Genomic DNA, 72089 nt, shown 5'->3' on the forward strand with positions numbered 1-72089 from the left:
CAATAATATTCCATAACATTCATATACCACAATTTATTCAGCCATTCTCCAACTGATGGGCATCCATTCAATTTCCAGTTTCTAGCTACTACAAAAAGGGCTGCCACAAACATTTTGGCACATAGAGGTCCCTTTCCCTTCTTTAAGATGTCTTTGGGATACCGTTGGATCAAAGGGTATAATAGCAAACTGTGTATTGATAAATTTTTGCAACTCATTACAAATGGCTCTCCAGAGTAGTGAGTTTGCTCACAATTCCACAAACAATGTATCAGTGTCCTAGTTTTCCCACATCCCCTCCAACATTCGTCATTATCTTTTCCTGTCATCCTAGCCAATCTGAGAGGTGTGTAGTGGTATCTCAGAGTTGTCTTAATTTGCATTTCTCTGATCAATAATGATTTGGAGCACTTTTTCATATGACTCAGACTTCATCATTTCCTCACTATATCTGATTGATTTCCTATTGTGTTTGATGTATTTCTGTACCAGCTATGTGTATGTCTGTGTGTGTGTGTTTAATCCTCTTTTTACCATTTCAGATGAATACAGTTTAGCTTATGTTCACTTGCCTCACAGGCTCCTCCATTTTTATATACTCTTTTTTCCTCTCACAATCTCATTATGAGAAACAAAAAGCTATACCTTTCTTCCTACACTGTATTATTCCTTTTACTCTCCCTTCCTTCATCACTCTTATAGAATTAGTCTGCCCATCATCATCCATTTTTAAAACGCAATCAATTAATTGTATATGTTTTTATTACCTCTCTTGACCACAAGCCCTTTTCCAACTGAAGAACAAGAAAGAAAACCCTCATAGTAAATATGCATAGTTTGCAAAACAAATTCCCAAATTGGCTATATCTAATATATATATATATAATTTTTCATTTTAAATCCATCATTTCTCTGGAAGGTGATGAGTGACATGATTCATCATATTCAGTTCTCTGAACTTGTGGTTTATCATTGCATTGACCAGATTTCTAAAATCATTCAAAGTGGCTTTTCATTATAATGTTAACATTATGTAGATTGTTTTCTGCTTACTTTGTATCAGTTTATAGATTTTTTTGTTTCTTTTTTTTTGATTGTCTCTTTCCCCATTTTTATGGAACAAAAATATTTTATTATCTTAATATTCTAAAATATATTTAGTTATTTTTCTGTATGTGGTCATCTCCTTTCTTTCACCTTTTTGGGTATAGTGGCAAGAGTTAGAATGTCTATTTTGAGTCTTTTGCTTTTTCTCTAATCTTTTTAGGATTTGAGTCTAGTAATAATGTAGCTAGATATTAGAATACATTTAGTTACTTTGGGGAAATAATAATTATTAGAATGGTTAGATCAATTCATAGAAAGTAATAAAAGATGAGTATTTATTAAGTACCTACTATATGTCTAGCATTGTCAACCACTTCAAAATATTATCTCATTTGATTTACGTAATAAATGGGGGAAGTAGATGCATATTATTAATCCCCTTTTACAGGTGAAGATAAAATGAAGGTTAAATGGTTTGCCCAAGGTTATGTAGCAATTAATAGTCTGAAACTGGATCTGAACTCAGATCATCCTGATAACATTGCTCTGTGGCATCTATTGTGCCATCTAGCTGTCTCATCTATTGTGGACTAGAATGGCTGTTTAGTGCTAATTCTTCCACACAGTCATGACTTAAAAACTCAGAATTACCTTAACTTGCATTGCTCTATTAATATTTTGGATAATTTTCTCTAAGTTTAGATTGCTTTCTTTGAAATTGTTTTCTCATATCGTTTGACCCCTTATCAGTTGGCTCCTCATCTGACAAATTTGAAAGTTTCTTATATATCTTGGATATGAAATCTTTATCAAAAAATTCTTGGTACAAATATTTTTCTCCCAGTTACTTGCTTTCCTTCTAATTTTAATAGCATTTCTAAAAAAAAAATTAATTGTATATAATCAAAATTACCTAATATTATTTTCCCTGATGTTCTCAATCTCTTGATTGGTCATGAACTCTTCCTCTGTGCACAGACTTCAACAATCTTCCTTCCTTCTCTAATTTGCTTATGCTATCACCTTTTATTTCTAAATAATGCATCTATTTAGATTTCTAAATCAGAATACATTATGAGACTTTAGTTATACTTAATTTCTGCCAAACTACTTTCTAGTTTTTGAAGCAGTTTTTATCTAGAGTTTTCATCTCAATAACTAGAATAATTGGGTTTGTCAAATATTATGCTATTATTTATTTGCTTCTTTATGTAATATACAAAATTGGTTTCACAGATCATCCTTTTTATCAGGTCCTCTGTTTTTCATATCTAACTGCCTCAATAAATTCTGAAAATGAATATATTTGTTTTTCCTGCCACTATTAGGACATTAGTCTTATATCATCACATAGCTTCTTCTAATTGCTCAAATACATTTACTTTCTAGATATCTCTGCACTTGTGCTTACATTTCAAGATTCCTACTAAGCTCTGATATTTTGAACAGAAATGTTTGAAAGTCTTTTATTCAGTTAAAAGCTCATATTTTCTCTATAATATGATATGTAGCTGTAGAGGCTAGGTTATTATTGGATGTAATCCTGTATATTTTGTTTTTGTACTAATGGATTCCAAGACCTCCTTTTATTCATAGAAGGTGTCACTGTTCTCTCATCACTCTGATGCAAGTAGGTTTTCAGAACTACCAGGTCTCCTTCTCCATTTAACTCCTCTAAATTGTTTCTTATTATGGAACTGCCCTGATGTCATAGAATCAGAAGGTAAAAGAGCCATTGCAAGAATTAATTCACTGAACACCTCCTGAAAGAGACCCCAAAATTAAAACTCCAAAGAATATTGTGGCTAAATTTCAGAACTATTGGACAAAGGAAAAATATTACAAGCAGCCAGAAAAAAAATTCACATACTGAGGAACCACAATAAGGATTACCCAGGACCTAGCAGCTTTCACTTTAAAGGATTGAAGGGTCTGGAATCTGATATTCCAAAAAGCAAAGGAACTTGGAATGGAGCCAAGAATAAAGTACCATGCTGTAGTGAGCATTTTCTTCCAGGGAAGAAGATGGACATTCAATGAAACAGGAGAATACCATTTATTTCTGATGAAAGGGCCAGAGCTAAACAACAACAAAAAAAAGACTCCAAATATAGGACTCAAGAGAAGCATAAAAAGGTAAAAAGAACTCTTGAGAACTGTATTTCTGTTATGGGCATACATAGAGAGTGTATGGATAATTTGATTTTACTGTTTTTATATAAAAAAAGAATTAGGGGTGGAAAGTGGATTGTACTAGAAAAAGAGGAAAGTGGAGATAAAAAGAGGGAAATTATAGCTCACCAAGAGGCCAAGAAAACTTATTATATTTGAGGGAAAGATGTGAGGGGAATGAACATTGTGTGACATTATTCTCATCAGATTTGGCTCAAAGAAAAAATCTGAGACATATTTGGTTTACAGAGAAATTTCTCTCACATTATTGAAAAGTTGGAGGGAAAAGGTGAAAAGGAAAGGTGTAGGCTAAATAGAAGGGAAAACATAAACAGTAGGGGAAAGGTATAAGCAAGGGGTAGGGATTCTCAAGGGGTAGGGATTCTAAAGGGTAAGGGCTGCTTGAGGCAAGTGGTGCTCATAAGTTAAATACTGGGGTGGAGGGAAAGGGGAAAAAGAAAGAGAAAAGTATAATCTAGGGATAACAATATGGCAGGAAATACAGAATTGGTACTTTTAACTGTAAATGTGAATGGAGTGAACTCTCCCACAAAGCAGAAGCAGACAGCAGACTGGATTAAAAGCCAGAATCCTAAAATATATTGTTTACAAGAAACACATTTAAAGCAGAGTGATACATACAGAGTAAAGGCTGGAGCAGAAGCTCCAGGTGAAATAAAAAAAAGCAGGGATAGCCATCCTGATCTCAGATCAAGCAAAAGCAAAAATTGATCTAATTAAAAGAGATAAGGAAGGAAACTATATTTTGCTAAAGGATACCATAGATAATGAAGCAATATCAATACCAAATATATACGCACCAAGTGGTATAGCATGGAAATTTCTAAAGGAAAAGTTAAGAGAGCTGCAAGAAGAAATAGACAGCAAACTGTAATAGTGGGAGATCTCCACCTTGCTCTAAGAATTAGATAAGCCAAACTACAAAATAAATAAGAAAGAAGTTAAAGAGGTAAATAGAATACTAGAAAAATTAGGTATGCTAGATCTGGGGATAAAATTAAATAAAGACAGAAAGGAGTACACTTTCTTCTCAGCAATTCATGGAACCTATACAAAAATTGACCATATATTAGGACATAAAGACCTCAAAATCAAATGCAGAAAGGCAGAAATAGTAAATGCATTTTTTCATATCATGATGTAATAAAAATTACATTCAATAAAAAGCCAGAGGAAAATAAACCAAAAAGTAATTGGAAATGCAACAATCCCCTAAAGAATGTTCTTCCCTCCCTTTCATCCTCCTCATTTTCTCCAAGCAGGTTAGAGTTAAGCACAGATATATTTAAAAGGTACACACAAATATACACATACACACATACACACATACACACACACTCACACATCTACCTATTTGTAAAAATGTATCTAAATTAATATTAGAATGACTGACATATAATGTAAATTTTTTACTTGATTGAATCTTTAAACTTGATTGTGTCTAAGATCAAATACTGCTGGCCATACTTTTTCTAATAAATTCCACTCCTGATCTATTTTGTAGTATTTGTACACTCCTCTTCTTTCCTATTTCTTCTAAGTATGCTTCTTTAATTCTGCTTATTAACTTGCCTTACTATTACTTAACCTCCTCTTACCCATGGATCCCTTTCTTATCTTCTCTCCCCACCTTTATATCTTCTTCTGCTTTTCTTTTTCACTTATTTCTTTATAGATTTTGGAGGGTGCTCTCCCCTTTGTGATATATATGTAATATTGCCTATTTAACATATTCCTAATGGGAGTAGGTTTTCAGAACTACAAACTCTTCTCCTCCCTCTGTATCTAGTCTTCCTCTGCACCTCTTTTGGATTAAATCTATTGATATTGATTATAAATATATGGTATACATTGCATGTAGAGAATATAAACAATTTGTTCACTTAATGAATTTTGGATATTGACTCTTGTTAGATTTTCTACTGACTTCTAGTTTGATTGATAGAAAGTCCTGAAAATCTGCAAGTTTGTTGAATGTCAATTTTTTTCATTGAATATTATGAATAATTTTGCTGTATGTGATATATTTGGCCACAGGCCTAGTTCTTTTGATTGTTCATATATATGATTCCAGGAATTATGGTCTTTTATTGTGGTTGCTGATAAATCCTGTACAATTCTAATTGTAGCTGTAGCATATTTGAATTGCTTTTTTCTTGTTGCAAAATTTTCTCTTTGATCTGGGAATTTCAAAATTTGACAATAATATGCATGTATTTTCCACAAAGGATTTTTTTGAGGTGGCGATTGTTGGATTTTTTCTATTTCTACTTTTTCTTCATGATATATCATTCCAGAACAAAATTTTTGGATTATTCCTTTCATTATTGTGTCAAGGGCCATTTTTTGGTAACAGCTTTCAGGTTCAACTATTTTTCTATTTTCTCTTCTTGATCTGTTCTCTAGATCTGTTGATTTTCTTATAAGATGTTTCACGTTCTACTCTATTTTTTTATTTTTTATATTTTGCTTTGTTATTTCTTGGTTTCTTGTTGCTGACTTCCCCTTGCCCAATTCTAATTTTCAGAAAGTTATTTTCATTTTTTAAAATTCTATATTTCCTTTTCTAGTTGGATAACCTTTTTTGCATAATCTTACTTTTCTTGGATGGTTTTATTTATTTTTTTATTTGTTCTCAATGTCTCTCATTTGATTTTTAAATCCTCTTTTAATTTCTTCTATAAATCCTCTCTGGGCAGGGAGCCATTTAACATTACTCTTTGGGGTAGAAACTTTTTTTTTTTTTTTTTTTTTTTTTTTTTTTTTTTTTACTTTAGGGTCCTCCCCTGAAGGTGAACTCCAGTTTTCTTCATTCCCACAGTAATTTTCTATGGTTGGATTCTTGCTTTTTTGCTGATTCATTTTTTTTTTTAAATGAGAAGTATTATTGTAAACTCCCCCAATCATGGGGTGTTGGGTTAGTGCCTCTGCCTTCACTTCAGCTATCCCCTCTGACCTGGAACCCCAAACCAAAAGCTCCATTCTCCTGCAAGTGCCCAAAACCAGTGTCCCTGCCCCACTTCTTCTATACTCACTGGATGCCCTGGTTCCTTCTCTCCCAGTGGAGTGTCTCTATAGCACAACTGGGCTAGTGTTCCTATTTGACAAGATTCCTGTTAGTCTTCCTGAACTCAGGATCCCAACTCCTCAAGCTGTCTAGAGGTGAAAGTTTCTCTGATTCCTGCTGAGACTCTAGCCATAGGCAGCTAGACCTTAATTTCCTCACTTGGTGTTTCTTTGGAGCTAGCTTGGAGATGTTTGCGCTTCACACTGGTTAATCCGGTCTGAGGTCTTTTCTTCAGGTCTTCTTGAGTTGTACCAGGAAGATTCCTGTTCTTCTCCAAGTCTTCTTGAACGCTCATCAGTCTATGTTCACCCTGAGGCACAAATTTGTTCTGTTTGTGGGGGAAATATGGAGAGCTTGGAATTTACCAACCTACTCCATCCAGATTCCCAGAATCTGCCTCATTGGATATATTTTATTTTATATGTTTCCCCCCTTGCCATATTCTAATTTTCAAAATGGTATTTTCTTCTTTAAGACTCTAGATCTCCTTTCTAATTGGTTGACTTCTTTTTCCCTAATCTTCTTGTTTTTCTTGGATGATTCTTTTTTATTATTAGTTTTCTTCAATCTTTCTCACTTGATTTTCAAAGTCTGTTGTGAGTACTTCTATGAATTATTTTGGGGCAGGTAGCCATTTAACATTACTCTTTGGAATAGAGGAGGCTTTTTTTTTTTTAACTTCAGTATTCTCTGAAAGGGAACATCTATCTTCCTTATTACCATAATAACTTTCTATGATTGGATTTTTCTCCTTTGTTTGCTTTTTGTTCAAATAAGAACTTAATAGTATAACATCTAGTCCTGGGATTGGGGTTGTGTGCTTCTGGCTTCAGATCTTCCTTTAGTTCTCCCCTCTGACTTGGAACAGCAAACCAACAACACTACCTCCTGATAAGTGCTTGCAGGCAGCATTGTCCCTGTCCCACCACTACTGCACTCAAGGCAAGCTGGCTTCTTTTCACCTTGGGCTGGGTCTCAGCAACACAGCTGGGCATATCAGCAAAGATTTCTTTTCTCCATAGTTTGATTTCATTTTTTAAATCTCTTAATTCATTTATTCTATATATTCATTTAGTTCTTATGGAAAACAAACTACATCAATGACAATTCTAAAAAAAAAGGTACTTCTTTCTAATCTTTTATTGGTAAAGAAAGCATGGCTCTTCTAGAATAAAGATTGGTAGCTTAATAAGAATAAGTCAAAGATTTATTTAAAAAAAACCTTATCTAATACGACACAGGTAAATAAACAAGGGATCAGGAAAGACTTCATGTAGAAGCTAATTCTTGAGTTTAGATTGAAAAGAAAACAGGGATTCTAAGAGACAAGGATAAGAAGTGAATATATTTAAATGTTATGCAAAGACATACAAATGAGAAATTGAATCCACATATGAGGAACAACAAGAAAGTCAGCTTAGTTGGTTGATAGAGTATCTAAAAGCTAACAATGAATGAATAATAATGCTAGAAATGTGGGTATAAGTCCATTCCTATATTTTCAATTTTGATGCACTCCATTCTTCTACATATATTCTGTCAAACAATAAGACAAGTTTTCTTGCAGTTCGACATTTAAAACATTTCATTTCACATCTCCACGCCTTTTCACTGGCTATTCTCCATTTCTTGAAAGTATTCTCTCTTCTTTCTCAAAATCCTGATTTTGTTGACCTCCTTTAAGACTGAGCTAAATTCCCACTTTATACAAGCAAGCAGTAGAAATTTTCCTCCCAGTTTCTCCCCCTCCCTCTTCTTTCCTCCCTATCACTTGTGCATTCCCTCTGAGATAACTTTCTATTTATATGATAAAAGTGGTATGTGCATTTTATTTGTGCTATTTTCACTATTAGAACATAAGCATTTTGATGGCAAAAGCTATGTTTTTGCATTTATTTGCATCTCTATACATAATTAGCACACAAAATAAAACAATACTTGTTTTTATTTATGAACTTGATGGTGGTATGATATTATGAAGTGGATATTGAAGGAGAGATAGAAGAGAACCTAGCATATAACTTTGAGATAAACCTATAGTTAGAGGCAGAATATGGATGATGAACCAGCAAAGGAGAAAAATCATGAATAGCCATAAAAGAACAAAAGATAGTATGACAAAAAAAAAATCTAGGCAGGGTAGAGTGCCAAATAAGTGATTTAAAGTATTAAATATTCTAGAAATTTAAGGATTATAAGAGCTTGAGGTAATGCTATCACATTTGCAAATTAAAACTTGCTATCATTGATTAATACCAACATTTTTCTCTTTATGCTACAATGAGCTTAAAATGGATATGCAACCTGCATATTTAAGATGATACCACTAAAAACAAATTAGAAAGAGCCCAATCTGATACTTTTTCACAGCTATGGTTAGAAGGTAAGTTCTTCACAAGGATTAGAAGCAAAAAAAAAAAAAAACCCACATTTGATTAAGTTAAATTAAAAGGATTTTTTAATTAGCAAAATAAATACAACTATCATAATAAGGAAAGTTATCAATAAGGAAAATATATTTGCATAAAATATTTCTTAAAAGCTATATGTCCCTATATAACTAAGCTATATAGGGAACTAATGTAAAAAAGACCAAAAGTTATTCTCCAATGAATAACTGTATAAAGAATATGAATAAGCTATTCTTAAGAATCATACAATATTAATAACCTTATGAAATATTCCTCCATATCACCAATGTTAGGAAAAATGAAAATCAAAATGATTTTGAAGCTTGATCTCATACCTTGAAGTGGCAAAAACCAACCTATAAATGAGTAGTAGAGTTGTGAAAATACCAATGAAATAATATATTGTTAGTGGAGTCATGAACTTGTTTAACCATTCTGGAAAACAATTTGTAATTATTCTAAGAAGGTAGTAAAAAGGTTTATGCCTTTGTGCTCAGAGAGCCTACTTGATGAGGTTTAGATTTGGAGTACTCAAATGAAATCAGAGTTTCTAGTGGTCAAGAGTTCAGTGAGGTCTAGTGGCAGTTCAAGAATAGGGAATTCTGAGGATTCCATTTTTGGCAGCTCAAGAGTCCCCTGTAAAGGAATTTACAGACCCAATAAACCTAGATTGACAAAAAAGGTTTATTATGGGGATTTGAAGTAAGGTTAAAGTCTAGTTAAGGAAATAGATGAGAGTAAAGAGGCACTGGAAACCGTATTCCAGTGGGCAGAGACCTTTGGAGTTGGAACCTCTGCAAAGAGAGCGTTTTAGTTTGGCTCCTTTTACAGTGAGAGATTTAGCTAAAGGGGCCCATGTATGGAGTCCCAAGTCATCTCAGATCCCATGGGGGCTGTGAGAGCCCAAGTTGGCTCAGATCTGGTGGGAGCTGGAACAAGTCTGGGTCTCCTATTGGAATTCAAAGGGGTGCTTTTGACCAGGACTTGTGAATCAAAGGTCCTAGTTTCTTGAATTGATAATGCATCAGCCAGGAGGGATTGGGAGTAATCTGAATCACAAATCAATCAAAGGATTGAAAGGCTCACAGTTGAAAGGATCACAAATCAGTCTCTTAAAGGGACCACAACCCACTTCATACTGATAGGTATATATCCAAAGGAACTTAAACACAAAAATGATCCCACATATATCAAAATATTGATAGTCATTTTTATTTTAAGTGTAAAACTAACCCAGAAACTAATTGTAACCATCAATAGGTAAACAAATTATACTACATATAAATGCAATAGAATTAAGAAAGAGCAATATGAGTAAAACAAAGATGAAATAAACAGAACCAAAATAATTATACACACACACACACATACACACATACATACACACACATAATACATGCAAACTAAAGGTGATGACCTTACAATGAACAAAATTATAAAATGATTCCCAATGAAGACATTAGAAACTACATCTTATTTGTAATAGTGAATAGGGATTTTTACTGTGAAATATTTCATGTACTGTCAGATTCTGTTGATGTTATATTGCTGATCATTTTACTGATTTTCCCCCTCTTTTTTGTTCTTTGTTGCAAGGAATGGATTTCTAAATAGGAAAATGTTTCCCATTTTCTTTTAAAATGAAGGTGATGACAAAATGAAAGCTATCAACAGAAAATTATTTTGAGAGAAAGGGGAAAGAAAAAAGAGGAGATAGAAGAATGAGGAAGGGAGGAGGGGGAAGACAAGGGAAGGAGAGAGAAAGGAGGCAGGACAGAGAGGAGTAAGGATGGAAAGAGAGCACAAGAAAAAGAGAGAGAGAGAGAAAGAGAGAGAGAGAGAGAGAGAAAGAGAGAGAGAAAGAGAGAGAGAGAGAGAGAGAGAGAGAGAGAGAGAAAGAGAGAGAGAGAGAAGGAGGGGCTACTTTTGCAGAGAACAGCTTCATTTGAGTGATGAGGTCTGAAGCCAGATTACAAAGAACTCACAAATGAGTGAGTGGAGAGGAAGTTGAATGTTCTTATGCAATTCTTACCTTTATATTCCTTTGAGCAAGTATATTAGCCTACTTGGATGTTTTCACAACAAACATGATTCTTCTTTTTCAATATCCATGCCTTTGCAATGAACATCACAGTCCCCTCTTTCTGCTCCCACTCCACAATTTACTTTCTCTTCTCCTCCCATTTTTGCAATCCCGAGTTTTCCTTGAGACTCTGATCAAGCACCATTTCCTCCATGATTCTTTTACTCCTCCTCTTAGCAACACTGGGCACCATTTCAAAACTACATTGCATTTATTTCATATATGCTTTGCATGTACTTCTAGGTATATATGTCTTTTCAGTAGAGTATATATTCTTTCAGAGCTAAAACAATTTCACTTTTATCTTTCTTGTTTACTACATAATAGTTGCATCTTAATTCCTTTTTTATTGTTTCATTGGAAGCAGAAAGGGTAGAAGCTTCCTTGTTCTGAGAATTTTGCTGTGAATGACCAGGAAGAAGTATGTATTAAAAATTTCTATGTTCTTCTAGACACTACACTAGACACTGAGGATTTAAAAAAAAAAAAAACAAGCAAAAAAGAGACAATTCCTGTCCTCAAGATGCTTGCATTCTAAAAGGGAGAGGATAACATATTAAAAAAAAAAAGATCTGAAAAATGGCATTGGATACCTGTTTGGAGTCATGGTGTCAAAGTATGGAAAGTTAGAATAGAAACCAGGAAGTGAGAGATTGGCTGGTCTGGATCCCTCCACAAACTAGAGGCCTCATTAGGAATTCACCAAAAAGAAAAGAGATGTAGCATAGAGATACTCCAAGCAGAGATGAGGGTGACAGATATTCCACTCCTCTAGGTGAGAAGGCCAAGGATGCTCAAGGAAGTTTTATGGTGACAAGATAGCTGAGACATGGAGGCAAAGTTTAGAAAATCAATAGCGTGACCAGAAGGGCAAAGACTATGGAAAAGAGGAAAGATGTAGAATGATTATTTGAGGAAATGATAGGGTTTAGTGTATTTTTTTAAAAGATGGGGAAGATCCATACATGATATACACAAGACTAGGAGTCAATAGATAGAGAGAGAGAGATTAAAAAATAGGCAGAGAAATAGAGGGAATAATTGAGGGAACAATTTTCTGGAGGCTATGAGAAGAGAAAGTTAAAGGATACAAATCCTTTAGCCTTGAGAAGGACCACTTCTTCATCAAATACAAAGTGAGATAATATTGAGAGATTTTGAAATGTAGAGAAGAGGTGAAGAGAAAACTTATGGTAAATGAGGTCTGTTTTCTGTGTAAAGTGTTTCTTTTTCTTTTTTCTTTTCTTTCTTTCTTTTTTTTTTTTTTTTTTGGGGGGGGTATTTGTTTAATGTAGTATCAAGAAGGCCTAAAAGAAATTAGATGTAATTCAAGACATACTGATGTGGGAAGAATTAGTCTAAAATCTGAATTTGTCTAACAAAATAAAGGCTCTGAGTTAACTAAATACAGGATTTTCCAAAATTATTAGGACATTTTAAGCTTTGGTTACCTTAAAATTGCATTAAAATATTTGGGAATTTCCTGAATGTAAGTGTAGCATCTCGCTAAGTGTCAAACCTCAGGAAATCTGAGTGTGGATCCTGTCTAAGAAATTTATCAATGGTATACCTGAACCTCAGTTTCCTCAACTGTAAGGAAGAATAATACCAAGTAAACTATTTGCTTGTAAGAATTGAAATTTGCATGAACTGATACCAAGTGAAATGAGCAGAACCAATCATTGTACATGGCAACAAGATTATACAATGATCAATTCTGATGGATGTGGCCCTTTTCAACAAGGAGATGACTGAGGCCAATTTTAATGATCTTGTGATGAAGAGAGCTATCTACACCCTGAGAGAAGACTGTGGGAACTGAGTGTGGATCACAACATAGCATTTTCATTCTTTTTGTTGTTGTTTGCTTGCATTATTGTCTTTCTCATTTTTTTTTCCTTTTTGATCTGATTTGTCTTGTGCAGCAAGAGAATTGCATAAATATGTATACACATGTTGGATTTAACATAAAAATTAATTGAAATTTACATATACTACAAAAATGTGAGCTACTGCGACACTTTAAGTAGATAAGGCAGCATCTGTAGTTTGGATTTTTATAATTTTAGAGATAAAAATACAGCATTTCACTCATGATAACACAATGGAAACTTATTTTTGAGTTGAGATTGAAATTTAAATAAGCTAAGGACAAACTTGCAAATTAAAAAATGAACTCAAGGTAACTGGTATTAAGTTTAACCCACAGCTGTGATAGGTTTGGTAGTGGGTCCCAGCAAAGTAAATAGCTCTTTATAGAACTGATAGTTTTGAAGTCCTAATTTATTGTTAAGGGGTGGGAGAAGTGCCTGACTAAAAACAAAAGAAGGTCAGGTTTTTCTCTAGCTCTAGTTTATTGACTCCATCCCAGAATATATCTCCACATAAATCTCTAAAATACCATGTCAAGGATCATCTCTAAATATTGATGACAGACTGATCTAGAAAAGGTATTCATAGTAAAATATGAATATGAGTTCAATCATCACTCAATCAATTGATAAACATTTTTCAAATGCCTATGATGTGCCAGTCACTATACTAAACACAATAACTACAAAGAAAAGCAAATATATAGTCCCCAAGAAGTTCATAATCTAATAAAGTATAGGTACATGATAAATGGCTATCAGAACAATTATTTATTTTCTTTGCCACCAAAATTTCTTAAGATTGAGATGGGCACTAACAAAAACAGAAAGCATCTCAAATAGCCCACTGAATTTATTATATTGTCTTTACAAGGAAAAAATCTTTCTGGGATGGCTAACTTTTACATATACTTTGATAATCTTGCTGAGCAATTATTAAGATTCAGATCTTCTGGCCATCCAGAGCACATGTTGGTTTTTCTTCAGCATCTCACTGAAATAACTTCCTGGTACCAATCAGTTATCCCCAAACTTCTTCCCCTTTTGACTGACACCCACTTCCAAACTTCTGGAATTTTCTGCCTATGAAGCAACTATGAAGATTGGAAAGTCTATTTGGGGGCATGATTGTTGGAGGGCAGAAAGGTATAGTTGAAGACTCACAATTACACGATAAGCATATATTCTTTTTATACTTCTAGAACTTCAATACTTCTCCCTTGACACACACACATACCTATGTATGATGACATGAAAGCTGACGTTTGATAACAAATTCAATATCTAAACATATTTGAAAAGGCTAAGGCTAGAGAAAGAATCTATTTTCTTCCATCTTTGTCAGACAATGTCTGGAAGACTACATTAAGTTCTGGGTATCAAATTTCAAAAATAATATAGATGAAATTCAACTTTTCCAGAAGAATACAACCAGGGTAGTGAGAGATCCAGATTTCTTGTTATACAAGGATTGAAGGAACTAGAGATTCCTTGAGAAAAGGCACTTTTTAGAAAAGTCTTTTTCTTTAGAATAGAATTGGGCAGAGAGTTGGAGAAAAGAATGGTATATGAGGAAGCGAAAATGCTTTTAAGGATTTGAAGGCCTTTCATGTAAAATATATTGTCTTGAAAAACCTTCACTTTGAAAGTCAAAATTGCGGAAATTGATTAAAAGTTAAAAGAAGGGCAAATTTTGATTTGCTTTAAAAATAAAAACTTCCTAATAATCACGTTCAGTTGTTTCTTAGTCATATCTGACTCTTCATGAGGTCATTTGATCTATTCTTAACAAAGATATTCAACTTGTTTTTCATTTTTTTCTCTAGTTCATTTCACAGGTGAGGAAACTGAGGCAAATAGGATTAAATGATTTGTCCAGGGTCACACAACTAGTAAATGATTGGGGGAGATTTGAACTTAGGAAGGGAAGTCTTCCTAATTCCAGGTCCGGTGCCACCTTGCTGCCCTCCTACTAATTAGAATTGTTTTAAAATTAAGTGGTTAACTTTGTAAGATGAGGATTGCTTCCTCACTGGAATTCTTTAGACATAGCACAGAGAACCAATTTTCAGCATTATAGCAGATGGGATTCTTGGTCAAGTACAGTTTGGAACAGATAGACTAGATGGACCATTTTCTTTCTAATTATTAGAGTCTGTGAAAATCAGAAGAACCACATTTGGGGGGGATCCTAGACAGGGGCTACACCCAACTTTTGTTTAAATATTTTCCTATAGTTTTATTCTGGAGTAGGGGAAATGAGATAACTAGTAAAAACCTGCTCTCCACCACTCCTATTCCCATCTTATGTTCATCCCATCCACAAAAAGAGATTCAGGACTATATGAAATATACGAAATATGTACCTTGTTATCATCCCATCTCTGATATTATTTATCTAAACAGATATAAAATGACAGTATTTTAAAACAGCTACGGTCCTTCCCTAGTTGATAAATATTCAAATATCTCAAGAGAAAGTTTTTTGCTGAAGAAACCAAAACAATTTATAATCACATAAATATGCTCTAAATTATTATTGATTAGAGAAATGAAATTAAAACAACCATATTATCTTATACCTATTATATTAGCTAAAAAGAGTAATGGGAAAATTGACAAATGTTGAAAGATTTGAAAAAAATTGGGACAGTAATTCACTGTTGGTGGAACTATGAACTGATCTAATCATTTTGGAGAGCAATCTGGAATTATGCCCAAAGAGTTATTAAATTGTTTATACCCTTTGACCCAGAAATAACACCACTAGATCTGTTTCAAAGATGATTGGGAAAAAAGGAAAAGAGCATATATGTCTATAGCAGCTCTTTTTGTGATGGCAAAGAACTAGAAATTGCAGGAATGCCTGTCAATTCGAGAATGGCTGAACAAGTTGTGGTATGGAAAGTAATGGAATACTACTTTGCTATAAGAAATGAAGAGCTCAATGTTTAAAAAAAATCATGGTTAGACTTATACAAAATAATGAAGATAAGTACTAAATAATAACAATAACAATAATAAATAATATTAAATATTAAAATAATAATAAGTGATGAAAATAAGTTTTTGACACTTATAAAAATAAATATACAAATTAACTACAAAAGACCTATGAAGAAAAAAGCTATTTGCATCTAGAGAAAAAACTGATAAATAGAAACATATTTATATACATATTATACATATGTGTGTGTATTGTGTACACATGTACATACATATATTTATATATACACACACGTATACATGTATGTATACATACATTTAATACATATTTTTATCTAATGGTAGCCATCTCTAGGATGGGAACAGGGAAGAAAATAAGGGAAAAATAAAGTTACATGATAACTCTATTATATATTTAAAAGGAATAGCAAGTTGTATATAATGTATTTGCAGTTTCATGTGCAATCATCTTTTTTCCTATTCAATTATATTTTTAAAATACCTGTCTTACTTAAGTTCAAAATAAACTAAAATAATAAAAAAAAACATCGTCTTTGATTCTCACATCTATAAAGTGTAGATATCAAAATAAAATTACCTCTGACATTCATTCTAATTTGAAGAATCTATGATTCTAGATTTTGAATTCTCTATTACCTAGTAGTATTAGAAGAAAAAAAAAGGAAAAATTCCTTCAAATCCTTCAAGGAATAATTCAGTTGTTCTTTCCTCCATGAAGCTTCCCCTAATTTCCTAAGCTGAAAGTGATTTTTCCTTTTCCAAGCCTTTTTTATTACTTTCCCATTTTATTACATTCTGCCTTTACATATATTTTAAAAATACATATGTAATCTCCTTTACAAATGTGTAAGCCCCTTGAGAACATGGGTAATATTTTATTTTCTTTTTGTTACTTTATTGGGATGAGTACTATCTCTACTAATGTAAATTCCAATACCGCCATGCCTTAGCAGATGGTCATCATAAGCTTTTATGGCCAAAAATATCTATCATCTGGCAAACTGTTTTCTGCTCATAAGTCCCTCTAGACTTAATTTGGTTGGTCTTTGTATAATACACACACAGGCCACAAACAAACAGTCCTAGAGTCCTTTCCAGTTTGGCAGGACCACGAAAAGCTTTCTGGCTTTTGAGCCTCCAGAGTCAATGACTGGCCATTGTGAAGTATCAGAAGAGTACTTGTGTGAATATTTTGATTACAGAAAATACTTAATAAAAATGATTTGATTTAATTTGCTGGTGAATTTTTGAAACAATAAGATGGCATGTCTACCTAAAAGGACCCCAACCAAGATGACAAAGTTTTTGGCATTGCAAAATTATGGTTGACCACAAGAAATAATCATCCAAAGATAAATAGACCCAGTATATATGTGGTTGAATAATAATAAAAAAGGTTTCTTAATTTCCTACTATTTTATTCCCCTTTTTTAATTTGGAAAGCTGTCTTTGATAATAAGGAATATAAGAAGGTAATAAAGAAATGAAGGAAGAAAGGAAGAAGAAAAAATAAAAAAGGAAAGAAAGAAAAAGAAAAAACAAGAAAAGAAGTGTTGGAATCTTTACAAACTGCTAATTCATTAGAGTTGATAGATTATTGATCTGATGTTACAAGAAGATGTTTTGGGCCATTACCTGAAACAAGGTACTAAGTAGAACTAATTGATACAATGCTTGTGTTCACACCTTTACTCATCGGAATTCACACGTTTGGGAAATTTCAGGATTTAGTATGATATCTGAATTCACACTTCCCTTGAAGCTCTTAGGGCCAGAGAGTACTATGGGAGAAAACCCATAATCCCATTCTCTCAGAAGAGTCATATATAAGCCAGCGAAGAGTGATTCATTCCAGAATATTTTCCACTTGGCTGGCTGGTGGCGGAAGGAGAGTTTTCAGAGGAAGAAGCTACGAGTCGAGAGTTCAGTGTAAGATTGAGAAGGCTCTCTCAGAGGCACAACCAGATTCATCTTCATCTCACACCACTGTGGTGGCTGGGCTCCTGCACTTCCCCCACTGAGACCAAGCTGGTCTGAAAGACTCACCAGAAAGCTAGCCGAGCCCCAAGTGAAGGAGACAAAAGATTCATTCCATCTTTGTGCTGGCTGGAGGCTGAAGAAAGCAAAGGACAATCTGCAAGAGCTCTTGGAACCAAGCAGAGAGATAGGTCTAAGCTAACTGGGCTATATTGGAGACAATAAAAAAATCTGAACTTTTATCACCTGGCTGCATTTTGGGGTAATTATTGATCCGAACTGATACTAAGACTGCTCCAAGAAAACCTCCTCGAGAAACCTATCATCTCCCCCAGAGATAACTATTCTACTTATTATAAAAGAAGAAGATCACTACAAAGAAGGAAGAAGGGAAAGGAAGGAAGAAGAAAGATAGGAAGAAAGGGAGGAAAGAAAAGAGGAAAGAATGGAGGAAAGAAAGGAGGAAGATAGGGGAGGAAGGAAGGCAGACAGAGGAGGGGAGGAAGGAAGGAATGAAGTAAGACACGAAGGAACAAAGATAAGAAGGAAAGAAGAAAGGAATAAAGGAATGAAGAAGGAAAGAAAGAAAGGGGAAAAGCAGTTCATTGAAATTAACCAACATATCAACCAAATATGACAGTATATATAATATTCTATACCATCTGCAAAGAAGAGTGTGACATATATTATCATAATTATTTTTTGAGTAAGATAATCTTAATAAAAATAATTAGGCAAAATTATTTCAATTTGTTTTATTCTTTTCATTCCCATTTGGGATGTTGTTTTCCTGTTTCTGCTTACTTCATTTTGCATTAGTTCATATATGATTTGTCATGCTCTTTTGTATTTTTCATTGTTTTCTATAGTGCAATAAAATTTCATTCCATTAATGTGTCACAATTTCTTTAGCCCACTCTCCAATTGATACATATCTACTTTTAGTTTTCAGTTCTTTGCTAAAAAAATAAAGGGATGGACTATATGGACTAGCTCCCTGGAGGACCTCAGGGTCAGCCAGAGTCAGAATAAATCAAAGTCCTTGGTCTTTAGGGGGAGAAGTGAAGGAGTCAGGCAAGCTGCCATTCAACTTGCCGAAGATGTATCTGGGATTCTGGAGTGTGGAGTCTCCAGCCTCTATCCTCCTCATCCTGCAGCCAAGTAACCCTGATCTCTCTCCCTCAGCCCTCCAATCCTTGGCTATGATTATCCTATTACCAAACATTCAGTAACCACCAATAGTGAGGAGAGCCATTATCCAAATATATGCTAATAGAGCCATTGTTTCACATGGAATAGGTAGCCTTAAGTGCTCTCTTGTCTGATTCAGCATTTCAGTCCTCTGCATCTCCTGCTTTCTTTTGTTTTAGCACACAAGTGGTCATGCCCTCCCTGACTTCTCAAGGAGGTAAGAACCCCAAAAAGGAGGTGATCATACCCTCCCTGACTTCTCAGGAAAGGAGGTGAAAACACCAAAAAGGAAATGATCATGACTCCCCTGACTTCTTAGGAAGGGAGGTGAAAGCTCTAAAAAGGAGATGATCACTCATGCTCTCCCTGATTTCTCAGGAAGAGAGATGAAAAACACCAAAGGGAAGTGAGGAGTCAAGCCAGATATTGTTAGCAAGTTTCTGGGCTGAAGGTTCTTACTAGAAACAGGTATATACAAATCCATCAGCATGGGAGATATCACACAAACATATAACACTAAAGCACAGGCTAGTAGTGATGACTCTCCCCATAGCTGGTGCAGGTTCCATGTGGTGTAACAAACATGAATTGTGCATGCAAGTAGTGATATAACAAGCAATATGAATCAACATGATATTGTAAAAGATTTCCACATTTCTTAGAAGGAGGGTATTAAATAACAATTACACACATACCTCCTTCAGCAGACAAGAGACAGTCCAAAACCAATCTATTGTTCATTACTTTATGTGTCAGGGAATCCAATGATCCCTGCATATTCTGAAGTCTTGCAATAGTCTCATCATGTCTCAGGGAATCCACTGATTCCTGAGGATTTTCAAGTCCTACAATAATCTTTTCATATCTCAGAGATTCCAATGATTCCTGAGGGTTTTGAAGTCCTGCATCAGTCTCATTAACAATTTTTGATGTCCATGAGTCAATTGTCATAACTGCCATGCTCTTTCAGTGGTGGGCACAATCAGCAATGGAACCACCAGATGTTTCTTGGGTCTTTTCCTTATCTCTCTGATAGACAAGGTGAATACAGCTCGTTGGTACCCATCCGATTCCTTCTCCACCTATAGAGATACAAGCAAACCCTCTTCCCCAAGCAGTTAACCTATCTGGTCCCTTCCATTCACCACTTTCTGGATCTCTCCACATCACCTGGTGACTATCTAAAGATAGTGGAGCTGCCCGCACTGGACACTGCCCTTCCAGATGGATTATAAAACCTGTCTGCCAGAGCCAATACATCTTTAGCAAAAATCAAGAAGTTAATTGTACAAAGAGCTAAATTTAGAAGTTCTCTAGGGTCACTTGTGGATCCCCCTTTCTTTTGTTTTCAGACGAGTGTCTTGATGTCTCTGTTCCTCCTCTCTACTATTGCCTGTCCTTGAGGACTAAAAGGTATGCCAGTACTGTGCAAAATCTTATACTGTGCACAAAAGTGTACAAAATGTTTAGAAGTACATGCAGGTCCATTGTCTGTTTTTATTGCTTGTGACTCAACCATAATTGCAAATGCTTGTATAAGGAATTCATTGACCATTCAGGCTGTCTCTTTTGCTGCTGGTATTGCAAAAGTAAATCTTGAAAAGGGTGTCTACTAACATGGATAAAAGACAGACAACCAAAAGATTTATAATGGGTCACATCCATTTGCCAAATTTCATTGGGTCTGAAACCACAAGTGTTCTTCCCTGGAAGGAGTATAGAAGCATGAAAAGGAAGTTAAGCTGTACACTTTTGCTGTTCCTAGTTTTCTCTTTTGTTATCCCAAGCAAACGTAAAGCTTGAGCAGCCTGATGATATTTAGTGTAATGTTTTTCTTGAGCTGTCTGGGACAGCCTTCTTTTTAGCAGATTAATCACTACAAGGGATGCAGTCCATTTAAGATTCCTATCTTTCTGATTCCTACCCCCCATCCCCACCCCAGTTAATGTAATTACCTTTTGATTCACAAATCCTGGTTCCTTTGAATTCCAGTAGTAGATCTAGACCTGTCCCAGCCCCCATCCCAATCTGAGCCAACTTTGGGGCTACACCTACCAGCCCCTCTAGCTAAATCTCCCATTATAAAAGGGCCACACTGGGACCCCCTCTTTGCAGAAGTTTCAAATATGGCAGCCTTACTACTGGCATGCCCGGACTTCCTATACACTGGACCCTCTGTCCAGTGGCCACCTTATCTCTACCTTCGCCTATTTCCTTAACTATGCTTTAACCTTGCTTCCAAACCCCATAATAAACCTCTTTTATCAATTTAGCTTTTTGGGCCAATAAATACTTTTATTGGGGACTCACGCTGCCACTAGATTCCATTTATCGCTGTATCCTTGCGCCAAATCCAAGGGGGTTGCAGGGGAGCTCTGTTTGATTCCCTGTACCCCAAATCTGCCACTAGATCTCAACTACACCCTAATTTCATTTAGGTACCCCATATCTAGACCTCATCACAAGTGTAGTCAGGGGTTAAAGTCCAAATCCTATATTATCTCCTTCAAAATCTTGTCTCCCTGCCTAGGACCCAGCTAGCTTTCTTGAGATCCTTCAGTAGTCTTAGTTTCAATGGAGAAGTACAGGAGGCCAGGCCAGCCACCACAAGGCTGATGAAGATGGAATGAATCTCTCTCCTTGGCTCCAAGAGCTTGCACTCCCTTCTCCAATCTTTGTCTTCTCTGCCCTCTCTGAATCTGGCGGAGGCTCCTAGATTATATGCTCTACACTGAGTATAAACCAATCATTATATCATTAGGAAACCATTATTTGTTGTAAGATTAAATCAATCATGCTGAACTTAGAGAACTATTAATCACCTTGCTAAACTAGATAACCATTGTCTCATCAATTTCATTGACTTAACATTTTATAAGAATCCTTGTTTCAGAGTTCTGGCCCATAAAAATTTAGGATGAGATTCCTGGGCTTCCTGAAATAAAGGAGTATTGGCCAACATGGTTAGAAGGCTATCTGCCTTTGAATTATCATCAAAAATAGGACCTGGAAGTCCACTATGTGAGTATACATGCCAGATTTAAATCTTACCTGGATGCTTTTTCACTTGCTCTTGAAGTTCCTTGAAGAGTTGATATATATGAGAAGCTACAAATTTTTATTTGGGCTGTGGCAATTCTTTGTACTACACCCACTGAATAGGCTGAATCAGATATTATATTTATATCTCCTGGATAATAAGTAAGAGCTAGAATGATTGTATACAATTCATTCTGCTGAGTGAACTGAAAAGGAGTTCTGACTACTTTATAGTTAAGTCACAAGAGTATATAGCACAAATATTATGTTTGAAGCATCTGTAAAGATATTTGGTCCTTTAAGAGGAACTTTAGAAACCTTTTCTTCAAAAATCCAATGCCAATTATGTAATAGCCAGGTTATCTTTAATGGAGACCCATGTAAAATTTGGAGCTGATAAAATTTGCCGCTCTGGGATGGTTTCACAGCATACATTAATTTGTGTATTGGTATAAAAGTTGTATATCTTATTAGGTCTTATCCCAAATAATTGTACTGCTCGCTTAATGGCCTTTAATAAAATTGTAGGCACAAGCACTGTGTAAGGAGTAAGGATTTGTTCTGATTGTGCTGGGAGATTCACCCACTCTAACACACTGTGTCCTTGATGAAAGACTGTTGTGGGTGCCTCTTTTGTAGCAAAAACGGTTATTTCCAAGGTTTTTTGAATGACTCAATCACATTGGATAGAGTCAGTTTAACTTCGCTCAAAGCCTCTTGAGCTTCTATTGTAAGCTGGTATGCTGAGTTTAAAGCATTGTCTTCCCATAAACTGTCACATAATGGTTGCAATTGATAGGTAGTCAAGCCTAACACTGGACGCATACATTGCATATCTCCTATCAATTTCTGAAAGTCATTTAAAGTATTTAGCTTCTCTGTTCTTAAAGAAAGTTTTTGTACTATAAGCACTTTAGGGTGTACTTCATATCCTAAATATTGAAAAAAAGCATGTCTTTGAATTAAAAATGAATTGCAAGCTATTAGCAGTCATAGAAAAACATAGGATTATATTCCAAATCACCATCAATAAAAAAAAAAAAACCCTCCAAACAACACATCAAAATATCTCTGAGATTTCCCCTCAAATCCTGCAGATTGATTAAAAAATATGGTAAAGGGCAGAAGGAAATCCAGTACCCTGTTGCTAGAACTGTAAGTTTGTCTAAACTGTCTGGAAAGTCTTTTGGAAATATGTAAGAAAAACGCTATAATTTTTGCTGAACTTGTCCCAGTTGTTGCACTGCTAGGTAAAATTTCAAAGGATAACAAAGACAGAAAAAGTTCCCACATGTACCAAAATATTTATAATTATACTTTTTGCGGTAGCAAAGACTAGAAACAAAGTGGCTGTCCATTGATTGGAGAATGAGTGGACAAATTTTGATGATAAATGTAATGGAATATTGCTGAATCATAGGAAATGATAAATATGAGAAACTGGAAGAAAGTTGGGATGAACTGGGTGCAGAAGGAAGTAAATAGAAGAATACAATATGACTAAATAACATAAAAAATAACTTTTTTTCTTTTAAAAAGTCAAACATTGAGTATTATAATGTCCAACTTTGACCCAGAGGAAATGAAAAAACCTCTTCATTCATTGGATAGGTGAGGGCCTGTGACTGTGGAATGTTATATATTCTGGTGGATGTGGTCACTTATTTTGGCTATCTTTCATTATTAAAAAGGAAGGTAATAATGTAAAATGGGTGTAGAGGGATTAAGAATATATGTGGAAATAACTATAATGTAAAAAACAAAGGCATCAAATAGAACATTAAATAAAATAATTTGGCAATTATGTCTTTAAATTGATATCATGGAATCATAAATCTAGAACTGGGAGAACATTTGAAGACTATTTTATCCAATTCCTTCTCATTTTATATCTGAAAAAAATTGACCTGAAGAAATTGAATGATTTGCCTAAGACCACATTAGTAATAAACATCAGAAACTGAATTTGAATACATTTCTTTTGATTTTAGTCAGGAATCAGCACTATTCTGCTGACAACTATACACTATTTGCAAAAACGTATTCTCTCTAATTGTTGGACACAATTGAGTATGCATTCAGTGAATCTATATTATTTATTTGATTTTAGAGAAAAATACAAATATTTGAGATTGGTGTGCAGAAGTATCTATTACTCTTTTATCTATTTTGTATTATATCTATTTGTATAATAGAAGTATCTATTATTCTTTGTGTATTATAACTTTGACTCATGGAAGATCCTAAGGATCTAAGCTCATATGTCTATCAAAAGTGAGAAAATCAAGCTCAAGAATGTTTAATTAGTTTCAGGCCTGAAAAATTAATTTATTTAATTATTTAATTATTTAATTTAATTAATTTATTAAATTTTGTAAAGAAAAGTTCATCTCTTTAAACCCTGTATTATCCTGGTGATATTATGGGGCCATGAATCATGAGACACTAGATCTCAGAAGATTGAAAATAAAAAAAAGCTAGTGTTTTGAATGGCTGAAAAAGGTGGATAAGTCATATATTAAAACATACTTTAAAAATGATGAAAATGGAAAATGACAAGTTTTGAAGGGGCTGTGAGAAAACATTTTCTATTCATGGAACTATAAACTGGTCCAGCTTTTCTGGAAAGCAATTTGATACTGCTTCAAAAGATAGTAAACTGCAAATAAATGTTAATCAAGGTATATCCCTACTAGGGTTATACCCAATACCATATTAGTGAATGTTTAACAACTAGTTCTCTGAAAAAAGTATTTAGGAAACATTTTTAAGTATATCTGGAAAGCCAATATTTTCTCCATCATTTTCATAAGTCTACAAGGAGCAAAAAAATACATCAAGCTTGATTTGTACTATTTGTCAATTTCTGGGGTATAAATGCTTATCTTGAAACATAAAAAAAAAAAAATTCTTAGGGCCACGCTTGAACTGGTTCCAGTACACTCCTGCCTATACCCTAAATAGAACTAATAAAAATGCCAATATTTACAAAGATATTTATAACAACTCTTTTCATATTAACTGGACACTTGAAACAAAAGGGATGCCCATTTATTTGATAAAGACTAAGAAAATTGTGATATATCAATGTAATTGAATATTGTGCTATAAAAAAGGACAAAATGCACAGTTTCAGAGGAAACTGGGGAGACTTATATGAACTAATGCCCAGAGTAAAGTGGACAGAAATGGGAGAACAATGTCAGTGAAAGTAGAAGAAAACTACTTTTAAAGTCTTTAGGATTCTGATTAATGCAGTGATAAACCAAAAATCTGGAAGACTAAGGATAAAAGATGCTGTCCACCCCCTACCAGAGAGATGATAGACTTAAAAATCCAAAGTGAGAAATATATTTTTAGACTTGGATAATGTGGGAAATTACTTTGCTGAACTCTGTAAATTTACTTTTAAGTTTTATTTATCTACTATATAGATATGTCTATATCCATTGAAAGAGAGAGAGACAGAAACAGACAGAGATAAAGAGATAGAGAGAAAGAGACAATGGCAGAGACACAGAGAAAGAGACAGACAGACAGAGACAGAGAGATAAAGAAACAGAGAAAAAGAGATAGGCAGACAGAGAGACAGAGATAGAGAAAGAGACAGAGAGCGAGAAACACACACAGAGAGACAAATAGACCCAGAGAGAGAGAGAGAGAGAGAGAGAGAGAGAGAGAGAGAGAGAGAGAAAGAGAGAGAGAGAGGCAGGAAGGAAGGGAGGGAGGAAAAGTAGAAAGAGGGAGGGAGGGAAGGAGGAAGTGAATTTTATTTAAGTATTCAATTGGGAAAAGCAGTAAAAGAAAGAAAGATAAAAAAAATAAATAAAGGGAGGAAAAGAATGAAGACAGTAGACAAGCAGCTTGGGGTTATTGGTGTAATGAAGATAGTAAAAGAAGCAGTCTAGAATCTAGATATAACTAGATTGGAAGATCTGTTTGGAAAATCAGAGATGAGATAGGGTTGAGCCCACACTGTGGAAATCTTGGATTAAACAAAACTATTGGGAAAACTCTATTCACTGCATATTTGTTTAAGTGAAAATGAGGGAAGAATGGACAGCCAGATAAAGCTATGCAGACAATGGAGTTCTACTTTGATTATGTAGCCAAGTACATGCATTTACAATTAAGGCTTCTTTGAAATGAAGCTCTTAGTTCTTGCCTATGTGGTTATTGAAGGTAATTACACCATCCAAGCACTCTCCAGTCCTCTGATCTTGCCACTGGACCCAGATAGCTCTAGAGGAGAAAGGGAGGCTGGTGACTTTACAGAGTTCTCCCTTTCTAAAATACAATTCACTTGCAAGTCATAGTATCATCTTCCTGATGTCATGGTCCTCTTCAGTAAGGAAGGATAAATAACAAATTGAAGGTAATTGAATGTCACTAAAAAAAGTGGTAGACTTGGAGTCCTGGTCTTCTTAAGCATAAAACTTAGATAAAATCTAATCAGGGTCTCATTCTAGAAAATTTTCTATGAGATATTTTTTCTGAATAAAACACTGTGGCAGGTACCCTGAGGCAATGTCAATGACTGCTTCAAATGGTCTTTATAGGAACTAAAGTGAGCCAGTACTTGAGTGTGAGATAACCTCTGAAATGTCTGAATCACAGCAGTTTTGCTCTCCCTCAAGCCCCAACCTCTTCCATATAACTGGGCTTTTAAAATGCAAGGTCTTTGTAAAACAGGATGGGAGTAATGGTGCTTTTGAAAAATTGTCATTTGGGTATTATAGAACAGTAACAGGTCAGAGGAAAAGAAACCCATGTTATAGAGTTTCCAAGGCTCTGAAGAACCTTTACTAAATCTGAGAATCTGGATTTTTTTTTTAAAGCAGATCTGTGTGATTATTTGGAAAAATAAATTCTGCAGAAATGCACTTGTAGCTCACACAAACATTTTCCTGAATTTAAAATAGGCTAGTGTCAACAAAGGTCTTGCAGTTGATGAGAAGAGAAAGGAAAGACATTTATTTAATCTTTTCTTCACTTTATTGATCTTAAATTATATTTTGTTTTATCTAATATTAATATTAATCCAAATAATTATTATAAAATTTAGTGGTAGATTTTTAACATCAATTAGCCCACACGTCATTTAACAAATGGAAAAACTGAAGTCCAGAGGAGGGATATGGCTTGCTCAAATCAACACAGTAGTGAAACTGAGACTAGAACTCATATGACCTGATGCTAAGCCTAATGTTTCCATTCCTAACAAATCACTAAAGTAAAATGAAATTAATTCTTTATATGTCTCATCATTTGCACTTGCATCCCCAGACCCTGGCAGTGTATCTGGCAGAGGTACTTAATAATTGCTTATTACTTATTGATTGATTTCTTAAGCTATTAGGTAGAGCAATGGATAAAAGCATTGGACCTGCAGTCAAAAAATCTAAATTCAAATCCTGCTTCAGACACTTATCAGCTCTATGAATATAGACAAATTACTTAATCTCTTTTTGCCTCAATTTCTTCAACTGTAAATAGAGATGATTATAGTACTTAGCTCATAGGGTTGCTATGAGGATTGAAAATGATATTGTCAAGCACAATGCCTTGAACATATAAGTACTTAATAAATGCTTATTCCCTCTTTTCTAATTTGGCAAAAGGGGAGGGCCTTAGGGATAGTTTAAGTATCTCATATTATAGATGAGAGATACTAGCTATGTGACTTAGAGAATATTATTGAACTTTTCTTAACTTCAGTTACCTCATCTATAAAAATGTGGACAATAGTAATAATAACTACTTCTTAGGGTTATTATAAATATTAAGAGGAGCAGCATGGATAAAGAGCTGGATCCAGAATTAGGAAGAAATGGATTTGAATTTAGCTTCAGATTTTATTATCTGTGGTACCCTGAGCAAGACATATGACTTTTTTGATTCATGTAAATGAAAATTTTAATTTAACTCTTATTTTACTTTTTCCAATTAATAAGCATTTACTTTACTTTCCTCCTATATTCATCTTCCTAATGGAAAGCCAGAAAAAGAAAAAAAAACAATAATAAAACCTTTGTAACTTATATTCAAAGCCAAGTAAAGCAAACTCCTGTCTTAGCTATGTACAAAAATGTCCATCTCTTTCTGCATGAGTCCATTATGTCTCTGTCACAAGGTCACTTAACATGTTTCATCATCAGTGCTATAGAACTTTAACTGATGATGTGAGTTTTTTTACCCCACCAAAGATATCAAAAGTTGGGGATCACCATGTGAAGAATTCACAATGTCCATTCTCTTTGGCAAAAAGTAGATTTATATAGGGGAAAATGAAAAAAATGAAAGGTTACAGAAAAAAAATGAAAGGATACAACAGACACTAGGAACAGTAAATATTAAATAGATTGGGACAACATATGAAAAACAAGTTACTTAGTGGAACTCACAATTATTCGTTCGAAAGGGAGCACCCCATGAGGCTGGAGCATGCCCTTAACTGGCAGGCTAAATCCTTAAAGGGACTTAGTATCCTAAAAGAATTAGTTAGCTAAAAGGAGGAGAAGTGGGATTGACAAGCATGGTAGTGATAGAGATAGAATTGCATGGTGAGGGCTAAGGAAGAAGACACCACAAGGAGGAGGATTAATGTTTTAATTCAGGGTCTCATCAATTACATGGATCAGACTTCTTATGTCTTTCAAAGTTGTTAGTCTATAAAATGTTATTGTCATTTTATAAACTATTCTCCTAGTTGTATTCATTTGGCTCTTTTGTCATTTTTTTTGGACATTAGAGTATTCCATTTTATTAACATGCCATAACTTGTCTAGCCATTACCCAGTTGATGAGCACAATCCTCTTTCTCCACTTTAGTTCTCAGCTCTTTGCCACTACAAAAATTTTTATGTACAAATGAATAATTTTTCTTTTTCTTTGATCATTTTGGGATAGGCCTCGACTATTAATATCTAGTACTGATACTAGATATTGGTATAGCTACTAAATGGAGAATTTAGTTGAGTCATTCACCTTCTCTTATAATTAGTTGGGTGTTGGACTCAAGTCCACTGCAATTACATTTATCATTCAAAAACAAGTGAGATAATGTTTATAAAATGCTTTATAATAACTGTATTATATATATATATACATATACATATATTGTATTAATATATACTTGAACATATTTAACATCTATTGGTCTACCTGCCATATGGGGGAGGAAGTAGGGGGCAGGAAGGGAAAAGTTGGAACAGAAGGTTTTGTAAGGGTCAATGCTGAAAAATTACCCATGCATATATCTTGTAAATAAAAAGCTATAATAATAATAAAAATATTGATTAAAATAAGACCAGAAAAAGAAAAATAATAAAAATAAAAAATAAAATGCCTTATATACTTTTAAAATATTATGTAAAAATCAGTTACATATCATGAAATTGGGACTTTTAGACATAATATGCCTTTTGAATGTCACACTGGTAGTAAAACAGCAAAACCAGAAACTGAGTTTCTCTGATTTCAGTTCTTGTTGTCTTTCAATTTGTATCATGTTTTCTTTTTTCTGGTATCCCTTAGTTCTAGACCTCTGTTTTAACACATAGTGTAAGATGGCAAATTTATAGCTCAATAGGGGAGGAGGGAAGGAAACAAGAATTAAGTGATTTTTGCCTTGAATTTTAATTAGCAAAGGAGGATTGTGTTTTTTTTTCCACTACAATTTTTGATGTATTTAGAATATAGAGCCTATATTTCCAGAGAATGTTTTGTATTTACAACATATCTAGCTAGTTATACTGAAGCAATATAATTGTTTTCCTGCTGAGAATTATAGCAGTGAAGTTACTCTGGGTACCATTATAGCTAATTATAGTCTTGCTCTGGAATGTAAGTGCTCTCCTGCAAAGCTCCCTCCTCACCATTTATACACAATGGACTAAGAGAGTGTTCTGACTTCCATGTATAATTGTAGTTCTCAAGCTCCTGCAAAGCTGGGGCAAGAAGTGTGACTTTGGAATGTTTTGGGGTATAAATTACCAGAAATGAGCCCAAGCTGATTGGAATTCTGACTTTCAATTACATGACAAAAAGGGCTTAATTATGAAAGCTAGCAGCAATAACAAAAGAAAATGAATATGAACTTTTAAATGAAAATGTATCTACAAAGAACTTTTTGATCTATTTATTCTCCCCTCCTGATTCTGAAAACTTAGGGATATGGAATAAAGAAAACATCCTTATATTTCTTCTGGGCTCAACCTGTTGAAGACAGAGATGATTTTATCTGGACAAAGATCTTAAAAATGAAAGTTTGTACTAATACAGAGCATTATAATTTATAAAAAAAGAACCTTGAGTATTATTTCATTTTGCCCTCATAAGGATCTTGAATGGTAGGTATGGGAGGAATCATTATCCCCAAATTAAAGGTGAGATAATTGGGTCTCAAGAATATATAAGTCTCAGTCTCATGTACCTCAAACCTTAGGAAGGAGATAGTACATAGACAAAAATGAGAACAACACAAAATTATACATACATAAGAGATTCTCAAAGTGCTCTATGACTTTTTGAACCTATAATTTTTAGAAGAAAATATAAATATGTATTAAATAGTGAAGGACATAGAAGAATGTATAAGGTACCTTGCTTGTTCTCATAGAGCTCACAATCAACAGTTATCCCTTCCACACAGTTATCCCTTCCATATCATAGTGCTTTGGTGATCAGGAAAATGCAAGTAAAAATTTTTGACCCTCCCTTCACACCAGAGGAGATTTGAATTTTTTTCTTTTATGGAGTGTTTATAATACCTTATTGTAAAATTAGAGTTAAATATTTGGTCATAAGCTTTCAAGTGAGGAAGGAGTTTTTTAAAAAATACTTAGAGAAGTCTGCAGAAGGGAGGTGACCTTTCATTTTTCCTGTCATAGAATCATAGAATTCAGATATTGAAGGCCATTTAATGTAATCTCTACTTGAAAAAGAAACTTTGTTTTTGCAAAATACCAGTCATTTTTCTTTTCTTGAATGATAATCATAAGAGTTGTATAGTTCTTTAAAGTTTGCAAACACTTTATAAATTACATTCTATTGTCACAACAACTCTGGGAGGTAGACACCCCATTTTACAGATGAGGACATAGATAGAAGTTAAGTGTCTTGATCAGAGTCATGCAAGCAGTAAAATATTCAAAGCCATATTTCCGTTCATGTCTCCTATCAGGTCTACAGCATTATCAACCTACTTGAAGACATCCCATGAAGAGGAATCTTCTATCTTCTAGGGCAGTCTATTCCATTATTAAATATATCTAATCATTAGAAAGTTTACATCAATTCTGATTTCATCTTTTTGTAACTTCCAACTATTATTCTTAGATTTGCCTTCTGTGACCAAAAAAAAAAAAAAAAAAAAAGAGCAAATATAACCCTGAGGATTGCTCTTCAAAAATTGAAGACATTATCTATCATGTCCCTTCCACCAAATTTTCTTTTCCATGTGCTTATAGTACCAATTTCTCAGGGGATGCAGATAAATTAGTAGATTAATTTTATCTTGAAAAATCCTTCTTCCAAAGACACTCTTCCATTTCTGAATCCTTTTCATAAAAACAGCTGAAACAGGGGAAAGAAAAATCACTCAGAGTCTAGGGAAATATAACCTCTGTTACTCACTAAACCCAACATACATCATGTAACTACTATCTAGTACTGATTTTATTATGTACACAAGTTAATGGCTACTCTTTAAAATAAAAGATCAGCTTTCTTTGTATTTCAAAATTATCTAGTCTTTTTCCTCTCTTTTCTCTCCAGTCTGGTTAGTAAGTAGAAATGACGGAAAGAAATCATGTGGACTTTGAAGTAAATGTGTTTTAATATGAAAAAGTGAATTTTTGATGGACCCAAATAGAACTTAGTTTATACTTTACAACCTGGGGTGTGATTACTTTAGTTTTATTTCTACAACCATCACTGGTCTGTCAATATTCATGCACCTTGCTTTGCAGGTAGGTAATTGACAAATGTCTGTTGAATGAATACAACAAATTATTCTTCTCTTTGTGTACTTGCTCATAGAAAAATAATTCCTAAAAATAATTTGTTTGTACATTCTCCTTTAAAACCCTATCACAATTTAGTAAACAAAAGTTAAACTTATGGTTTACATTCAGAACCCAGTAAGTATAAATACCATTGAGGGAATAATTGCTTATTATTTGTGTGACTTTGGAGAAATAACTTCCCTTTTCTGAGCTTTAGTTTCTTGAAGTGTGATCCTAAAAATGATGGTATTTGTCAAAATGGTCTCTGAGGTCATTTCCAGGTCTAAAGCTATAATCCTATAGGATATTTAATAAATAAAGCTTGAATTGGGTATTAGTGACATGGAATAAAATCAGAGAATGACAGAGAGAAGGGTCATACATCTGCCAGATTATAGGTATCTGCTGACATTTCTGGTTTGAACTCCAAAGAACAAGATGCCCCTCTCATGATAACTTATCATTTTAAAATTCACTACCATGCTGCTTACTCAAACCTTGATTGGTACCATTTCCCTCAACCTCTTCTCCTTTTTTATTGGAGAGCTGAAAGATCAAATTCTAAACACCTTATAATACCTTCTACAGAAAGCAGAAATTGGACTTTTTGGTTCATTCCATTCTGCATTTGCTACTCTTCCTGATTTCAACTCCACTGAACAATAGTCTCCACTCTCAATCAGGTACCCTCAGCGTTCTCTCCTAATTCTCCCCTCTTCATGCTCTATTTTATTTATTTTTTTCTCCTTAAGAGTAGAGTCTGTCTTCTTTTTTAATTAATTGTCTCCCCAGTGCTTAGCACAGGGCCTGGTACATAGTAGGTGTTTAATAAATGTTTGTTGGATTGTACTGGATTGCATTTAGAATTGAAAATGATCTTAGAAGTCAATTAGTCCAAGGTTCTTCTTTGGCAGGTAACTTCCTCTTTAAGTTGGAAGGCTAACCCCAAAGGTAATGCTACAGATGAAAAAAAAAAAAACCCTGATGATCAGAGAGTTTAAATGATTTGCTCACATAGGTAATAAGTAAAGGTTAAGTTTTGGACCTACTCCTCCAAGTCCAGATGTAGGATTTCCTCTTCTCCTCCCACTCAGAGCATAGTCTAGCCATAGGGGGAAAAAAAAAAAAACAAGAACATGGACACAAAGGCAGGAGTCAGTGAATAAAAGATCAAAATGATATAAGGCTAGAGAGAGAAAGAGGTGCTAGATTGTGGAAGATCTTGAATGTCAAGCAAGGAAATTTAAGTTCTACTACTACATGGGGCAAAAAAGAAGCTTTGAGAATTTTAAAAAAATAGTGACATAACCAGACTTATGGATAATAAAGATTATTCTAATAGCCACATGGGAGATGATTTGGAAGGAGAAAAAGGAGGTAGAAGGAAACCAGTCACCCAGGTGGGTGGTAATGAGAACCTATCCTAGAGTTCAAGTAGTGTGAATAGTGAGAAAGGGATTTAAGTGACAGATGTTGCAGAGGTGGAATTGACTAGTAACTTTTTGGATATGAGATGAGGAAGAGAGAAGATTCAAAAATAATCCCAAGGTTTTGGTCATGAATAATAGGGACAATGTTTGTGCCACAGACAGAAATAGTGAAACAGGAAAAGACTTGTATGTGTGTGGGGGGGAATGAAAAATACTCAATTTTTAACATGTAGCATTTGGTAGATGAGTAAAGCATCTAGGGATTGATATCCATGAGCAGTTGAAAATTCAGAGCTTGAGATCAGCAGAAATGTCAGAATGGTAGAGATTCAAAACTTATCAGTAGACAGTTGTTGAAATTATGAGAGTGAATTAAATTACCAAAGGAAGAAATGTACAGGGAAAAGAGAAGAGGGTCAACATTAAGCCACCCTTAGCATCTACCCTTATGAAAGTTTTCTGAAAAAGATGAGAATTCAGTGAAGACAGAGAAAGAGTGAGTCAGGAGAATCAGATAATATCATATCTCAGAAACCAAGAGAGAATAAAGTGTATAGTTAGAATGGGTGAAAAGGGTATACAAGGTCAAGGAATATATAAACTGAAGCAAGGTCACTGTTAATTTTTAAAAGAACAGTTCAATAGAATGATGATGGAAAGTCAACTGCTGGAAAGTCAAGACTGAAAAGAAAAGAGGTAGGAAGGAAGTCCAGATGTCAGAGGTAGACAAATTTGGGGGGATGTTTAGGAATAAATAAAGGGCCAATGCTATGGTAGCTGATTATGGAAGACAACAGGGGGTGCCGTTTAAGATTTAGAAAGGCTTCCACATTTTTATATGCAGACAGGGAGATGAAAGATGTATAAGAGAGAGAGGAAGGCTGGCATGAATACTAGAGAAAAAGACCTAGAGGATATGAGAAAATGAAATAAAGAGTGCAAGAAGAGAGATTAGTTTTAGTGAGCAATAAAGGGGAAGGAGAAGAAGGAACAAGTGGATTATAGTCCTGAAAAGTATGGGCCAATAGAAATCTCATAAGATAAACTCAGTCTTCTCAGTGAAAGTGTATTGGTGTACTTGAGGAAAAGTAGAAAAGAAAAAAACTTTTCTAAGTTCCCACATTCCATTGCTTGGCTCTGTATATTTCCAGTACAGAATGTCAACGAACTTTTCAGATGAAAGTATTAAGAATGTATAAGTAACAATTGCCATGGGAAAAAAGCTAATAATACTATGTTGTGGTTTTGTTTGTGTTTTTTTTTTGCAAGTAAGAATATGCAATTCAATAGCAATATATTTTACTATAATCAGTAAAAATGATTCTAATATTTCCTATTGGTATATCACAACAGGGAAAAGATTTTGAATATCTAACTAGATTTTTATGAAACAAAGTACAACTGTGTTTATTCTGCCAACATATTGCTCAAGTTTTAAAAAGAAACAGGACTTAAACCACCAGCTGTAAGCCAATTTATTATACTGGAGTTGCAAGGTTACATAATTGTCTTTAAACGCTAAATAATGTTAGGTGGGAAGGGAAACCATTTGCGCCCTGGAGCCTTCAGATGGTTTAACCTTCATTTTTTTCCTTCTCTCTCCATCCAGCCTCTGCCCACTCTGCCAACTTAGGCAGCATGTTCTATCATTCTGTCAGCCCCCTGCCTAGCTAAAGCACAGCTGTTACCGGATGCTAAGTTTAGTCTAGAACAGGGCAGACCCAGTTTTGTCTATCTTTAGCTATGCATTATGACCCTAAAGATCAGCCCCAACTTCTCTATTATACTATTCTCTATGGAAGGGCAACTTGGTATATGGAAAATAGTATTATATTTGGAGTCAAAGACCTTGGGTTCAGATGCTGCCTCTGTGACCTAGAGCAAGTAACTTCATTTTATTGACCATTTTCCTTCCTCTAAGATCAAGTGTTGGATTGGATAACTCTAACTTTGCTTCTAGTCCCAAAATTTATGATCCTGGACTTTTAAACTAGTCCTTCCTCCTGTAGCATTAACTAACTTTACAAAATGAGAAAGACCTATTTGAGTCTTGTAACGTGGGAATAATAACTTGATTGTACAAAGATGGAACACTACAAAAGTAATTTCTAGAAGTTGTATCTAGTTCTACAACTCATGATTAAGAGGTAGTGCAGTGGAAAGGATGCCAACTTTGCAAGCAAAAGGATGACAGTTAAAATTATGATTGTGTTACATTCTACCCATGTGACTTTAGGGAAGTCATCTCTTCCTTTTAGCCTCAGTTTCCCTATTTATAAAATCAGCGATTTAACTAGATATCCTTAAGATCCATTAAAGATACATTCCTGTAATTTTATGAAACACTTGCTGTAAATAGTTTCAATTTTCAGGGTCAAATTTTAAGTACAGTGCCTAGCACTGGGAAGCAAGCATATTAACAGGAAGATTCATCTTCATGAATTCAAATCTGGCTTCAGTCATTTGCTAGTCCTATGACCCTGAGCAAGTCAATTTAACCCTGCTTGCCTCATTTTTTCCCCTGTAAAAATGAGCTAGAAAAGGAAATAACAAACATTTCAGTATCTTTGCCAAGAAAACGCCAAATGGGGTCATGGAGACTCACGCCTGGAACAACTGAACAGCAACAACAAAGGCATGCATTCAATAGGTCCTTCATAAATTTTTGTTGAATAGGTTTATAATTTTTCTCTAAGTGGGTCTAAATTGTTCTATTTCACTTTTACCCCACCTCCTTCTGACCAAGCATAAACATTGATGAGACAGCTGGTCATGGATAAGGGTGCAGCTGAGGCCATACAGCCAAGTTCTCTGTGAGAGTCTAATTGACCCATATGGGGATCAAGTCCCTGACCCTGGCCTCATTAAGCACTAGATTCCTAATGGAGATAATTATCTCCAGACTACTGGCTGTCATGAAATAAATGTGGTTGTTATTATTCAGTCATTTCAATCATGTCTGACTCTTTTAAATTCCAATTGCAATTGGCAGAGATATTGAAGTGATTTGCTATTACCTTATTCAGTTCATTTTATAGTTAAGGAAACTGAGGCAAATAGGATTAAGTGATTTGCCAGGTTTCATACCAAATTTAAACCCAGGAAGAGTAATACTCCTGATTCCAGGTACCAAGGCTCTATACTCTGTACCATCTACCTTAGATTATAGCTAATGGCCAAGTAACTTAATGATCCTGAGGACCTTTTAGGATGGGTTGACCAAATATTTTTGAGTAGATTGGGTTAAAATCAATACTTTATTCAATCTAAAAAATGGGAAGTAGGCAAAATTGGCCTATGATGCCCTCTTTTTCAATATTTAATAAAAATTAAGAATATCTTATTTAATTTGGAGAAATAGCATGACTTAGTGGATGGAGAATCAGCCTTAGGGACAAAAAGATATGGAAGCAAGCCCTGATTCTGACCTATATTGGTAATGTGATTCTGGAAGTCATTTAACCTATGAGTGCTCTCTCCTTTGGTAGAAAGACCCCTCTCTAAAAGTTTCTTACACTGATGAAATCACAATTTTTTTCATGGAGCCTATCTATTCATTAAAAAAAACACACAAAAACTCTGAACTACATTATTTCTTAACATGTTACTAATCTTTGATATCCTATATCATAAAGCCCTTTGAAACTCTGATCTTTTATGTTCTAAAGCAGGGTCTCAAAGTTTTTCCACTCATGAACCCCTTTTGGCTGAGAAATGTTCATGGCTCCTGGTATGAGATATATAAAATAGGCATATAAATCAAATATTTATGGATCACAACCCATAATTTTGTGTCCCTCATATTCAATTACAGGACTCTCTATGGATTGGGATCCATCGTTCAAGAAATTTTGTTCTAAGGTATAATGATTATGATTATATTTATATGGTAGTTTTTTGAAGTTTGCAAATCACTTTTACAGATATTTCATTTGATTCTCCAGCAATTCTGAGAAGAAGGTAATTATTTTCTCCATTATATAGATGAAGAAACTGAGGGAAAGTGAGCTTCATTGATTTGCCTGGGATAACTGCTGATAAATGCCTGAGGCTGGATTTGAACTCTGGTCTCCCTCACTCTAGTTTTTGTGTTCTATCTGCTGTGCAACTTAACTGCACTTCTAGGTCTGACAAATGATATTCTACATTCTAAAACCCATTCAGTTTTTACCACTTCATTCAAGTCTGCTGAAATTCCAACTTCAATAAGAAGTCTTTCACTAGCCCCCTTATTTCTAGTGCCTTCCTTCAACTGCTTATTAAGGATTGTCCTGTATATAACTTTCTTGTACAGAATTGAAAGCATGTTGAATCTTCTGTTACACTGAGCTTATTCAGAGAAAAGATTGTTTTCTTTCTTTGCATTCCTAGCACTTGGCACAGTCCCTGGCACATAGGCATTTAACAAATGTTTTTTGACTGACCATTTTAAGATTATTTCTAGTTCTGACATCCCATATTCTAAGGACCCTTCTCACTTTTACATTTCACCAAATTCCAAAGTTGTTAAATGAGATAAGGACTGAGTGACCCAGCAAGCATGTTTGCACCTCTCTTTTTCCCTTTTCTTTCATTATACCACTATTCCCATTCCCATAATAGTCACAATCCCCTCTTCCTTCAGTTGCAGGGAAAATAAAAAAATAAATAAGACAATGCATATTTTGCTTTTGATTTCTGGGTCTCAGGACAAGAGAAAAGTGCAAAGGAAATTGTTTGGAAAGGAATACACTTCCTACTTAACACTGATTCTTTCCTTGTTATTTTCATGCTTAATCCAAATATCATCTTTTTTGATTCCCTTAGTTATTAGTATTCTCTCCTCAATTTTTTTTTATATTTGTACATATGGCATATTCCTTTTTTCTCTTCTCTTCTCCCTATCCCAAACTCTAGTAAAATATATAAAACCTCCTTGAGGGCAGGGGATGGTTTAATTTTTCCTTTGTTTCTGAAGTATTAGCTGTTTCACACACAAACCTTTTTTTTTTATTATTATACTGTTATGGAAATGTTGTTTTATTCCATAAGTTAAAATGTATTTTTAAAAAGCTGCTATTATATGGGAGGAAGCAAATGACAATTCATTTGGGGAATAGCCAACCAAATTGTAGTTCACAAATGTAATAGGATACTATTTTGTTATAGCAAAAGATGACTGCTGAATATTAAAAGTCATGGAAGGACTCATGAATTAGTGCAAAGTGACGTGAAGCAGAACAAAATGAATTGGTATGTGTGTGGGAAGAAGACCATTAAAAGTGCAAGGGGGATAGAAGGGAGGACCCTGGGATTAGAGTCGAGATCACCTGGATTAAAACCTCACAAGGTTTTTACTATGTGATCCTTGGCAAGTCATTTTACATTCACTTTTATTCTCCTTTGTGAAAGGGGAAATGAATTGTGGGTACAATGGTCTTGAAGATCCATTCCAGATGTGAATCCATGTTTCTATGGATATACATAATGATTGCTATAAACTAAATGAAATCAATGCCAACATACTGATCAAAACCAAATCCTATAAATTTAATAAAAAAATCTTGACTTCAAAGCAGAGATGGAAGAATGAATCTCTCTCTTTCTTTTACAGAGGTGGAGGACATATTGCAGAGATGGAAGAGATGGAACACATAATGTCAGAATTCATTGATGGGTCTAATAATTTTCCCCTCCTCTTTTTTTCTTTATTATAAGGGAAATCTTTGAAGTGTGTTTCCTTCACCTTTTCTTTATCATGAGGGAAGTGTCTTTGGGATACTGAAGAAGCAGGGATGTATTAGGAAATATGATATGAAAACAAAAGATAACAATGCAATTTTTAAAAATGTTTAATTTATACAAATTATTGAGTTCTTTATTGTAAAGTCTCTTTAATTTATAATATTCTCTTATTATGTATTGTAGAGTTAGTGCCACTCATTTTGAATTAACCAATTTAGAGCCTGAGTGGCAAGAGCTGGTCATATTACTTGTTGCCCATTTACTTGCAAAAATCCATCTGCTGTCCTAACCTACCTTTAAATCAGGCACCAACCTTAGACATTTCCACAGTCACATCTGCAGCTTCCTCTTGATTAGAACTCACACAATATGCAGTGACAGGCATTCCCCATCTTGCTGACTGATGTGCAAAATAATAACACTTTGTACTGATTGCACCATTCATCCGAGGATATCCATAGCCTCAGCAAGCATTAATTAAGCCTTGGCACCCCTGTGAAGCACTATTGTTTTCTCTTTGAAAATTGGGAGACAGAGAACACAGAGAAATGAGATTCCCAAAGTCATGAGAGTCAAAGTCAGGGCTAGGAACAAAGCCACACTGCCATTGTCCAGGTCTACATTCTAATCAACGGCTCTACAAAGTTCTGTTGACCTCCAGGTGTTTTCAATGTGAATTTTCCTTCACATTGCTAGATATATCCTATTCATTGATCATTATCTCCCTACCCCTTCAGCTTATTGCTGCAATTTTTGCTTATACAGGCATTTGGAGTCAGAAATCCTCTAAAGCCAGATGGAGCACACCAAGTGAGCTGAAGTCTCTGCACATTTTTCATTTTATACCCAGTAGCTTCTGCTATTATTCAGGAAGTCATGCACGATTAAGTTGAGGCAGTGAGTAAAGCAAGGTACATGAGTGAAGTCTTCATACTTGGCCAGGCAGAGCTCATTTGCTCTGATCTCTATAACTAGGAATACTAGAAAAAAAGAAAAGAGGGGGAGGGGAAGCAAGGCAGTAAATGATAGTCCCTATTCTGAATGTATCATTTAACTTTTGGCAAACTATTGACTCCTGCTTGATCTTTGTCAGATCCTTGCCAAAGACATTTAACCTGGTAGGTAAATGAGAGGGAGTACAAGTGTTTCTTCCTTTAAAGATTCATTCTTCCTTTCTAGTCCTAAATGCATTATCCCCGAACCAGTTCCTCACACTTGTAAGAATCTCCTAAGTAGTTTCTGTGTCTCTGTTTACCATATCTTCTGACTACAACCAAATCATTCTTAGGATCATAGGGTTATCAAAGTTTCAAACTGAAAGGCAACTTGGAGATCCAACTTCCCATTTTCAGAGAATAGAACTGAAACCTAAAATGACTTGCCCGAGCTTATGCATAGGTAAAGCTAAGAAGCTAATTAAGTTGGTTTACGGACCCAAGCTTTTACAATTTCCAACCCAATCTCACTTTTGTACTTTGGTATATATCACTTACTCAGGAAAATTTTCAATAAGTTCTCATTGGCCAGAAGAGAAAGTAAAAATGGTCCCATTCAATCTTTCTACATAATAGATTTCTTGACAACATTATTTTTTAATGACAACTCACATTTCAAAGATTGCAATTATTATCTCATTTGGTCCATACACCAATCTTGAAAGACAGATGTTATTATTGTCCCATTTACTAGTGAGGAAACTGAGACAAACAGAGGCTAAATGACTTGCCTAGTTTCACATAGCTTGAGGATTGCATTTTAATTCAGTTTTTCCTGCAAGTTCAAAGCTCCTTCCATTGAATCACTAAGTTGCTTTCACACTGATAAAGTTCTTTGCAATATATGATAAACTTTACTTACACTTTTACTTCTTCCCCAGCAAAACAAAAATAGTAACAACATTAATAATCAAAGAGGTAGATCAGTTTTATAAAGTGATGTTCCAAGAAACTAAGGGATTGTCTGAAATCAAATGACTATTACAATGGACAAGGGTTTAGATTAGCTGCTAGGTTTGAGTAAACAAGGCAAATTGGATAAGAATTATCTATTGTTCAGAGTTTGATCAAGTGGCTGATGGTTTAAGGATTATAAGAACATAGTTTTAGAAATGAAAAAAAAATTTAGAAGTCATTAAATCCAAGTCTATTATTTGGTGGGAGGAAAGTAAGAGCCTTAAAGTTTGTGGAGACAGTTTAATTTCCTCTTCTCCATTTTTCCCTAACATTTACTTTGCAGAGAATCTAGGAGTAGTCTAAATATTAATTATTGGTTTTCTGAGTTTAGGGTGAATGGTCTGATGAAGGAAAAAAGATTGAAGCTTTGGGGAAAGGATGACAATGATGAAAAATATACCTGCTGCTAAAAGATAAAGCGAAGATATTTTTGAAAAGAGGGGAGCTGACCCCAAAATATAACAGTGTAAGTTTAATTCTAAATGTGTATGTGGGCTAAAATGTGATAAATATGATATACTCACCCATCTAACTACCCACATATACACACACAGTGAGGAAAGGTTCTTCAAACTTTTAAGGGCAAGAAAAAGTATTGGTACAGAAAAGGGCTAGATGTTGCCTCAAAGAAAGGAAGGTTTGGAGAGGAATCATTGTTTCCACCTTTGCTTAAGCTGTTTCTATAGACTTCTAAGCACAGTCAGGTCCACACAACACAAGTTAATCAGTTACTTAACCAACCAACCAACAAGCCTTTATTAAACCAGTTGACCAGCTTGTCTAGAATGTAGAGTATAGGCAGGGAAATGACGTATAGAGTTATTCCTTCCATAACATGACATACTCATTAGTAGTTTTGATATATCATGGGTAAGCATAAGAAATTAAGTGAGAATTTGGGAGGAGGTTTGTGGAAGCCACAGACAATATATGAAGGCCAACAGATGATGCAGAAAGATTTAGAAATTCAGAAATGCATAAAATGTATGCATAGTATTTTATTATATCAACATATTTTATCTTTCAGTATCACAATAATTCAGACTTTTTTGATTTGTAAGGAAAACCAAAATATTGCAAGCATATTTTTTCCAGTTGACAACAGGACCATAATCTTAATTCCTATGATGTGGAAGTGATAACTATAATGAATTTGCAAAGATAAGCCAGAATCAGATTGTTAAAAATCTTTCATGACAAACAGAGGAGTTTATAGTTTACCCCCATGACAATAAGGAGTTGCAAAAACTTCTTAATCAGGGAAATGACACTTTACGAATATCATTTTGACAGACGTACAGGAAGATTTGGAGAATGAACAACTTGGAGGAAGAGATAACAATTAGGAGAGTATTAAAATATCCAGGTAAGAGCTGAAGTGGGCCTCCTGAAGCAGGAAAGTTGTAGTATGAGTGAGGAAAAGAGCACAGATGTGAGATTTATTGTAGAAATTGAATTGACAAGACTTGGCAACTGATTAGATATAAGAAGTAAGTGAGTGAAAACTTGAGGATGATGTTGTTAGTATGGGTGACTGGAAAGATTGTTGTGCCTTCAATGGAAATAAAGAAATCTGGAATGACAATGGTTTAGGGGAAAAGTTGATGCTTTCATTCTGGGGTGTGTTGAGTTTTAAAAATCTTATTTAATATCCAGGTGTAAATACTTATCCAATAATGAGATATGTAAGGCTGAAGCTTAGGGAAAGGCCTAGAGCTAGATATATAGATCTGAAAATCATTTACATAATTGCAATAGTTTTTAACCCTTGGGAATTGAGTGAGAGAAAATAGAAGAGGCCTAGGATAGAATCCTGGGATATGTTCCATGCATAAGGCATGAGCTTGAACAATAATTCTAGAAAAGTAATTCTTGTTTTTGTGTCTTCAGCACCCAGCACAGTGCCTGACACACAGCATCACAGATAAAAAGCTAGAAGGGACCTTATAGACCATTTGATCCAGTCCCCTCATTTTACCATGAAAGATCCTCAAGGTCTGAGATTGTAGGGATTTGACCAGGTCACTCATCTCAAGCATAACAAGGAGGAATTTGAATGCCAGTTTTTCTGAGTCAAAGTCCAGTACTCTAACCATTATTCTACACTATTTTTCATTTAATTAGTGCTTGTTCATTGATTCATTGACTGACTAATTGCAAGATTTGCAGATTAGAGTCACAGAATGTTAGAGCTAGAAGTTTTAGGAGGGAGATTTCTTCTTTAAATTAAGAGGTGAGAGAAAGAATAGATGCAGGTAAGCAGGTAAGAGGTGAGACAAAGCAGAAAGAAAGATATGGGAAAGGAATATAGATTTCTGCAAAGACAGTGAACCTGATAAGGAACAGGGATGTGTGGGAAGCGAATGGAACAAAACAGAAGGGAAGCTGACAAATTATAAGGAGGTAGCATGAAGGAGATTCATTTGATGAGAGAGGCCTGGATTCCAAAATACTTTGGTCAGTTTTGTGAAATATTATATGGAATCTTTTCCTAATTTGAATTCTTATTTCTGCCTATCACTTCCATCTCTCCTTTTAAGTAACTAAATGGCTTATAACTTACTGAAGAGATCCTTCATGAAGATAATGACAGCACATTTTATTCTTCCTTGCATCCTCCCCTAGTGCAACACCTCCCACACAGAAAGTTATTATTATTCCTGATTCAGGTATGAAGACTAGAAAAGTAAAAGTAGAAATGGACAAGTAAAACTAGGAGTGCAATTGCTGCAACTGATTTGACCTCTCCTAACATCAAACTCTGATGGTTCCACAGTATAGCAAGATGTCCCTAATGTTCTCCAAGCCTATATCAGTAGAAGATAGTCAAGTTGGAAAGACTTTGAATAGGTTCAGGTGATAAACAAAGATCAACCTCCCTAAGCTCAAAAGGATTATCCCTGAAGGAAAAAATGACAGTTCATATACATCTAGACTATGGTATTTCAGGAAACCATCAACAAGTGTCTTTTGTGGGGGCAACTAGGAGACACAGTGGATAGAGGATTAGGCCAGGAGTGAGGAAAATTACTCTTGCTGAGTTCAAATATAGTTTTAGATACTTACTAAGTATGGAATTAACCCTTTTTACCTCAGATTCCTCGTCTCAAAAATGAACTGGAGAAGAAAATGGCAAACCACTCCAATAAGTCTGCCAAGACCCCCCACCCCATGTGACTATGGGGGTCACAAAGAGTCTGACACTATTGAAAACAAATGAACAACAAAATTATTAGCCAAGAAATGCACTAAGCACTAAAACAACAAAGGCAAAACAAACAAACAGAAAAGAGTACCTGCCCTCAATGAACTCATAGTTTAGTGGGAGAGGTAACAGGCAAACAGCTATGTTCAGACAAGATATCGATGAGTTTAAATAAAATAAAGACAGGATAAGATGCATATAATCTTAGAGGGAAAGCACTAATATTAATGGGGATTGAGAAAGGTTGTCTAAGAAGTAAAATAGTCTGTTTTTACAGCAGGGAAAGGAGTGCCTACACTGAGAAAAGCAGAGACTTCTGAAGTAACTAGGTAAACAAAAGATGACTAAATGGAAATGCCAATTACCTATGTTAGAATGGATAGATTTAGCTTCCAAGAAGGACATCCACGTATGGAAGGAAGCTTGATCATCTCAGCTTCCTATTGATTCATCCAGGGCATTGGTAAGCTGCCAACCAACTAGGAATAATAAAAGTGTAATCAAAGTACTCTGCTCTCTGTCTGTACCATTGGGATTGGATTACATGGACTGATTAGTAGTGTTAGAGTCTGACTGACCCCTTTTGAACATTCTAAATATTATAGTGTACCTGTTCATATTCCAACAGATTGATAACCCAACAAATAATTAAGGACAAAGGAATTATAATAATAATAATCGGTGTCCTAATTGGTGAGAGTCTATTGACCTTTGTCTTCCTCTTGCTTCACTAGCCCAATAACAATTTCCCCAGATGTCACAGTTTCTGTTGTTGCTGGTACTGCATTATCCAAATAAGAAGTTTCCATATTTCGAATCTGTTTAATGATCTGCTGGACACATGACAATGTTTTGTTTGTTTTAAGTTTCCTTTATCTTTTTTTTTCCTTAAGAATTTCCACCCTGAGGCTGTGCTGTCCAGTTCTTTTGGAGAAGAATACACTATATCTAGTGAGTTCTAGATTCACCATCTTTATTTCATCTATCTTCCATTTTGTCACTGTGCATCATAATCATTAAATTCTTTCTACTTAACTTCTTGCTTTAAGAAGTGTAACCAAATTAACACTACCGTTGTTTTTGTTTTTGTTAACATATAGCTCCACTTACCATCTCTCTGGTCATCAGTTTCCTACATGTGTTGTCTCCTCCTTTTACAATGTAAGTTGCTTGGGAGTTTCTGAATTTAAATATGGCTGACTTCAGATACTTATTAGCATTGTGACCTGGACAAGTCCCTTACTCCTGTCTGATTCAGTTTTCTCATCTAAAATGCACTGGAGAAGAAAATAATAAACCACTCTTAGTATCTTTGCCAGAAAACAAACAAAAAACTCCAAACAGTAAAAAAAAAAAAAAACAAAAAACAAAAAAAAAAAAAAACCTCAAATGATCAGAGTCAAATGTGAAGTCCAGTGTTCTGGTTAGAATAAATGGAAGAGAAAATTTGCATAACTTTCATATAGCTGTAATTTCCAGTCAGAGCAAATATATCCTAAATTTTCTCACGAAATATATTTCTTCCTTTGAGAGAAAAAAAAGTACAACTTATGTATCATTTATTTTTTAATTACTGTTGAAATAAGGAATGTAATGTTGAAAGCTGATCCAGCTTTATGTGCCTTATGTCAGATTTCCATTCAACATTAACCACTAATAAATGTTAATTCATTAATAACTCAAAACCTTACTTCTTTGGAGTCAAGTAGATCATGCAACAAAGACAATTCCAAGGCCATTTAAATGGGATCATTCCTTTTTCTTACAAAGAAAACAGGGGAAGGGTCTAGGTAATATGGACTGTTTAAATTTCAAAGTACCTTAGAGATCATTCTAATCTGATTCCTTCACTTTAATGAGAAAGAATCTAAGGCCCAAAAAAGGAAAATGACTTGTTTAAACTAGTCAGTAATGGAATAAAGATGGAAATCCAAGTCTCATCCTGGTTTATTTGCTTTTCAACAATTGCTTCCTTGTGGTCAAATGGATTCTCCCCATGTTTTGGCAGGAATATATCTTGGAGCTTGTTTTGAAAAATGGTTTCAAGTTACCCATCAAAACCCAGCTCAAATAGTAGCTCATACATTAAGCCTTCCCTGATTCTTCCCACCTCCAATCTCAAATGACTTTTCCTCCTCTGATCACTCAAGTTTTGTCCACAAATCTCTCTCTTGTTATGTTCACTTTTGAACTATGTTTATTTGTACATATGTATTTTTCCTGCAAACTCCATCACTATAAGAATCATGCTTCATTTAAAATATAAATCTATCCTGTAGGGCTATCACAATATTTAATATATAGTACCTGCTTATATTTGGATGTGAGGGAAGGGGAGGACAATCAACTATTACAAATACTGGTGAACAAATTCCCTCCACTGAGGAAGAGCTTTATCTGCTCTGTAATTTATAGCCTAAGACATTATTGGCTTAAACAATAGTTTATTGAATTTATTTAATTCTTTGTTACAGCTTATTTTATTTTCTTATCCACTCACCATAGCATCATTTTTAATTTTTTAAAAATGATCTTTGTTTTTAATAAACATTTATTTTTTCCTCTCTCCTAGGTTACTCCTTCCCTTTCCCCCAGCAATGAAAAAGAAAAGAAAAAGATGCTAAATATGCCTTGTTAAACAATATAAATTCCCTCATTAGTCATATTCTAAACTCTATGTCTCATTCTTCATCTTTAATACAATACTTCTTTGTCAGAAAGTGAGCAGCACGCCTAATCAAAGACCACTGGACTCATTTTCATCATTGCTTTGGTTAGGATCCTAGGTCTTTCAAAGATGTTTTTCTTTATAATGTTGCTATGATAAAAATTGTTCCACAGGTTCTCACTTCATGCCGGATCATTTCATACATATTTTCCTAATTTTCTCTGAAATTGTCAATCTTGTCATTTCTTAGGGCACAAGAACATTCCATTTATATTAATATACCATAAATTGTTGAGCAGTATTTCAATAAATGGCAACCCCCAGTTTAGTGCCACTACATAAAAAATTGGTAAAATTATTTTTGTTAATATGTATCCTTTTCTTTGATATCTTTGAGGGTATATTGTTAGTAGTGGTATCCCCATAGCTGCATTTTTAGTTCCCAATTTTTTTTTATTTTTTCCAAATAACACAGTTTTCAATATTCAATTTTTGTAAAACTTTGTATTCCATTATTTTCTCCCTGTCTCATTTACTACCCCCTTCCTATTTGTGCAATTCATTTAAATATATTTCCATATTAATCATGTTGTACAAGAAAAATCAGACCAAAAGGGAAAAATCACAACAAAGAAAAAAATAAACAAAAGGTGAAAATACTATCCTTTGATACATCTTCAGTCTCCATAGTTCTCTCTCTGGATTGGATGGCATTCTTTGAATCATTGCATTGTTGAAAAGACCCAAGACTATCATAGTTGATCATCACACAGTCTTGCTGTGACTGTGCATTATGTTCTTGTGGTTCTGCTCACTTCACTCAGAATCAATTTGTGTAAAAGTCCTTCCAGCCTTTCCTAAAATCAGCCTGCTCATCATTTCTTATAGAGCAATAATATTGTCATATGCATATACCATAATTTATTCAGACATTCCCCAATTGATGGATATCTACCCAATTTCCAGTTTTTTGCCACTACAAAAAAGACATTCTATAAACATTTTGCATATGGGGTCCTTGTCCCTCTTTTGTGATCTCTTTGGAATACAGACCCAGTAGTAGAATTCAGACTTCTGAATTAAATGGCATGCAATTTTATAGGCCTTTGGACATAGTACCAAATTGTACAACTGCAGTTTTAAAGCAAAATTCTAAAATATACAAATAGAAATTCCTATTAGGTAAAACCATAAGAGGGATACAAACAATACTACTAGTTTTTCTGGGAAGGTAAAATGACAAACAAAAAATACTAGCTGTATTCCAGAAGATGTAGAAGTGCCATATGGAAGAGAAATCAGTTGTTCTCAAAGCATACAGGTGAAGGAGGGGAGAGGAGGCTTTCAATGAATCTGGACTCCACAGCTACTCTATTAACTTAAGTGATCAGACATGTCCAATCAAGGATCCCAACTCCATCATTTATAGGTTATCAGTGACATCGGGCACTTAAAGATGAAACGTTCTGGCCGCTCAATACCAATAGATGGAAGATAAAAATTGGGAATCCAAGTACTTAAGACTCAGTCTCCTGCCCTGAGATACAATAAAAGAAAGGCTTTTAGATCTTAACTGGCAGAGGACTTGGAAAACTGCCATTTTCTCACACATACAGCCACAATGGTAATCCATATTGGGTTTCTGAAATCATCTTCAGAGTAAAGACTCTCAAGTCATCCAAAAAGCTTTCTCCTTAATCTATTTTTTGAATGAACTTTCAAGGTTAACCAGCAAAGTAAACAGTGGGTTCAGTGACTAGGTAGAGCTAAGTCAGCTGCATGAATTATCACTGAACATCCAACTCTTCATTTAGAGGAATGGGAGTGTCAAGGGGTAGCACAGAGTGTGTAGCAATAAATAATACAGTGTATCACGCTATCAAGTGTAGGAAATAATAACCTCTAGGTTGTGGTGGTTTGAGACTATTATACTTCTTAGTCCTAATTGTACCATTAATTAGCTATGTTATTTTGGACAAGTCACAAGTATCTCTGTGTCTTAGTTTCCTCGACTGTAAAAATGAGGGAATTAAACATAATGATGTTTAAAAGATATTAAAATCATTTCCATATTCAGATCATGTTCTTCCATAGGCTACCCTTTCCCAGCTTGTCTCCAGAGCACTGGGTCTAGATCAGTTAACTTCATTTGAAAACCTACCTCTAATCCATGAAACCTGCGTGCTCTTAGGCAAATCACTTGCTTTGCTTGGGTTTTTATTTAGTCATCTGTAAAAGGTGGGTGCTAAAATGAATCCATTAGAATTTGATTTTTGTACCTTCAGGACCTAGGACAATACCTGGCACATGGTAGTCAAGTACATAAACATTTATTAAGCACTATGGCAGAATCTTAATCTTGTTGCATTAAACTGAATTAAATTACTTCATTATACAAAATTTGAGAAGGTGAAGGATTGGGTTAAGCACACTGTTATTTATGAACCCCAAATATCCTAAGGATGGCTCTTAATCTCATGTGCTTATTTCTAGGGATTGCTTTATAGGTTATATTTCCAATATATAATATCAAAGGATTCAGAGTTAGAAAATATCTCTTAACATTGATCTAGTTATATCTTCATTTTTTAAAAGGAAGAAACTGAGGTTCAGAAGGGCTAAATGACTGTCCCTATGAAACCTATGAAATAGATGCTTTTATATAGTATAGATAGATCTGCTGATCATTTCTTATAGAACAATAATATTCCATAACATTCATATGACATAACTTATTCAGTCATTCTCCAACTTATGGACATCTACTCAATTTCCAGTTCCATGTCACTAAAAAAGGGGCTGCTACAAACATTTTTGCACATGTGGTCCTTACCCCCGTTTTTAATTATTTCTTTGGGATACAGGCCCAGTAGAGACACTGCTACATCAAAGAGTATGCATTATATCTCCCTCTGTAGCTTCCATCCAACTCTCTTAAGTTTTGCCTTCTAGGGCCAAATGAAATGATTTAGTCCTTCTTTCCCATGACAACTCTTCAAATTTTTGAAAATGATTGTAATGTTTTCATTAAGTTTTCTCTCAGCTTTCTTGACACTCTCCTTTGTATGCTCTCTATTTTGTCAACATTCTCTTGAATTTCTGTGGAAGCAATGGTCTTCAATAATTGTTAAATGGAAAGCCATCAGATTATCAGGGTTAACAAAACATTTAAAAATCCTGTCCAAAGCCTTAAATTCAGATGATGTTATAGCTCTTACACTTAAGTACTTAATTGGGTGAAAAGAAATACAGGAACTCTTAAAGAGAGAAAAAATCTGCTTCTTTAAAATATATTCTTAAAGTCTTGGCCTAATCTAGAATGAGAAATTCAAGATAAATGCCAAGTCAGATTGGGAACTGAAATATAAGAAGAGTTGGTTTCCTCAGACACTAACTTTAAAAAATAAGTTTAACATGATCGTACATGTATAATCTATCAGATTATGAGAAGAGTAGGGAGGGAAGGAGAAAAATAATAGATGTCCAAATCTTATAAAAATAAATGTTGAAAACTAAAAAAAAAAATTAAAAAAATATTATATACACATATGCACAAGGAAAAAACTTTTGATCCCAAATTTAACCAGGCCTGCAATGAGCCAATTTAATAAATGCTGCTAGTTAATTTTGCCAGGAGTTAGTGACAAGTGACAGTATAAAGCTAGTTAATGTTTACCTTACTCAAATAAGGGCCTTAGAAATATTTGTCTAGTTAAACAGGTAAAGATTTCTAGGGAGGAAAAACATATATATATATATCCATATCTATATATTTTATCTATCTTTCTAAACCATATATGTACATATTGACTCCTCCAGTAGAATTCAAGATCTTTGAGGGTTGGAAATGTTTTGGCTTTTCCTTTGTATATCCAGTACCTGACTCATTGATGTATTTTTTTCATATTAAAAATCCTTTCTGATTTCTGATCTAATTGTGATTGTTCTAGTGGCTCTGTTTTTTCTATTTCTTTTTCTTATTTTTCCCCCTTTGCTATCTATCTATGACACCAGCCCAGCTGATGGGCCATTCTGCTACAGATGGCTCAGGGCTGAGTTTTTGGTGCCAACTTCCAGGCATTCCTGTTCCTCTAAGACCAGCTGTCGCTAGATGTAAATTCAACCAACTTCCAACTGGCACCTGGAAATACTTAACATCTACATTGGAGTGACATTCTCACATGGAAATCGTAGACCCTGACTGAGTTTTATGGGGTTGCTCTTATTAGCTTCCTCTTTATGATAATGTGCTGGACATATAGCATATTCTTTTAGTCACTTTTTGGATTCCTAATCCAGCCTCTTTAGGCTGCATATTTAGCTCCCTCCTCTCTGGGAAGGCTTCATGAGTTAGCCTTTAAAGGCTTGTCAGTATTAGAATAACTAATGAAAAAACATTGCTTATGTAACTCAGTTACAATGTTTGAATTCTCCAGAATGATTCACAATGAAAATATGATTTTGTCAGGAATTTTGTATTAGTATCAATACCGATATTACAAACTCTATGGGGGTAGGGATTGTCTTATGTCATTTTTGTATCTCCTCTAGTACCAAAAAGATTTCTCAGGGCAAAGCCGATGATCTAGCACTCATTGCAATATGAGGTAAATTGTAAATGAGTGGATTCCATTTTAAGAAGGGTCACATATGCTCTGGATTAGTTAACCAATCACTCAACCAGCATTTAATAAGTATCTGCTATATGTCTGGCACAGTGCTAGTTTTGGCCGATAAAAAGACAAAGGGGAAAAGTCCCTTCCTTCAAGAGATTTGAATTCTAACTTTGTATCAATACCTCTCAGAGTATGTTTCTAGTTACTATTAGCATTTGAGAGTTACCACAGTGAGTCTAGATCAATAATAATTCACATTTCAATAGAATTTTATGGTTTAAAAAGTATTGGCCTCACAATCACTTTCTAAAAGGTCATAGTGGATTCATTTACATCTTTATTTTACAAAAGAAGAAAGTGAAATGACTTAACTCAGAGGTTCATAACTAGTAAGTAGATGTGCAAATTAAGATGACCAATATGAAAAGGGGCATTCACTTTTTAAAAAAAGCATTCAAAGAATTCCTAGAAAGAAGACTAAATCTGAAGAAATTATTTGCTTTTCAAACACTTCAAACAAGAGTTATACAAGAAAGATAAAAAGCAACCAGACACCAACAAACTTAGCACAAAGAAGCAGTAAAAATGTTTCTTTCTTTATGCATGTGAGGAGGTAGGAGTGAAAGTAAAGTGATATAAAAGTGATGATGAAGAAATAGATATGAAACTTCATGAACTAAAGTTCAGAACACTACAGATGAATTGGTGTTTTGCTTTGTTTTGTGGACCTAAATTGCAGCGTGGAAAGGTGATTATAAAGAAGGTAAGAAGGAAAAAGAGAGAGGAATGTGTGATGTAAAGAATCAAGCATGAGACTAACAGAAGAAAAAATAACTCCTATGGTTTTTCAAGAAGAAGAATGCTTTTTTGGGGGGAAAAAGATATATTTTATAACAGGAGATGTGGATCTTACAATGGGTATAAGCTGCAGGGATTTGATGCTTAGAGGGAGACCACTTAACCTACCAGTGAGAAGGAGAATAAATATTCCTAAGAAATAACTGGACATTCAGAAGAGTGAGAGGACATGAACTCAGGAGTTGATTTCAAAGCAAATGGAGGAAAATAAGCATGTAAGTAGGTATATATTAATAATGAACTTCTTAATCAGGACATAAGAAAATTCCTACCACAGGGCAATATTATCATCATTACCTGTAAGAACTGGCATTTCTAAGAATGAGTTACAATATAAAAAGAGATCAAAGGGACAAGATCTACAAAGCAATATTTAAAAATGAAAGAATATAAAATACGTATCTTAGAAGTTTTACTTTCGTGAAGAATATAGAATGAGGAAGGACCAGAAATGAGAAATTGTTCCATTCTGGTTCTGGGAAGTCCCAAAAAGGAGAGGAATCCTTGACTGCTTTATTAATCTAATCATGTGTGCCTTTTTCAGTCTGTCAATAACACTGAAAATATTTTGCAAAACAAGGACAAAGGCAGCTCCCCATTGGAATAATGGTGGCTTACAGTTCCTGCTTAGTCAAGTCCATCAGCATCTGAAGTCCTGGGCAAAACTACTATTGTATAGAGCAAAGCTCAACAGGAAAATTTAATTGCAGAAGTCCTTAAGCTCAAGAAATATATCACAAGATTTAAAGGTGAAGTGCATTAGTCATTGATGATTCATTGAAGTGAAGAATTACACTCCCTTCTGAAGGCAACAATTGTTCATGCTAATATGACTCCATATATTCATAAATCTCAGAATAGAAATAAAGGACAATAGCATGGTGATTAAAGAATCCAGGGATTATACATTATCTAAGGACTCCAAATACTTTAACAATTACCCATTGTTGGTGTTTTCCAATGGATTGTAATTCTGTAGAAAAACAAAATGCAATTTTGCATTTTTCCAATTCCCTTTTCAATAAGAAGCTTACTCAGCTTTTCAGCAAAGCAAATTTCTGCACTGAAGTTTTAACCACATTGAACTGTTATTATGGCATCAGTGAAGCTATTGATTATTCTGAAGCACTGTGTTTTGATTGAGTGTTTTAAAAAATGTATTTTAATTATGATATGTAAGTTATGGTGACAAACATTTGGTTTTATATAAATTTTTATTTTCATTCTCATGGGAAAGTACAAAAAAGGTCATATGTAAAACACACACACACAAACACACAAAAACAAATAAAAGTTTAATATAGAGGCCAAAAATTAAAGAATAAAAGTCTGAAATAGGAATAGGAGATAATTAGGAGAATGAAGGAAAAAATCCCTTTCAAAAAAAGGTACCAAAATGAAATTTAAAAAATTAATGAAAAAATCAAGCTGACAAAAAAAGAAGGGTGCTTTTACTTGACTACAATTTAGAGGGAGGATGGAAATAAGAGCAACAAGCAGTAGGATCACTTAGAAATTATAGGATCAGATTATCGGCAATCTTCGCCTTTAAGAAAATAGAGAGTACAATTTCTAATCAATATTTATGATTTGCTTTTTCCATGTTTACCTAAACACTGTTAATATTGCCCCCTATTAAGACCCTAGTATTTAGCTTGTTTGCTTCTCATCTTCCAAATACTTAGGCCCTTCAAGCCATGGGACTCCTAGTGGGCACAGATGCCTCTTCATTATTTAGTTGATTCAGTCATATTCAATTCTTTATAATTCCATTTGAGGTTTTCTTGGGAAAGACTCTGCAGTAGTTTGCCATTTCCTTCTCCACTTATTTGACAGATTGGGAAACTGAGTTAAACAGGGGTAAGTAACTTGCCTAGGATCAAATAGCTAGTAAGTGACTGAGGTAAGATTTGAATTCAGGAAGATGAGTCTTCCTGACTCTAGATCTGATAGTCTATACACTATGCCACCTCACTATCTGGAAGGAATCTTAAAAATCATTTGTTTTGCCTTTACAAAGTGTGTGTGTGTGTGTGTGTGTGTGTGTGTGTGTGTGTGTGTGTGTGTCTATGTCTATGTCTATGTGTCTGTATGTTTGTATGTAAAATAAGTCCCAGGGCCATGAGTGACTTACTCAAAGAAATATAAGTAGTTACTAACAAAAACTGAATTCAAATCCAATTCTGATTCCAAAACCAAAGCTTTTTTCAAAGAAGGAAATATTTGATTGTAGAATTTTTAGGACAAAGAAGAAAATATTTTGTAGCTCATCAAGTCCTTTGCTTTTATACCTCAAAATGCTTAATCTCTATGAGCACTGGAGCAGAAACATAGGACCGTGGTTGTAACACATACTCACTGTGCAACCATGAACAAATCAGTCTCTCCCCTAGTTTTCTCCTATATAAAATGAGGAAGTATGACTAAGGTCTAATGTCTCTTCCAGATCTGACAGGCTATGATTCTATGATGCTATCGCACCTATGTATTATGCTGGTAAAAAAAAAAAAAAAGTCTCGTGTTTGATTTGAGAGGTCTGGATTAACAGAACAACACTAGACTTTTTTTCTGCAGACACTTCCTGCAGGTTAGCAATATCTCATTCCTGTTGAGTGGGGGCCCAATCAGAGTGTTCCAGTGCCCTTGTCACTTAAGACAAAGATTTCTTCCAACTCCTAAGGTAGGTTCAATTGCTTCATAAAGCACTGAACACCACTCTAGGAATCACTGTTGCGATTTTCAAGAGATTTTACCTTCAGGGGTTATTTAGGTCAATTGTACTTAAGCAGTAAGTAAGTAGAATTTATGGATTTCTAGAAGAATGAGGACAAGAATCCCATAGGATGGGTTATGAACCATACCTGCAGAGTAGCAAATATCCACATCAATGAAACTATAGCTGTATTAAAATTGTCAAATGCAATACACTGGAGAGAGCATTGGATTTGGGGTTAGGATTTGAGTTCAAATTCTGATTCTGCCACTTGCTACATGGATTACCTGGAATAAATAGTTTAAATTCTCTGGGACTTACTTCCTCAGCTATAAAATAAAAGACTTAGACCTGAAGATAATATAGGATAATGGATAAAGTGCTGGACTCAGAAAGATCTGGGATTAAATCTTCCCTCAGACACACTGTCTGTGTGAATTTGATCTTTCTGTATCCCAGTCTTTTCATCTGTAAAATGAGGTAGTTAAATTAGGTTATTTCTAAAGTTCTTTCTAATTTTATGATCCCATGACTAAATGATCTTAAATATTCTTTCAGTTTCTGAATCTATGATACTCTGAAAATTACATAGGAGTAGAATACTAGAATCATTGCAAACCCTCTAATCCAAATAAATGTCATCTGGGCCAACTCAGATATACTTAATTCTGATTCAACCATTGGAGATGAATTCCTTTGGCTCTGAGATTTTGTTTGCAATGAATGTGCAATTCTTAATAAAAAAGATAAATACAATAAGGTCTATCAAATTTTTATACATTTATCTGTATGAATTTATATGATTATTATTTAATAAAAATTTTTAGAAGGGGAAAGAAAGAAAGATGATGTATGCATTACACTTAAAGGAGACGTGAGAAGAATTAAAGACAAGGAATTTAAAGCAGGAGAAGAGTCAGAAAAGGAAAGCAGGGGATACTAAGAATGAAATTGTATTATTTCATAATTTTTCCAATTGTCTATTCAGCATAGCTACAAAAATAAAGAGGTTTCTAATTGTTCTCTAGGAAAGAGAATGATGATCAGAAAATCTAAATTCCTTTTTCTGTCCCTAATCCAAATAAGAAAACCAAACTCATTAGGGCTGTAAACAGCCTATCCTACCCTCCCAATACTGATAAATACACTGGGCTCTAGTCACCAGCCCATGTGTGCTCTCACTGGGAGGTAAAATGGCAATAACACAACTCCAGTGTGGAGCATTCATTTGAGCTCACCCAACTCAGCAGCAGATGCTTCTGGACCCAGAACTACTTTATTCTGCCAAATTTGTCAGATGAAGCTGTAGACATGCAAGTCTGCTGCCTTTTTAGGATCAAAAGGCACATTTCTACCTGCTGTCATGTGTCTGATCAGAAACAAGCATCAGATGATTGGATGTGACAGATATCATATCCAATGTAGAAACTGTTTCCAATCATCTAAGCTTTTTTCTTAACCTCCTTTACCTCAAAATGTTCATGCCAAAGAATAATGAGTTGAATCAAAATCTTAACTTGGATATATCTTTGTTCAGGTGACATGTTATTTCAATTCAATCAACATTAATAAAGCATCTCCTATACAGAAAGCACTGTGCTAGGTACTAAGGACTGACCCAATGACAAAAATTAAACAGCTTCTGACATTAGGGAGGTTACATTCTACTGCAGCAATAATCATGAACAGGGTTCAAATCCTGATTCTTCTACTTGTCTGGATCTCAGTTTCCCCATCCATAAAATTGAAGAGCAGGACTAGATGACCTCTAAGGCTCCTTCCAATTCTAAGACTATGGTTCCAGAATCTTGAATTTATATAAAAAAAATGAAGAGGGAGAATGTAGAAGTAACTGTGGTCATAAGGCAAGACTTCACAGACGGGCATATCTGAACTGAACCTTGAAGGAAGATAAGAATTACTCAAGCCGAATATGAAGAAGAAAGACATTCCAGTATCAAGGGTAGGTTGCATGAATCTATACATAGATAGGGCTATCCAGTTCAGGAAAGCCTTAGCTCAGTTTAATAGTGTAGTGATCATGAAAGTAATCTTTTGTTTTAGAATAAGTAGTTGGTATTTTATCCGCAGGCATGGAAAGGACACTGAAAGTTTTTGAGCAAGGAATTGTCATTGCCAGACTAGTATCTTCTGAAGATTGTCTTGATAGTTACAAGGAAGAAGAAGTCAAGGAGAGGTTAGAGAAAGGCAAGTAATACTAGGGAAGGAAAGGGGAAAGACCTAAAGGGAATGGAAAGGGACAAGAAGGAAGAGCAGAGAATTCTACCCAAAAAGAATTGGAGAGAAGTGGCACTAGAAGCAGCAAGACCAAACAGGAATCCTGGCAAGAGGTGATGAAGGGCTGAACTATGGTCATGGTCTCATAAATAGAGAGAAAGAGATAGATACAAATTATGTTGTGAATGTAAAAACTGATAATTCTCAGCAATTAATTGGCTATTGGGGGGTAAAGAAAGGAGTCAAAGATGACTTTGGGGTTAAGAACTTGGATGAGTAGAAATATGATGATGCCTCCAACAAAAGCACTGTGCTAGGTACTAAGGACTGACCCAATGACAAAAATTAAACAGCTTCTGACATTAGGGAGGTTACATTCTACTGCAGCAATAATCATGAACAGGGTTCAAATCCTGATTCTGCTACTTGTCTGGATCTCAGTTTCCCCATCCATAAAATTGAAGAGCAGGACTAGATGACCTCTAAGGCTCCTTCCAATTCTAAGACTATGGTTCCAGAATCTTGAATTTATATAAAAAAAAATGAAGAGGGAGAATGTAGAAGTAACTGTGGTCATAAGACAAGACTTCACAGACGGGCATATCTGAACTGAACCTTGAAGGAAGATAAGAATTACTCAAGCCGAATATGAAGAAGAAAGACATTCCAGTATCAAGGGTAGGTTGCATGAATCTATACATAGATAGGGCTATCCAGTTCAGGAAAGCCTTCAGTGAGGAAATTCTAGAGTGGGGAGATAATGAATTCCATTTTACACATTTTTACACACTGAATGCTTCAGATAAAATAGGTAGCTTAGATATTGAGAAATTTGAGTTCACGTGTGAGCTTATTATATGGAGATATCTGGGAGTTGCCAACCCTAAATACCTAGCAACTTAAAAAGAAAGGGAGTGAAGGGGAATAAGGTTGAGTGAGAAACAGACAGACAAAGAGAGAGATAGAGACACAGAGAAACACACACAACACACACACACACACACAGAGGGACACACACACACAGAGTATAGATATGGAGAACTCAGAGGAAATTGAAGATGGTGGGTAGTACTGGAAAATATATTTAGAAGGGATGAGCAGATAGCTTGGTTCTCTAATTTCTAGTGCTCTCCATTTTCTAATTAACTTGCATTTAACAATTTTAAATATATATTTATTTTGTATGTGCTTATATAAGCACATGCTGTTTTCTTTAATAAAACATAAGCTCCTTGAAGGAAGGGGTTGATTTTCTATTTGCATTTGTACCTTAAGAACTTAAGTTAAAGTGCTAGGACATATAATGGGTACTTAATAAAAGTTTCTTTTTAATTAGTCAAAAGTAAGAGATACAGATAAATGGAGCTTTCCTTAAAATAATCAGTAACATCTACCTAAAACCATCAGCAAATATCATGTGTAATGGGGATAAACTAGAACCATTACCAATAAGAACAGGGGTGAACCAAGGTTACCTACTATCACCATTTCTATTCAATATAGTATTAGAAATATTAGCTTTAGCTATAAGTGAAGAAAAGGAAATTAAAAATTAGAATAGGTAATAAGGAAACAAAATTATCACTCTTTGGAGATGATATGATGGCATACTAGAAAATCCTATACAATCAACTAAAAAAAACTTCTAGAAACAATAACTTCAGTAATGTTGAAGGATACAAAATAAATCCACACAAATCATTTCTATATGTTACCAACAAAATCCAGTGGCAAGAGACACAAAGAGACATCACTGTAGATAATATAAAATATTTGGGAGTCTTCCTACTAAGACACAGTCAGGAACCATATGACCACAATTATAAAACACTTTTCACACAAAATTAGATCTAAACAATTGGAAAAAATATCAAGTACTTATGGGTGGACCAAGCTAATATAACAAAAAAATGCCTGAAGTAGTCTACTTATTCAGCACCATACCAATCAAACTGCCAAGAAATTACTTTATAAAGGTAGAAAAAATAATAACAAAATTCATCTAGAAGAACAAAAAGTCAAGAATTTCAAGAGAATTAATGAAAAAAATTGCAAATGAAGGTAACCTAGTTGTATCAGACCTAAAACAATATTATGAAACAGTGGTCATCAAAATCATTTGGTACTGGCTAAAAAATAGAGTAGTTGATCAATGGAATAGGTCAGGTTCACAAGACATAATAATCAATGATTATAGTAATGTAGTCTTTGAGAAACCCAAGGACTACCTTCTGGGATGAAAACTCACTATTTGAGAAAAATTGCTGGGAAAATTGGAAAATAGTGTGGCGGAAACTAGGCAATGATCAACACCTACCATGCTATATCAAGATAAAGTCAAAAGGGGTTCTTGATTTAGACATAAAGAGTGATACTATAAGCAAATTTGTTGAGAAATGGAGTCTACTTCTCAAATCTGTGGAGAAGAAAAGAATTTAAGATCAAAGAAGAATAAGAGAACATTATGAAATACAAAATGGATAATTTTGATTACATTAAATTAAAAAAGATTTGTACAAACAGAAGTAATGCAGCCAAGAACAAAAGGGAAGCAGAAAACTGGAGAGAAAATTTATATCTTAGGGGTTCTGTTAAAGCCTAATTTCTAAAATATATATAGAATTCACTCATATTTATAAGAATATAATCTATTTTCCAAGTGATAAATGGTCAAAGAGAGGTAGAACCAAGATAGCAGAAAGTAAACAGTTCTTTGAGCTCTTCCTGGCTTCCTTCAGATAAATACCAGATCAAGCCACTAAATGAATTTTGGAGTGACAACCCACAAATATTTGGAGTATAACAAATTTCTAGTGAAGAAATTTTGGAAAAATTTAAAGAAAGGTCTATCTCAATCAGGTGGGGAAGAGGAGGAAGTTGTAGACCAGCACAGACACAGCACAGCACAGTGCAGTGCAGGGAGACCTGGGATGGTGAGGCTTCCACAAGCTGAAGGAATCTAGTGGGAGGCTCATAGCCAAAATATAGCAGCATTTGCTATTCTATACTGTTTTAGAAGTCAGGACAACATAACATAGAACTTGGCTATACCCACCTAGCATGGCAAAGAAGTCAGCACTAGTCCAAGGAAGCATGAAGCCACCTTTGCCTGTAGAGGAAACTTGAGAAAATCTCTCTTTGCTCCAAGATGAGACCTCAACTTTTAAAAATGAGTAAAAATAAAAAAAGAGTTCTAACCACAGATAAGTTTTATAGAACTTTTATGGAGTGCTCAAACTCTGAAGATACTAAAGGCAAAACATTTCTAGATGAAGCTTCAAAGAGTTGTATGAGCTATTTCCTATCTCACAAGGCCTTCTGGGAAGCATTCAGAATTGATTTTAAGAGTTGGAAGAAAAATGGGGAAAGAAAACAAGAAAAGGAAACAAAGAAATCCTTCAAACAAATTTTCTTCTGGAAAAGGAAACAAAAAAAAATTGTCTGAAGAAAATCACTCCTTAAAGAAGTTTAGTGAAATGGAAAAAGAAAACAATTCCTCAAAAAAAAAAAAAAAAAAAAAAAAAAAAAACAGAATTTCTGAAATGGAAAAACAGCCAATGAACAAAACAACTCATTGAAAAGTTCAGTTGGCCAAATGCAAAAGGAGATAAAAAGATTAATGGAAGAAAATAATTCATTAAAAATTAGAATTGAACAAATAGAAGCAGAAGACTCAATGAGACATCAAGAATCAGTGAAACAGGGGAAGGTAGGTAGCGCAGTAGATAGAGCAACAGTCCTGACATCAGGAGGACCTGAATTCAAATTTGCTCTCAAACACTTGACATTTCTTAGCATATGATCCTGGGCAAGTCACTTAATCCCAATTGCCTCAAAAAAAAAAAAAGCTACAAAAAGATTCAGTCAAACAAAACCAAAAAATATGAAAAAAAAATAGAAGAAAATGTAAAATACCTTATTGGAAAAACAATGGATCTGGAAAACAGAGCCAAGAGAGATAATCTAAAAATGATTGGACTACCTGAAAACCACAATGAAAAGAAGAGCCTAAACAACATCTCTTAAGAAACCATTAAGGGAGGAGCAGAGCACATTTCTTTCTGACCTTTTCCCACAATCTTCAGACTAATTAGCAAATCCAGCCTCTGAATTAGTTCTGGACTGTCAGAAGCCATTAATAATAGTTGTGCAACACATTACCAGCAGAAGATAATTTTCAAAAAATTATCAGAAAAGGTCTGTTTCAATCATCATGGAGGGAGGTGGATCAAGCACTAGCAGGCCAAGCACAGATGCTGGAGGGTGCAAGCAAGACAGAGTCCCAGGGTGGTACATGCTGGAGAATTTACTGGGAGGAATCTGCAACAGTAGATTCTACTCTGTCCTGGTTGCAAGCTAGTCATCAGAGAAGTTGTAAAAGATCCAATACAAACCACAAAAGGTAAATAATGAATCCTGAAATGCCAGAATCACACAGGACCTGACTATGCCCACCTAGCAACAGGAGTCAGTAAACACTGACTCAGCTAAGCCAGCACTGACCCAGCTCAGCCTCTGCTGCTTATAGAGGAAGCTTGGCCAACCTCCATTGCTTTAAAAATTGATCTCAACTTTAAAAAATAATGAATAAAAAAGCAAAAAAAAAATCTTTGACCATAGATACTTTTTAATGGTAAAAGAGAAGAACAGATTTAAAACCATGAGGAGACTAAAAGCATATATAAATTGAATCTCATAACACAAGGCTCTCCTAGAAGAAATTTAAAAGGATCTTAAAAGAGAGCTAGAATAAAAATGGGGAAAGGAAATAAAAACTTTGCGAAAGGAGTTGGAAAAGGCAATGCAAAATAGACAGTGAAATGGAAAAAAGTATGTAACTCATTAAAATATAGATTTGACAAAATGGAAAAAAGAAAAAAATTCCCCCCAAAACAGAATTTGTGAAATGGAAAACAAAAATCCATAGAACAAAACCAGTCACTTAACAATTCAATTGGACAAATACAAAAATAAATAAAAAAAGGAAATGAAAATAATTCACTAAAAATCATAATTGAACAAATGGAAATGAATGACTCAATGAGACAACAAAAATCAGTCAAGCAAAACTAAAAAAAAAAATGAAAAATTAGAAAAAATGTAAAATGTCTACTTGGGAAAACAACTTACCTGGAAAATAGATCTAGGAAAGACAATCCAAGGATTATTGGACTCTCTGAAAACAATGATGAAAAAAGAGGCTAGACATTATTTTTCAGGAAATCATGAAAGAGAACTTCCCTGATGTCATAGAATCAGAAGGTAAAATAGCCATTGAAAGAATTCACCAAACACCTCCTGAAAGAGAACCCAAACTTAAAACTGCAAGGAATATCATGGCTAAATTTCAGAACTATTGGACCAAGGAAAAAATATTACAAGCAGCCAGGAAAAAAAAAAAAAACAATTCAAATACCGAGGAAGAACAATAAGAATTATCCGAGACTTAGCAGCTTCCACCTTAAAGAATCAAAGGGTCTGGAATCTAATATTCCAAAAAAAAAAAAAAAAAAATGGAATGCAGCCAAGAATAAATTAACCTGGTAAACTGAGAATTTTCTTTCCTGGAAGAAAATGGACATTCAATGAAATAGGTGAATTCAATTTATTTCTGATAAAAATAACAGAGCTAAACAAAAAAATTGACCTCCAGGATGGAGCCAAGATGGCAGAGAAGTCACACTCAACTTTCTAAGCTCTTTCATACCCTCAAGACCAATTATTAAATTCAACCTCAAAAATAACACTTGACTGGTAAAACCCATGAAGGTTAGAAATATGACAATTCACCAGCCGAAGATAATCTGGAATTTCATTAGAAAAGGTTTGTCCTGAGGGGCTGGGGCAGATCAGCGCAGGCAGGGATAGAACTAGAGGCTAGCATATTGTGCAGATCGGGCGGGGGGAGGTGTCTCTGTGGTTAGAAAAATTAGAGACAAATCTAGCATAGACTGATTGCTCTGTCTTGCTTGCAAAACAACAGATCAGCAGAGAATTCAAAGCCACTTTAAAAAACCCACCAGAACCTAACAGGATCTGGCTATAACCAAACCAAGAAGTGATTCAGCACAGATCACAGCACAAATGTGCAGCCCCAATCCGCAATATAGGGCTTTTCCTTGGGGCAGCTATGAACCTGCATGGCTGGGGGGCGGGGTGGGGAGGGGAGGCACAGCAATAGAACTTCCACAGTGAGACTGTACTTCAGAGGAAGAGATACTTCCAGTCCCTGCGGAATTAGTTACTTGTCAGCTGCTAATAACCACAGTTCCCCAGTGGGCTTTGGCCTGGCGTACTTTCACTGCTCAATCTCTAGCCTCAGAGCAATCACTAATGTGCACTGTGGGGGTTCTTCACTGGGCACTTCCATAGCTGGCTGTGCTAACCAGATCTGAATCACTTCTGGTTGGGGAACTTTTTCCCACAGCACTCCCATATCTTGCTGTTCTTTGCAGCCTGTTTGTACCTTTTCCTGCTTTGCAGAGGAAGCTGGTCACCTTCTTGCCCTGAAGGCAGACCCTAAAGGCTTTTAAAACATGAGTAAAAAAAATCAAAAGGACCATCAATAGCTTCTATACAGGAAAAGAGGAGGTTTGCAACCCCAAGGAGACTAATAGCAAACACTCTCCAGACAATACGCCAAAGGGGAATGAAAAAAAATCAGATGAAGGTGGCCTAGTTGTACCAGACCTAAAATTATATTATAAAGCAGTGGATACCAAAACCATTTGCTATTGGCTAAGAAATAGACTAGTTGATCAGTGGAATAGGTTAGGTTCAAAGGACAAAACAGTCAATAACTTTAATACTCTAATGTTTGATAAACCCAAAGATTCCAGATTTTAGGATAAGAACTCCCATTTGCTGGGAAAATTGGAAACTAGTCTGACAGAAACTAGGCATTGACCAATACTTAACACCATACACCAAGATAAGGTCAAAATGGATTAATGACCTAGGCGTTGGAATCCATACAAAGTGCCAATTTAGTATGGTACTTAGCAAATCCTCTAGCTCACTAATGTATTTAAGTACTTGCCCTCTCTCAGAGGCAAAAGAGATTCATTCCATTTTCCACCCAGTTAGCTTAGAGGCCTCTCTCTCTGCTTGATTCCAAGAGCTCCCTCCGAATGTCTCCAAATCCAAAGGTTTGTCCTTCAGCCTCCAGCCAGCCAAGTGGAAAATGGAATGAATCTCATCTTCTTGCCAGAGTCTGGGCAGCTTTCTGGAGAGTCTTTTAGAAGTGCAGGAGCCCAGCCACCACAGTGATGTGAGATGAAGTGAATGAATCTGGCTGCGCCTCTGAGAGAGGGCTTGTGGGCTTCCTCCCAGAGTGCTCCTCTCCGACCCCAGGAATGTTCCCAAGTAATTCCCTAATCCGAAGCTAAGAGCCTGTTTATATATGATCTCCCAAAGGTTGACTCCTCCTTCTGGAGGCAGGGATTAAGGGAGGTGTGAATTCTGATATCTCATACTAAACCCTGAAATCTCCCAAACATGTGAACTCCAATGAGTACTTAAATACATTAGTGAGCTAGAGGATTTGCTAAGTATCATGCTAAATTAGCACTTTGTAAGGATTCCAACATGTAGGCATAAAGAATGAGATTATAAATAAATTAGAAGAACATAGGATAGTTTACCTCTCAGACCTGTGGAAGAGCAAGGAATTTATGACCAAAGAAGAACTAAAGATCATTATTGATCACAAAATAGAAAAATTTGATTATATCAAATTCAAAAGTTTTTGTACACACAATATTAATTCAGACAAGATTAGAAGGGAAGCAATAAACTGGGAAAACATTTTTACAGTCAAAGGTTCTGATAAAGGCCTCATTTCGAAAATATATAGAGAATTGACTCTAATTTATAAGAAATCAAGCCATTCTCCAAATGATAAATGGTCAAAGGATATGAACAGATAATTCTCAGATGAAGAAATTGAAACTATTTCTAGCCATATGAAAAGATGCTCCAAGTCATTATTAATCAGAGAAATGCAAATTAAGACAACTCTGAAATACCACTACACACCTATCAGATTGGCTAGAATGACAGGGAAAGATAATTTACAATGTTGGAGGAGATGTGGGAAAACTGGGACACTAATACATTGTTGGTAGAATTGTGTTGCTACTGGGCTTATATACCAAAGAGATTTTAAAGAAGGGAAAGGGACCTGTATGTGCAAGAATGTTTGTGGCAGCCCTCTTTGTAGTGGCGAGAAACTGGAAATTGAATGGATACCTATCAATTGGAGAATGGCTAAAGAAATTGTGGTATATCAATATTATTGAATATATATTGAATATATATATATATATATTTAACTTATACTTTAACATATTTTACATGTGTTGGTCAACTTGCCATCTGGGGGAGGGGTGAGGGGAAGGAGGGGAAAAGTTGGAACAAAAGGTTTTGCAGTTGTCAATGATGAAAAATCACCCATGCATATATCTTGTAAAGAAAAAAAGAAAAAAGAAAGAAATGATCATCAGAATGATTTCAGAGAGGCCTGAAGAGACTTACATGAATTGATGCTAAGGGAAATGAGCAGAAACAGGGGATCATTATACTTGGCAACAACAAGGCTATATGTGGCTCAATTCTCGTGGTCGTAATTCTCTCTAACAAAGAGATGATTCTAACCAGTTTCAATTGGTTCAGTGATGAGGAGAGCCATCTACACTCAGAACGAGGAGTGGGGGAACTGAATGTGATTCACAATGTAACATTTTCATTCTTTCTGTTGTTTTTTGCTTGCATTTTATTTTGCTCCTCTTTTTTTTTTTTTACTGGTTTGATTTGATTTTTCTTGTGCAGCATGGTAATTGTATAAATGTGTGTGCATATATTGGATTTAACATATAGTTCTACAATATTTAACATATATTGGACTATTTGCCACCTAAGGAAGAGGATGGGGAAAGGGAGGGGAAATTAGAACACAAGTTTTACAAGGGCTAATGATGAAGAATTGTCCACACATATGTTTTGAAAAATTAAAAAGAAAAAGAAAAGAAAAAAATCTCCAGGGCCAGATGGATTTACATGTGCATTCTACCAAACATTTTTTTATTATACCTTTTTATTTACAAGATATATGCATGGGTAATTTTTCAGCATTGACAATTGCAAAACCTTTTGTTCCAACTTTTCCCCTCCTTCTCCCCACCCCTTCCCCCAGATGGCAGGTTGACCAATACATGTTATATATGTTAAAGTATATGTTAAATACAATATATGTATACATGTCCATACAGTTATTTTCTACCAACATTTTAAAAATAATTAACTTCAGTACTATGCAAACTACTTGAAAAAATAAGGAAAAATGGAATCCTCCAAAATTCCTTTTATGACCCGGATATGGTGCTGATACCTAAACTAAATAGGATGAAAACAGAGAAAGAAAATGATAGACCAATTCCCCTAATGAATACTGATGCAAATATTCTAAATAAAGTATTATCAAAGAGATTACAGAAAATCATCTCTAGGATAATATACCATGACTAAGTATGATTTATACCACGAATGTAGGGCTGGTTCAATATTAGGAAAATACTGCTAATGCTATCAAAGCGTGGGCTTCTCTCCACAATAAAGATGACAAGGATGGGACCTTCACAAAACTAACACAAGGGCCAAATGAACCCTTTGCTGACTTTGTGGGACGTTTGTAGACAGCTATCACAAGAACAAATGGGGAAAATGCAATAACAGACATTTTCATAAGGCAACTTGCTAAGGAAAATGCTAATGAGGTTTGCAGAAGAATTATACTAAGACTGAACAAGGATGCTCCTTTAGAGGAGCTCATAAGACACTGTGCCTCAGTGGGCACAAATGCTTTTTATAGCCAGGCTATGATGCAGACTTCCCAAAATCCAAACATGGGAAGAAAGAGTCCCTCCTGGCAAGGGACTTCCAGAGATGCTTTCAGTGTGGAAAAGTAGGACATCTGAAAGCTCAATGTTGGTATAGAGACAGAATGGGAAAACAGGGTGGGAGAACAAGACCCAATACCCCATGTCCAAAATGCAACAGAGGCTTCCATTGGGCTTCAGAATGTAGACAGATTCAGGGAAATGGGATGAGGGGCCCAGCCCCAGGGCCCAAGGCAAAAAATACTTGGGGCATGATGGCAGCCAATGGTGCACCCAGAGAGTGCCTAGAAGTCCAGTACCTAGACAGGACCAATCAGCCAGAAAGCCATATGATGGGAGAAGGAGATTACAATTGGGGAGAATAGAGCTGTATGCAGCTGGGACAACTGAGATACCCCCTGGAGAGGTGAAATCTCTTCCTCTCCAGCCTATGGGTCCCTTACCTCCAGGCACAGTAGGCTTGACCATTTCACCTCCTTTTTATACGTACAAAACAATGTCCATCCACACACTGATGTGGGAAACTGGGGAATGTGTAGATAATATCCCAGTCACTAATACAAGTAGACAATGTGTGACTTATCACCCAGGAGAAATAGTAGCATCAGGTTTACTCATACAGAATCCTAATAAGCAACCTGGTGATAGTCACCCAGATTCTGACTCCAGACCACAAAATCCAGGAATATACTGGACAGCAGCTGTAACAGCTGACCGACCTATGCTCATGATCTATATAAATGGCCTACCATTGGAAGGATTGGTAGACACAGATGCAGATTGTAGTCATTAGAGGTGCCAATTGGCCCAGTCACTGGACAAAGATTAAAGCAGACACCTACATGTCTGGCGTAGGAGGATCAATAACAGCTGAAGTTAGTGCTGTCCCTATGAGATGGACTTTTTAAGGCAAAACAGGAGTTTTTACTCCTTTTATAGTTGAAAAATCCCCATCAATCTGTGGGGAAGAGATGTTTTATAGCAATTAGGGTTAAAAATGAGTACTTCGGTTTTTCAAGCAGGGCTGCTGTTGAAGGCCTGCCAATACTTTCACCTGTTCCTACCCAATGGAAAACTGATACACCAGTGTGGATAGAACAATGGCCCTTAGGTAGCAATACAATTCAGGCCTTATTAGATATAGTATAGGAGCAGCTTGAACAAGGGCACTTACAGCCTTCTCTAAGTCCTTGGAATTCCCCAGTGTTTGTTGTAAAAAAGAAATCTGGAAAATGGAGGATGCTCACTGATTTAAGAAAAGTGAATGAATAGATGAAAACTATGGGAACTCTTCAGACTGAACTTCTATCTCCTACTCAGTTGCCTAGAGAATGGCTTAATGACTTAAGTCTCCACGCCCTTGTCTTCCTCCTTTATCTCAGGCTTCCCCATTTGGCTATTCCTAGAGTTTTTTCCTTTTCTCCTAGAACTTAGATGGTATCTTAATGCCAACTGTATCATATTGTATAAATAGAATGCCTTGATGGAAATTGAATGAGGACCGTTTTCATTGTAATATGCGGAGAGCTGTTGAACAACCAATGCCCAGTTATCTAGAGAGATTTGCTCTTCCTCTAAGAACCAAGAGGAGGTGCGTTTTAATGTACCCAGAAGTCTAGCTGCCTGTTCCCAAGTTATAAGTAGCCCTTGATCTTCTATCAGCTTAAGCAGGCTTTCTATAGCACCACTCCTGGGTGGAGCTGGGGGTGGGAGGGTTGGGGTGGGGGATGGAGAATCTTTACCTAGGATCTGTCCCATTTCAGCGAAAAAGTTACTAGTTTAGTCTTTAAGAAAATAAGTTCCCTGTTTGTCTTATACTCACCTAAGTTTCTGGTCACTGGAGACTTCTTCAGTGAAAGTAGGGTCCTTGGTGCCCCACATTGGGCGCCAAATGTAATGACCACGTATTTAAAATCACCCGGAGTCAGGAATTCAGGTTAAGGGAAAAATCTTCAATCTTTATTGAAGTGAAGAGATGAATAAGGATTGTGATAGCAATATGGGCAAGAAAGATTGCAATAGCAATATGGGCAGCTGCAACAGGAAGCCAGCTAACAGAGGGAGATGTGAGCTGAAAGGTCGTCACAATGGCAAAAGCAAGCAGTCTCCCCTTTCCCTTCCTTTTCCACTCCCCTGCCTCCACCCACCAAAATCGTCATTTCCTATACAACACATCAGGACTTTCACAAAGAGTAGGCGGGGCCATTCTTTCTCCAAGCTTATATATTAATAGAGTATGGTCCAATTACTATTTAGCCTTATGTGCTTGGGACCTCAGTGAATCAACTCAAGCCTCAGCCCATTAAAAAGTGTTTTGCCTTGTAAGGTTTAAGACAGAGGGAGAAGTCAATAAAACTTGATGAAAGAAATGACTAGTCTGGGCCTTGAATGTTGTAGTAGGAAACTTCAATTTATGAATATGTGGGGAATCTATTTCAGCATCCAAGATGGTGTGAGCAAAGGTACAGAGATGAGAAATGATAGAATGATAATTGGGAGGGGGTGGTGGAGGCAAGTAGCCCATTTAGGTAAATGTAGCTTGAAGTAAATGTAACTTTTATAACTTGAGACAAGGCTAAGTAATTGGTTGGAGCCAGTATCAAACCTTGAATTCCAAAATTAAATGATTATACTTTATTTAAAAGGCAAAAAAGAGTCACTAATGAATTTTTAGTAAAGGATATCTAAGAACTCTGTTGGGTATAAAATTTTACTTCTATGATCTTACACTCCCATGATCAGGGATTATTAAGATTAAAGGATAAATTGGATCATAGAAATTGTAGAAGCAGGAAATGCAGTTTGAGAACTGTCTCAATAGTTTAGCTGAGATGAGATAGGGTCTTGGAGTAATGGACAAATAGGAGAGAAAATTTTGTAAAAACAAAGGAAAAAATGCAGGCAAACTGTGGGGGATTTCCAACCAAGAAAGCCAAAGGAGATTTGAAATTCCTTTGGCTTGTACTCTTCAGCTCAGAAGATAAAGTTATTTTTGTGATGAAGACTAAAAAGTAGACTAAAATATTTCTTACTTGCTTGTAAATTGCTACTCGGGAGCATGCTAAATACAATTTTCCTTGTGAAAATGCTAGTCTAATGAGAAGGGGGAAAGAGACAGTTAACCTATAGTCTCCTTTGTTTCTTTTGCTGCTGGAATGGCCAACATGCAGTGAACCTTGTCTTCTTGAGAGACAAAGCCCCAACTTCTGCTAACTTCAATTCAAAATGGAAAGTGTGGGAACAGACAATATGAAGGTTTACTTCAGGGTTATTTCTTATATCTAGGAGATTGTTTATCTGGCACAATTTGTGGGACATCACTCAAGATCATATTATCATCGATTTAGAGCTGGAAAGCACCCAGAGTTTATGTGGTCTAACCCCTTTATTTTATAGATGAGGAAACCAAAACTCAAAGAGGTTAAATGACTTATCCAAAAATCACACAAGTAGCAATAGTGACAAACTATTATTTTAACTAAGATCATTTCCTTTCAATATACAATGATGCCTAGCAATATAGTTGATGTGAGTATAACATGAAATAATACTTGCAAAGTGCTAAGTATAGAGTCTGGCAATAATGTTGATTTCCCTTGTTTCTCCCTTCCTTCCTGACTCCCTCCCTCCTTTCTTCTTTCCCTGCCTCCTTTTTCCCTCCTTCTTTCTTTCCTTTCTTCCTTCTTTGCTTTTTTTCTTTGCTTCTTTCCCTTCTTCCTTCCAGAGAAAGACAATTTGTCAGGCATGTCTTTTCTTCTTATTCTTGGCAGGTGCAGAGTCTAGTAAATAACCTTTAAGAGCCCTTCTAGTATATAAGTTCCATGAATCTGTTGTCTTCCTAGGGAGTAAAAGTCCCCCATCTTAAGATATTTCCTTCAACCATTTATATCACTGTCTGAAATCATATGATTAAAGATAATTAATTCTTTTTGAACCTCTGTTTATGAAATGAAAATGCACTCCCCCCCCAAGAAGAGGTTGTCTTAAACCATTATCAGTTATTAGTACTTTCTCCTGAATACTTTTTTTTAAAAAATCAATTTTAATAGTACCTTACATTTTTATAACACTTGCTTTAAATACATTATCTAATATTACCTCTGTCCATGAAGATATTACATAACAAAATCATGAAATATAAAAACTTGTCCTTCAAAACAGAGTCTCTTTAATTGTTGTCATTTTATCCACAGCTCCTACTACAGCATATTCTATATAAAAGATACATAAGAAATGCTTGTTGAATTTACATGAGGAAACCAAGATTTAGAGAAGGATTTTTCTATAATCACACCATGAGGTTGAAGCAGGCTAAGATTACAGTCCAGATTCCAGAGTTTTTCTTTTCAGTATTTTGTCATTACTATTCTTTTCAATGAAAGTTTGATTGTGAAGAAGGAATACCTAAGTCTGTCATCCTATTGTTTTATGTCATTATGCTGTCTCTTAATTTTATCTCATCTAAACCTTACATCTATATCATGTGTATTGAATAATGCTCTGCACATAGTAGATACTTAATAAATGTTTAGTGAATTTGCAAACTTGAAAATGATAACATTGAACGTATTTTATACTGGACATCAATGATCTCTGTTATTATAACTGCTAGATAGCTAATACTCAGAATTAAATTAAATAGTTCACAGTCTTCAAGACCATCTCCACACACTGACACTGTAGAGATAGTGTCCCATTTGGGACATTGTAGAGGACATTCTGCATTTGGGAATAGTCAAACTCAGTAGGATAGGCAAAGAAGAAAGGGAGTAGGAAGGAAAGCATCTCTAATGTTGATTACATTAAGTCTTTAAATGAATTCTTTTCTCACATAATTGTATTTTTAGACCTTACCAGTTTCCCACTAAACGGTTCTTCCTCCCTCTCAACTAGAATTTATGTATCTTTATAAGTGCATTGACTTTGTAAAGACCCA

Source organism: Antechinus flavipes, chromosome 2, assembly GCF_016432865.1.
Source record: "Antechinus flavipes isolate AdamAnt ecotype Samford, QLD, Australia chromosome 2, AdamAnt_v2, whole genome shotgun sequence".
Taxonomy (NCBI): Eukaryota; Metazoa; Chordata; class Mammalia; order Dasyuromorphia; family Dasyuridae; genus Antechinus; species Antechinus flavipes.